The following is a 70905-nucleotide window of genomic DNA, read 5'->3' as shown; positions in this document are numbered from 1 at the left end:
AAACCAACAACGAAAGAACAAGATAGTAGTGGGCTTATGAAAATCATCTCAACAAATATGAGGTGACAACCACCCACTAAAAGAAACAAGAATAGAAGAAAGAAAAGATATCAAAACTTCTTACACCGAGGGTGCATTGAGAACTTGGGTAAATGACAAGCACCATGATAGCACAATCCATAGGAAAAACTTTAGGTGAAATCCAAACCAAGATAGCTCAATGAAGAAATCATGAGTTGAAAAAAATATCTCATGATCATAGAATTGGTGGATTTAATTATCTCATTCTAGAAAGGAAATCTCTTCGAGGCTCCTACACTAACAAGAATGCTATAATACCACCTCAAAGGATAAGGAAGAACAAATGCACTTGGAAATGCAAGAGAAGAAAACTTTAGGTTCTCCAGCAAGAATCTTGAAGAACACTTCAGAATGAATTGAAATCTTGATGAATCACCATGAAGGACCTCTGTATACAAAAGAATGATGCAACAAATATGAAGGTAGAAAAGAATAAGATTATGACCTTGCCAAGATTTAGATGAAGCCTCACAAAGAGATACTTAAAAGAACTTGGAACTCCGGAAAAGAAAGATAGGCACCTGAGAAAAGAATTGATATCATGAGCCCTCCGGAAGAAGAATTGAAATCATTATGAAACAGGAGTAAGAATTATGTCATGCTTATCCTTCATCAAATTAAATTGATGACAAGCAACGGATCTAGCATACAACTTATTCCTCTTGAAAGAAACTTGAAGAGAGATATGAGCACAAACTAGAAGAAATCTTGAAAGAGACACCGGTGAGAATTGAAATGAATGAGGCAACCATGAATGACTAGAGATACATGAGAAAGAAGAGATCATGAGTCACCTGAGAGAAAACTAGAACAAGGCACCGGATAATTGAGAGACGAACGAAGAGACAACAATTGAGAAGATTAGAGGATGAAAGCTGAAAGCTGAGAACGAAGAGTCTTCTAAAATGATGGCCTTCGGAGAAACGAGAAATAAAAACAACTCAGAGAAGCACCGCGTAGCACGAAAGGAATTACCCATGACTGACGACAAATAAGATGACGACACCAAGTTGAAATGAAATCTTCAAGAGAACGGACCAAGATTCGAGAAACCACTCATTCAAATTTGCAAGCTGAGAATGATGATGAGAACAACACCACCAAAAATTAATGAGACACTCCGGGATAAAGAAGAATGAAAGGCTGAACCAATATGAGAATTAATTCAAATAGATCTTGACGAAGGGATATGACTGATGGAAACCATACTTACGTCATAGTTGAAAAGAATTAATGATCTCTGGGCAAGGATTAAAAGAGCCAGGTAAGATCCTGGGAAAGAACCTGTGGGTTATGGGCCCACTCAAAGAAACCACCGTTAGAAAAGATTGCTTAGAAGAGAGATAATGCACCGGTATGAAGAGAACTAGATGAGGTTAACACCTCGAAATAATTGAAAAGATTGGAAACAAAAACTTCTAAGATACCTTCAACGCTCCGGATCGAAAAGAGAGGAATAAATAACAAGATAGGCTCATAAGAATTCCCAACATAGGAAAGAATTACACGGATGAATGGATAAGATGACACGAACAACTAAATTGAATTCACCGGAAAAATAACAAGACTGAATAAGGATGAACATGAAGCTCCTGAGAATCTTCACAATGAATCACGGGATACGACACGGAAGAAAAGATAGCGGAAGCACAAAGAAAAGAAAACTCTTGGATGAAAATCCAATCACTGAAGGAAAGGGTGGGAGGGCGGGGAAAAACAAAGACGACTTGGAACAGATGAGATGAACTCCGGCATAAAAGAGAGAATGATCTGCAACAATTTAGAGAGGATTGAATTCAGTTGAAGAGAAGCAGACCGGTTGAATGGAATTGATACGATGACTCCGTTTGAAAAGAATTGATAAGACATTTGATTAAGCAAATAATTTGCATTCACATAAAAATATGAGAACACAGATTAGGAAAGATCTGAAATCACCATTGACATCGAAGCAACTTGAATTACCATATTCCAACAAAAATAGGGGTGAGGCTTATGAAACAAGCCTGAACAAACTCATGAGAAAGATTTCGTCTGATATTTTCGTGGACAGGATCGCACGGGCTCGATTTTTCAGTAGCCATCAAGTGCAAGGCAGTGCACCCGACATACGAAGCGTCCCCGAGTCGTAGCAAGCTTCAATGACTCTTTAAGACACAACGTGTACCGCTGTAAGTCGACCGTGAACAAACGAATCCACTAGATGTCGAACCCCAACCTAACATCATGCATTTGTTGGAAGATTGTCCTATAAGCAACTACTTGAATTTCGACCTATGAATTCCCGAAATATCTGGTCATGCAATCTGGTACACGGATACAAGGAGTAATATCACACAACTCCTATACTAACCCGTCACCTGTATCACATCCGTCAACACACAACCAGAATCTCGGACCTTCATCTACAACAGACCCATCACAACGATACAAAGTATGGTAGTACTCCCAAACAATCTGCACCAGTACTAGGGACATCGGGGTTATCTCGCCACTACTAGTATTGAAGCAATTACGAACATCCTTCGTTCTGAGATACTAAGAAACCTGAATGATAACGATGTGCTCAAGAATCCCCTGGAGCTGAACTCCCCTGAAACTTAAAGCAGATAGGAGGCACCAAGACAGAACTCCGTCAAATCGGCATCATATAGATTCCAAAAATATCCGCGTGATCCTAAAAAAAATTTGAGTGAGAAGAGGAGTACAATAAATTATTACGTCAAGATTCCTCACCAGAGCATAGAAGAGGAGAAAAAAGAATCCTACTCTCCGATATATAACTAGACTCAAAGCAGTTTTTTTACTAGACTCGACTCGGCCAACTTCGATCAATCAAGGGGGCTCCTAGGTCGGTACTGCTCTGATACCAACTTGTCACGCCCAAGATGCGACCCTATCCTTAATTTGGCACGAAGGCCTTGTCAGGGATAGAAGCACATCTCGTCGTGTCGCAAGAATGGATATCGTTACAGTACATGTACTGAAAAGGTGAGATATAAATAGAATTTGCTTACACTCGCCACAAGCTACATCAGAGTCACATTAGTACATTACATAAACATCAAAAGTAAGAGCAGGGTCCGACTACGGACGAAAACAAACGAGAAAAATAAGAACGACGTCCATCCTTGCTATCCCAGGCTGCCGGCCTGGAACCCATCCTAGATCGATGAAGGAGAAGAAGAAGAAGAAGCAACTCCAAATGAAAAATCAACGCGCTCGCGTCAAGTGACCATTCCTGTACCTGCAACTGGTGTTGTAGTAATCTGTGAGCCACAGGGGACTCAGCAATCTCATTTCCAAAGGTATCAAGACTAGCAAAGCTTAATGGGTGAGGTATGGTTAAGTGGTGAGGCTGCAGCAAGCGACTAAGCATATGTGAGGTGGCTAACGTACGAGTACAAGAATAAGAGGGGGAAGATCTACGCATAATGGACGTAAATACTGATGATCAAATGAATGATCCTGAACACCTACCTACGTCAGACATAACCCCACCGTGTCCTCGATCGGAGAAGGAACTCACGAAAGAGATAGTCACGGTTACGCACACAGTTGGCATATTTTAATTAAGTTAACTTCAAGTTATCTAGAACCAGTGTTAAACAAAGTTTCCACGTTGCCACTTAACCACGGGCAGGGCTTTCCGAAAAGATTTAACCCTGCAGGGGTGCTCCAACTAGTCCATCACAAATTACCACAAGCCGCATAGAAATCCTCAATCACGAAGCTCGCGATCTCGTCGGATTCCCTAGTGGAAAACCTCCACTCTGAGATTACCCAAAGCATCACCAGAATCCTGATGCACAAGATATCTCGTCAAAGGTAAAACTGATCCAGCAAGGCCGCCCGGCGTGTCGACGATCCCGATAGGAGCCGCGTATCTCGTTCTCAGGACATGACGGATAAGCTACGCGTACGAGTGCCAAACCTCGAGTTTCCTCACGGTGGCCCCGCACAGTGCTCTGTTTTGGACCAGCACCATCAGCACTGGCCCTCCCTGTATTATGTGAAATTACTCCTCGGGTTCATGACGCCCTATGCTTTCAGTATTAACAAAGTTATTATGTTGGGCAAATGTAGTACCAATTTTGGGCCTTGCCAGACCAACTTTAATCGAAAACGAATTATCAAGGGGGTCCCCATAACAACCCCGATTGTGTTAGGAGCGCTCGTTTATGGAACATAACACCGGTAGCCGAAACTAAGGGGGCAAAGGTGGAACAAAACACCAGGCTAGAAAGGCCAAGCCTTTCACCTTTTACCAAGTATACAGGTGCATTAAATTAAATAGCATTTAAATAGGGTGATATAACAAGGAACCCATGTTATCACATGGAAGCATCTGCAACTGCAACTAGCAACGCTAACAACATGGTTAAGCAAGCGGTAACATAGCCAATCAGTGGTTTGCTAGGTCGAACAGGTTGAAGGTTATCATGGCATGATTGAGAGGCTGATATTTAACAAGTGGTAGGCAACGAGACATAATCGATAGAAGCGATATAACTAGCATGGCAATGATAGTAATGGTATCTGGGGAAATGGTCATCTTGCCTGAGATCCCGCTTGGAAGAAGAACAACTCGGTGAAGCAGACGAACCAACCTAGTCGAACGGGTCCTCACATTCCGACACGCTTGCGGAACTCTATCGAGACGGAGCAAACCGAAAACAACATCAACACAGATATTCACCACAAGATGCACAACATGATGCATAACCTACTATGATGCATGCTCAGTTCAAAGATGCAAGGGATGGCATGGCAATTCACCTCACGCAAACACTACACATTAAGTGAAGCTTGATATGCAACGAGTTGCATATCGACGAAGCTCCACGATTAATTATTTAATTCACTCCCGATTATGTAACACGCAATATTAAATGTTGTTAACAAGGCAAGGGGTGAGCGATGATCCTACATGACATCCTAGTCGGGTAACACGCGAAACATAGATCGGAGCTACGGCACAAGAAACATACAACACACGATATATATGCCATGAATGTGTCATGCATGCAAGTCATCGCACCACGGCAAGAGGACAAGAAACATATGTCGCCACGGCGAGCGAGAGCGAACCATGGCGGCAAAACAGAAACGAAGCCACGTCAACGTTCCTATCCCGACAACTCGTCGAGATCTCGTGCCAACGTACTGGGAACGCATGCGGGAACGGTAAATAAAGAAGGGGTGATCCCGATACCGGGTTCCCACGTGTCAGGCACAACATAAGAGGACAACATGCAACAGGCAACATATGGTGCAACAAACGATACAACTCATACAACACTACACACGGTCACGACAATGTCTCAACGTTATACCTTCGAAGCGTGCATATAGGAGGGGTTCGGGTCGTAGCGGACCAACGGTTATCGTGGAAGTCGTGGTCGTCGTGGAAGTAGTCGTACATGGTCTCGTCGACGGTAGTCGTTCGCTCGGCGTCGTGGTTCTCGGGTCTTCGGCGTCGGTAGTCGATCACGTCTCCGTCGATGTTCGGGGTTCGTCGAGGACGTCGTGGTACTCGTGAACTCGTCGATGACCCTCGGTGGCGGGGAGAGTACTTGCGAACTTCGACGACGGAAACTAGCGACACCACATCAATCCCGGCGGCAGCAACTATCATCGGCAGACTACGGCAAGCAGGCAAGCACCTACCTCAGACTACGCTAGCAGCAACAGCTATCAACACCAACAGTAGCCAGCTATGCAACAACAAGCTAGCAGCACCTATCCTAACTAGCAAGGCCAGCAGCAAAAAGTACCTAACAGCAAGCAAGCAACAGCAACTACAACAACCTAAGCACCAGCTAGCACTAACCTAGCAACTAACGGCAGCACGATCAACAGCAACAGCAGGGGCCAGCACAGGCAACAGCTACAGCAGCTAGCAGCAAAACGCACAGCAATAGCAACTTAGCAAAGCAGGCAACACGACAGCGACAACAGCGAGCACCATCTACAACACCTAGCTTCAGCGGCGGCAGCAGGCAACATCAACGACTCTGCAAGGGGATGTGGTGGTCCAAGGCTGTTGCGGTGCTGCTAGGGATGCACGAGGCGCGACGGCCTTGGCAGGGCGGCAGGCCACGTGCGAGGGGAGCTCGGGCTGCACAGCACGGGCGAGGTCCTGCTGGCGGCGGGGCGAAGCCATGCGAGGGATGCGGCGCGGAGGCAAGCTCACGGGTCGGCGAGGGGGTTAGCTGCTGGTTGGCCAGAAGAGGCACTGGAAACTCCGGCAAGGCAGAGGAGCTCGGCGCAGGCAGAAGGGATGCGGCGGCGCTAGCTCTGGTGGCCGGAGGGGCAGAGGAGAGGCATGGAGAGGGGGGCCTCGCGATGCGGGAAGAGGGAGGCTGCGGCGCGCGGGGAGACGGCGAGGCGAGGGCGAGGGGCGTCGAGGCCGAGGGCGGCGCGCGGGGACGCAGCAGCTCGGGCAGGGGAATGGCGGGAGGAGCTGGATCGGACAGAGGGGGGAGAACGAGAGGGGGCTCGGGACAAGGGGAAGAAGACGGCGCACGGGGGGAGAGATGCTGGTCGCTAGGGCAGGGGGTCTGTTGGGCCGGCCAGCTGGGCCTTGCAGGCTCCTCCTCTCTTGGGGTTTTTTCCCTTCAAGAAAAAAAACACGAAGCTTAAACAAAAATAAAAATGTTTAAAAGTAAATAAAAAAATAAAGGCCTTTGACTTCTTAAAACAAAAATTATGCCCCAACTATAAAATAGATTGGGCATTTTTTTAAAGAATAAAATTAACCTTTTGAAAAATTAAAATAAACCCTTTTACAAAAGAATAAAATAAAACTCCTTTTTATTTAAAGAATAAAATAAATGTTCTTTAAAGGAGAAAAAAATGAGGTTGTTTTAGAAAATAAACAAAAGGAAGAAATAACGAAAACCTAAGGGGTTGCCCCCACATTTAATAAAAGGATCTTTTAAAAGAAGACGAATCTTTTGACGGGGGTTAAAACTGAAATTTAGCAAAACCACAAAAATGAGACAAGAGGGGAGAGAAGGGTTTTAGGTCCGCGGTGCAACAGGGTTTGAAGCGGCTCTGTTGCACCCACTCTCATCACGCCAACGAACAACGCCACACACAAGGCACTAACACCCCACAACACGGCAACAAGCAACACCGACAAATAACACGGATGACATGATGCCATGCATAATGCCATGATGCAAACTACATGATGATGCAACGAATAATTCTAATCACACGACGTAAACGGAAAAGAAGGGGGAATCTTCTGGGGCGTCGGCATCGGGCTGTCACAAAACATTACACCTCCTTAAATCCAATTGCACTTTGTTCCTTCATACTCTTAGGGGAACCATCATATTAAAATAAATTTGAGACATTTTTTGGGTCCAAACTCGACTCTATGGAATACATTTTCCTTTCCATTAGTCAGGTGTTCTCATAGGGTACTACCACCCTTGTAATGAAATGCACAATTCATCCATAGACCATATTATTTTCATATAAAATAATTTATTACATCTTTAGCCACTTCTCAAAACTCCAATTTTGAAAGTACTTTATTACAAATGTTGCCATCCACACAATTTAGTATAGTCAAGCATTACTTCCATCTTTATTCATCTGCCCCCTTTTAAGATTTAGTTCCACTGAAATTGTGCGATGTGCTCCTTAAAATCATCAATCTTTTGTTTCATCATGGTGGACATGAGCTTCATCTCAACCATCTCTACATGCACCTCTCTCAGGTATTCTTGAGTATGACGGAGTCATGCTTCAAGTATTTCTCTAATCTAACGTATGGCCTCCATGTCAGCTTCACGAACAGAGTCGAAGAAGTTTGCTCGTGGTACACGTGAGATGAAAAAGTATTGCCCCATAGTATTTTGGAAAACTCCTTTCACATGGTGGAGGTGTACATCCACATACCAAAGTTCCACTCCATATTTGCATGAAGGGATAACCTTTGTAGACTACATCTCCTTCAAGGTGAATATGCTTTATCATGTCCTTCAGGATTTTTGGGTAATCATGAACACTAGTCAGGGTCATGATCATTGCTGATCCCTTGAGGAAAGACTCATAAAGGTTTGTCATCTATAGGTGTAAGAAATTGGGTACTAAGAATAAAGTATGTATCTCATTGGGTGAAACGTTGTTGTCTCCCGAAAAGGTTTTGTGATCATCTTGTCCATGGGTTCAAGCCTTTGGTTTGTGGAAGATAAAGAGAGGAAAATACCCACCCAAAATCAATAAACAATTCCTAGCTCAAGGTTTCTACGGCTTGTAATGGGCTAGTTGAAAGCACAATTGCTCCCTAAGGTGGTGTTGGTAATTAATAACAACATATGTGTCATTGAACTAATGATCTTATCTAAGTATATTTCAAAAAAGTTCAAAGATGCATTGGCTAAAGGATAGTGAGGAGATACCCCTTGATGCAAGGAAAGGGATAGGATTGGCCAAGCTTCAAGCTACAAGACTATACATTTTATATGTGTGAGAAATCACATTTGAGCCCATAGGAAAGCCAATACTATTAAAAGGAGGTGAGGTATCTATGATGAATTGCTTGATCAAGTGCTTAGAGATAGCCATGAAAAATACCCAACCATTCTCCCACAACATTCTTTGTCCAAAGCCTAAACATCAAAATCGGCGCCACCAATATTTTCCACTCGGCCCTACCGATTTTTCGAGAGAGAGAACCTATGCTAGACCCTAGAATCTCGGTACCACCAACTTCCACTTTGGTGCCACTGAAAATCAGTGACCAACTTGCTGTTTTGAAGAATCGGAATTTTCGAGTATTGGAATTGGTCTCACTGAGATTTGGAGACTGCCCTTTGTCACCATATCGGTACCACCGAGATTCCTATATCGGTCTCACCGAGAATTCGAAAGTTGCCACATTTTTTGAAACTCGGTGCCACCGAGATTCATTTCGGTTTCACCGAGTTGGGCTATAATGTTGTAACAGTTGGATTTTAGGAGATGCCTATATATACCCATCCACATCCTCTCATTCACAGATGAAGCACTCAGAACACACACACACACTTGCCATATCCATTTTTTCTGAGAGAGAGCCACCTACTCATGTGTTGAGATCAAGATATTCCAATCCATCCATTTGAAACTTGATCTCTAGCCTTTCCAAGTTGCTTTCCACCCAATCAATCTCTTCTACCCATGCCAAATCTATGAGAGAGTGATTGAGTGTTGAGGAGACTATCTTTTGAAGCACAAGAGCAAGGAGTTCATCGTTCTACCACATTTATTACCTTTTGGAGGGTGGTGCCTCCTAGATTGGTTAGGTGTCTCTTGGGAGCCTCCTACTTTGTGTTATGGAGTTGAACCAAGAAGTTTGTAAGGGCAAGGAGATCGCCTACTTCGCGAAGATTTACCCCGAGTGAGGCTAGTCCTTCTTGGACGTAAGTCATGGTGGAATAGACAAGGTTTCTTCTCCGTGGACCCTCCGTGGGTTGAGCCATCCGTGGACTTGCACGATCGTTACCCTCCGTGGGTCGAGGTCTCCACTAACGTGGACGTACGATAGCACCACCTATCGAAACTACGCCAAAAATTGCCGTGTCAACCTTTGCGCTTGATGTTCCTATCCCTTCCCTTTACTTACATTTGCATGTCATTACTTTTTCCTGCAATACTCTTAGATATGCCTGTGTAGGGTGCGCTTGAGGAATACTCATCTAACAATTTAAATACTCATCTAGCAATTATAAAATCAACAAATATTATAAATTATGAATCCTAAATACTCATCTACTCATCTAGGAATCCTAAATACTCATCTACTCATCTAGGAATCCTAAATCACACCTAACTTTTCATATAAATTTCGAATCCAAGCAAAACATGGCTCTCATCCTAACTTATACAAATCTGAAAAATGTGCAATATTTTTTGGATAGAAAGATGAGAAACGGAGGAGATTACCTTCTTGAACAATTTGGGGTATAAATCCACGGAAGAAATCCACAGATCTGACGAATTTTGAAACGGGGATTGCGAGGAGGAGATGAGGCAGCCGTCGCCGGCCTGTGGAGAGAAGAAGAACGAGTGGAAGTGGGGGTGGGGGAGAGCCGGTCCGCGGGTGGATAAGTGGATGTGTGGCGCCTAAGCGCTCGACACCACACATCGCAAGTGCAACACCTACGGCTTAGGCGCCACACTACTGTGGGGTTGGGGGGAGGGGGGTCTGACGCCAGCGTGGCCGGGGGTGTAGCGTCTTTGACTAAGGCGTCATACAATATAGTGTGGCGCGTGACTATCGGACGTCACATAAAAGATCAGCTGGGTGATTTTTTTTCAAAGTGAGTGCAGTTTGTGAAATAGTTTTGTTGAGGGGTCAATTTTATCAATTTTGCCCAAAAAACTGTGCCTCGTACCATCTTTGTAGCGTCGTTGTCACCTTAACGGAGAGCCTTGCCTTCAACTGGCAGGCAGGCAGGCACGCCTCTGCCGACTAGGCCTACCGGTCTCCTTGCAAACTCACTATAAACTCCCCAAGCTGAAATGACACTCCAGTTGCAACTCCGAGACGATGCCCTCCCTCCACCTGCGCCCGTACGATTGGGCTGTGCGCAAGGCAACAAACCGATCGCCATCACAAGACAAACTTCCTAAACTGAATCGTGTGTATGATTGGATGGATGGCCACAGGGATATTTGTTGGCGATCGAGTTGTTTCTGTCGGCAGGCCTGCTGCTCGATTCACAAGAGCGACACGACAGGGGGCTCCTACTCTGGATTTGCCCTGCATCTGCATGTGTGGTTTTCACTGTCAGATCAGATCTCTCGCTCGCCCGCCGCTTCTTATTCTTGTATGTGATTGTGGAGGTTATCCGGTTCCTCCGGATCCACAGGATGAGCTTTGACAGCAACCTGCAACTCCCAGTTGCACTGTACGTACCCCTGTGTTTTCTACTGTTTTCGCCATGTTGAAAGGTCGCCGCCACCACGAGGCCAACACGTACGCAGCAATATCAGGATCATAGTAACATCAAGACCAGTTCTTGTTTTCTCTCAAGAATGATAATGCGACAAATGTATCTGCATTTTACAAGATTGATTGTGCTTCCATGTGACTCTATATCAGCAGGAAAAAAACGAAGAGGATGGATTAGCAATTTAGCATCACGGCCACAAGAGAGCAGGTGGATCGATCGAGCTAGTTGTCGTCGGCCGCCACCGCCACGGGCGCCGGCGGCGGCGTGGGCGCGGGCCCCTTCTCATCCTGCACCACCTCCTCCTCGTCCCCGTCGTCGTCGGCGGCCTGGGCGTCCTGCTCCATGCCGTGCACGGTGCGGCAGAGCGAGTCGAGGGTGGAGGCGGCGGCGGGCGCGAAATCGAGGGTGGCGGTGGCCGCCTGCACGAGGTCCTCGGCGCGGTCGCAGCACTCCTTGAAGGCGTCCAGGCAGCGCTGCACCTCCTGCATCGCCGCCGCACAGCCGGCCTGGCGCATCGCGGCCGCCGCGGCGTCCACCAGCGCTTCATAGGCCGCCGCCATTGCGTCCACAGTGCTGTCCATGGAAGCGGCGGCGACGGCGGCAGTTACTGGCTTCTCCGGCGGCGGGTCCAGATCGTCTCCTGGTTGGTTTGTGTTGGGTCCTCTTGGCTTGGCAGTTGGCACTCCCTTTATATGCACCCCTCCACCTACGGCCGCTCGAAGCTTTTAGTTTTTTCTTTAAGAAGAAGATACTTCTATTTTTCGATATAGCTTGTGCCATATAATTGCTCCAATCTTCTGATTAATTGAGAAATATCTCTCCATTTGGTTGTAGTGTGGCTAGTTATCTGTATCTTCCTACTGAGAAATTAATTCTTGCCTCACTTTGTGCATGCGTTCATTATTATGGATTTTTTTTTGTTTCAATAGCCGGTCTCGCACGAAAGGACTCGTGCCACGCAAACATGACCTCTTAGAAAGTGACACCTGTAGTATGGATCTCACACAAGCGATACGTGGCGATACCGGTTCGACGGCGGCTTGTAGAGTTGGTCGCAATTTGCATCGCATGATTTGTTACTCGGGCACAAGAGTTGGTACTTTTTTCCTTAGTTTTTTCATTTATGTAGAACTGTGTATTTAGAAATTTCAATGCACATATTGGGCTCCAACTCTAACTTAACCTTATCCATCAATGTGATAATCCGACATCTCCTTCAAGTTTATGTGTGGAAGGCTCGCATGCTCAGGGTATAGTCTCCCTGCTTTAGGTGATTTCAGCCGCTCGTTGTTCGCCAAAACTATCTCACCAGTCACTTGGGCTGTGGACCAGGTTTTTCTTTTACCCCGAGTTGTATTTATCCCCTCATGGCCAGGCAGGCCCTACTTGATCCTGGCCCCATGACACATGAACCTTTAGTGTTTGGTGGCGTTGTCAATGATGTCTCTTTGGGATGCATGATTGGTGCGCTCTTGACCCTAACCGAGCGGAATAGTGACGACAACCAAAAGAGAGGCTATTTTCTGTTGAGGATACGACAACGCTGAAAGAGCATGGTGCCCCATGTGTGGTTTTGGTAATTGATGACAATACCTGTGGTCTAAAGGTTGCTTTGAGTTTAAGGTTTGTTCATAGGCATTGCTCCAAAGTTATAAGAAGGAGATTATGTGTTGACCAAGGTGTTATGCAAGGATTTATTCAAAGATTGGTCATATGAGAGTTGAGCCTATTATAACCATGTCTTGAAAATAAGATTATGTGAACATTCATGTTTACCTTCAAGACATCATCTTTATGAAGAAAAAAGATAAGATACAAGGTTGATCAACACTAAGGCAAAGAGTGATTCAAGTTGATCAACACACAAAGCATAGATGTACCATTTGGGATCAAGTGATCCCATGGTATGGTAAGCATTCTTCATTGCACTTTTTGTACTAACACATGGTCTTTGTGAAGTTTCTGTACAGGATTAGGTATCTTTCCATGGGCTTGCATCTATATAAAGATATTATGCAACCCATGGAGGATGACATCAAATGGTGATCATCATCAACATCGTGGTGTGCAAGTTTAGGTGGAACATGATGAACAGATCATGCTTGAAGCTTGTTGTCCATTGTGGTGACAATGGACAAGTGAAGATGTGTCGAAGAGAGGCTCGCCCATAGTGGAGTATGGGGGGTCGATCTACTAGTCTTCATCGCGCGAACACAATCAAGAAAGGTAGTCCAACTTGAGGAGGTCAAGATCGGCATCATCTAACTCAAGTGGACTATGCACAAGGCAAAGGTTTGACCTTGATAGGTTTCCTGTTTTCCTTGTCTCGTGTTGGTAGTTGGGAGAACAGGTTATATGTTTGATTGGCGTACTATCAAGGGGGGCTTTCAAGTTAGTAGCTTGTGTTGGGAAACGTAGCATAAATTTAAAATTTTCCTACGCCATATTCAGATCTTCCTATGGAGAGACCAGCAACGAGAGAGGGGTGAGTGCATCTTCATACCTTTGAAGATCGCTAAGCGGAAGCGTTGCTAGAACGTGGTTGATGGAGTCATACTCGTTGCGATTCACATCGTGGTGTGATTCTGATCTAGTGCCGAACCACGACACCTCCGTGTTCAACACACGTACAACCCAGTGACGTCTCCCGCACCTTGATCCAGCAAGGAGGAGGGAGAGGTTGGGGAAGAGCTCCGGCAGCACGACGGCGTGGTGGCGATGGAGCGACGAGGTCTCCCGGCAGGGCTTCGCCAAGCACCGTGGGAGAGGAGGGAGAAGAGGAGCAGGGTTGCGCCGAGAGAGAGATGAAATTCCGTATCTCCAATGACCAAAACCCCCGATATATATAGGGGGAAGGGAGGGTGCCCCCCCCTTAGGGTTCCCACCCCTAAGGGGTGCGGCAGCCCTAGTTGGGCCGGGTCACCAAATCAGGCGATTCACCGGAGCATGGTTTGGGCCTTGGCCTGGCAAGACCAAAGGTTGTATGGCGGTTTATAATTTCCGGGAGGTCTCCAAGCTTTAGAGGATGGCGACTTAGAGACCGCAGAGGTCACGATTTATAGGAAGAAAAGTACCCTTGTAAACCATAGGGGTTCGACCTGTATATAAAGGTGAGTCCCAGGGAAGAAGAGGGCAGGTTAGAAATCATCGAGTGCTAGGTTTGGCGAGTTACGCCCTCCTTGTAATCGAAACTACATCAATACAACTTCAAGCAGGACGTAGGCCTTTACCTCCTCACGAGGGGCCGAACCTGGGTAAATCGCCGTGTCTCTCCTGTTCAACCCCTTTGAGTCGCCACCAAGGTGCGATGGCTCCAGTACTAAGTCCTTTCACGAGGACATCTGCCGTGACAAAACCACGACAGTTGGCGCCCACCGTGGGGCGTACGCACGGTGGAGTTGAGTTCTCAAAGGGAGCCCTACCAGGGTTTGGGAGTAATGCGACAGGGCTCATGACCCGGAGCCGCCGCGGGAAAACCTACATCGACAACCAGCGTTGGGGGCCTGAAGCGGATTCGATTGAATCTGGCTACAGGGTCCCCTTCGGCAAAATCAACATCTTCATCGGCATGAACGGATCATCCGTGCCTGAGCCGGACATCTCCACCGACATCGTCGAGCCGGCCAGGTACGTTCGCTCAGTGGTGACGCCGAATCTGACTCGCCCGGTTTTTGTTGGGTTCATGCAGGGATCAGAGGAGCCAGAACGTTCGGCGACCCAGGAAACTACACCAGTCAACTCTGATGACGAATCATCCATGGGCGATTCAGATTCAATCCGGTCTCTACATGGGGATTGTCTTGGGGCTTGTCGCTGGCCATGGACCCCGAAGTCCTTGACCGAACCCGCCGCTAGATCGCCATTTATATGGCGGGGGCGACCCAGCCGTCGCAAAACCCTACGGGAGGCGATGGAACCGGCGAGACATCTAGAAGCCCGGCCGCTGTCCTGGTGGAATTAGCGGCGAAGATCACAAGGCTGATGGCGACTCCCCTCTCACCAGAAAACCAGGAGGGGATAAACGTGGAGCTAGCAAAACTTAGAGTGGCAGTGGCGAAGGCTCATCGGGATGCCGAGGTGGAGTCCGCCAGGATCGGGACTCGGCAAGCTCAAGTTGCGGCTGAAAGGATGCGCTTAAATACTGACAACTGGCGGCTCGAAAGACACCAACGTGCATCTGACGCCGTCCATCAACGGAGACACCAAGGTCGCCTTCCCCATGATCTCAACCCGACCCGCCTGTTCGACACTCCACGAACCCCCGGGGCGGGAGCCCCCCCAGGGGGAGGGCCGGGTCAACCGCCTAACCCGCCGGTTCAGATGGCTGAGGATCACATTCCCCGATTCCGGACGCCTCAAGGCCACTTTTCCAACCCGGTGGACAACGTCCTTGCTGCAACTCGCCATCTGGAGTCTCTCCCAATTCACGGCAACATCCCCTGCCGAGATAGAGGCAAGGAACGCCATCGAGATGTTGAAGACAGCGGTGGTTCAAAACGCCCAGTTCTCACATAGCCTAGATAGGCTGCATTCCACCCCCTAGGTGAGTTACACCAGGAGTCGGCCAGAGGACCAGCCCGCCGTGAACAGCGGGCCGCGACCCGTCCCTCAGGATAACCCGCCTGATCATCAGAACCCGTCGGGCCAGGATCTCCCGAACACCCAAGTCGCCCCGGCCCCTCTCGTCGGGAGCGGGGGGCGAGTGGGGGTGCCATGCTTGGCCCCCGCCCTTCGTAACGAAAGGATGCCCAAAGATTTTAAGGGACCAAGAAAGGTGCCTAACTACACCCCGGACCTTGAGCCGACGTCGTGGGTCGAGAGTTATGAAATCGCCATGGACATGCTTGACGTAAACGAGGCAGTTTGCGCCAGGTACTTCATGATGATGCTCGAGGGGTCAGCACGTACTTGGTTGAAAAACTTACCCCCCAACTCCATCCAGACCTGGGCCGAGTTGAAAGAGCGATTCATCAAAAACTTCCGAGGAACTTGCAAACGTCCAATGACGATCGTCGATCTGCAGCATTGTGTTCAGCGCCCTGATGAGTCGGCCCACCATTGGTCACGGCGGGTTGCGGAAATTATCCATTCGTCAGACGGCATTACGGCGGCTCAGGTTGTGTTGATCCTCGAGCAGAATTGCCATTATGAACCCTTGGTGCAAAAATTGGGGCGACTCAAGCGAAAGGTCCAAGACATGGGAGAACTGATGGACACCCTCACTAGGTACGCTGAAGCGGATGACACCAAAGATCCTGGCGAGGACGATAAGGCTAACTCGCCCAAGAAGGGCGAGTCATCCAAAAATAATACCCGGTTCCAGAGACGTAATCGCCACAATCAAGGAGCCAATGGCAAGCGAAGATCGCAAGAGGAGCCCTCGGATTTAGTCGCCAACACCAGTGCCAACACTGGCAACCAACGCCGGAAGAAAAACAAGGGCTTTAGCGGGAAGAGGCCGCGTAACTATGAAGAGCTACTCAAAGGCCCTTGCCCGCACCATGCTACGGCGGACGGTCCGGCGACTCACTCCTGGGAGAACTGCTTCGTGATGCGGGAGTTTCGGGCGGAGGCGATCAAGAAAAGCCAAGGCGATGACCCGGACCAATGCCAGGAGCAGTTCGCCGCACCCAACCAACGACAGAACCCCTTCAGCGGTTTTCCCGAACAGGGGCCTCAGGGAGGCCCGCGGCCAAGCAGCGGCCAGTATCCGGTACATCATCAGCGGCGGTATAACCCGCCAGGGGCCTTTCAGCAGCCGCCCCGACAGGGGGCTCCGCAGGGTCAGGATGACAACGGAGGTTTCCGCAGCAATCCCAAACAGTTAAGCAATGGGCAGTATCACGTTTTCACCACCAACGCTTGCAGACGTGATAAGAAGTGAGTCACCGGGCGTATAGTGTGTCTGAGCCCACCCCTCCCAGGTACCTCCACTGGTCTGAACAGACCATATCGTGGAGTAGGGAGGATCACCCGCCAAGAGTTGACAATCCGGGCGATTTAACGTTGGTTGTGGCTCCCCAAGTTGGGGGCTACACCCTGTCCAAAGTGCTAATGGATGGTGGCAGCAGCATTAATATCTTATACTTTGACACTTTCCAAAGGATGAACCTATTGGAAAAGGACCTGATGCCTTCAACCACGGTTTTCCACGGAATTGTCCCGGGCAAGTCGGCCTACCCCATAGGCCGAGTCAGACTCACGGTAGCGTTTGGAACAGCGCAGATTTACAGGTCCGAGTCACTGATATTCGAGGTGGTCAAATTGAAAAGCCCCTACCATGCGTTATTTGGGCGGCCGGCTTACGCCCGCTTCATGGCTCGCCCATGCTATGTTTACCTTAAGCTCAAGATGCCCGGTCCCAAGGGACCCATCACGGTCGAAGGGGATAGAAGGATTGCAAAGGAACGTGAAGAAGGGGACGTGGCTTATGCAGAAGTCGCCTGCGCTGCAGAGGAGCTCAAACACCATCGGGCCAATGTTGACCCGGCAGACATGTCACCCCTGAAGAAGCCAACGACAGATGCTGAGTCGCCCCTCAAGTTCAAACCAACGGATGACACTAAATCAATCGATTTCGTTCCCGGCGACTCATCCAAGCAGTTCACCATTGGGACGGGTCTGGACCCCAAATAGGAAAGCGCGCTCATCGAATTCATCCGTGAGAATCGGGACATCTTCGCATGGAAACCCTCTGACATGCCTGGTGTGCCGAGAGAATTCGCTGAACACCATCTTAATGTTGACCCGAAGGCAAAACCTATTCAGTAGTATCTTCGCAGGTTTAATGAGGAACGACGCAAGGCGATCGGGGAAGAAGTCGCCCGCTCTTAGCCGCCGGATTCATCGTGGAAGTTTTTCATCCCAAATGGTTGGCTAACCCGGTTTTGGTGCTCAAGAAGAACGGTACCTTTCGTATGTGCATTGATTACACGGATCTCAACAGGGCTTGTCCGAAAGATCCCTTCGCTCTTCCCCTCATCGACCAGACCATTGACTCGGTGGCGGGATGCGAACGATTGTGCTTTTTGGACGCCTACTCGGGATATCACCAGATCAAGATGGCCGTGGAGTATCAGGAGAAAACAGCTTTTATAACCCCCTTTGGGGCCTTTTGCTATGTGTCCATGCCTTTTGGGCTCAAGAGTGCGGGGGCGACTTATCAGCGCTGCATCCAGAATTGCCTTCACAGCCAAATCGGTCGCGATGTCCACGCCTATGTCGACGATATTGTGATCAAAACCCGCCAGGGGGAGACGCTACTGGAGGATCTCAAAGAATCTTTCGATAATTTGCGGGTATATCAGATGAAGCTGAATCCCACCAAGTGTATTTTTGGTGTTCCTGCAGGGAAATTGTTGGGCTTCCTGGTGTCGGAGCGTGGCATTGAAGCTAACCCAGACAAAATCGAAGCAGTTACATCCCTTGGAAAGCCGGCAAACGTTAATCAAGTTCAACGACTGGCGGGTCGCATTGCGGCTCTGAGTCGCTTTGTAAGTCGCCTGGGTGAAAAGGCGATTCCTCTTTATCAGTTACTAAAGAAATTTGACCGGTTCGTTTGGACAAACGAGGCAGACGAGGCACTTGAAGCTTTGAAACGACAATTGGTTAACCCGCCGGTCCTCGCCGCCCCGGTTGAAAAGGAGCCCATGCTTCTGTATAATGCAGCAAATTCCAAAGCAGTAAGTGTGGCAGTGGTTGTTGAAAGAAAGGAGGAAGGGAAGGAGTACCCAGTGCAACATCCGGTATATTTTATCAGCGAGGTGCTAACCCTTTCCAAAGCAACGTTACCCACACTGGCAGAAGTTAGTGTATGGGGTGTTTATGGCGAGTCGGAAACTTAAGCATTATTTCCAAGAACACCCTATCATAGTGGTTAGCTCTGCTCCCCTTGGGGACATCATCCAGAATCGGGAGGCAACAGGGCGGATTGCCAAGTGGGCGATTGAACTTGGGCCGCATCACGTGCAGTACACCCCCCGCACGGCCATCAAGTCTCAGGCTATAGTTGATTTCGTCAATGACTGGACGGAGTTGCAGGCTCCGGAAGACAGGCCTGATCTCACTTACTGGACTATTTATTTTGATGGATCTAGACAGCTGGAAGGCTCGGGGGCTGGTGTGGTATTGGTATCCCCTCAAGGAGATAAATTCTGTTATGTTCGCCGACTCATGTTTCCATGCACTAACAATCCTTTTGAATACGAAGCTTTGCTTCACGGCTTGCGACTCGCCAAAGAGATGAATCTAACGCGAGTCAGGTGTTTTGGCGACTCTGATTTGGTGGCGCAGCAAGTTTCGGGTACCTGGGATTCTCGGGACCCCATGATGGCGGCTTACAGAAGAGCTGTGTCTGACGTGGCGGGTCATTTTCATGGTTATCAGGTGGACCACATTGATCGGCGCCTCAACGAGGCGGCTGACGCCCTCTCACGACTTGGTTCCCAGCAAAAGCCAGTTCCTCCCAATGTTTTTCTGTACATTTTGCATAAACCATCTGTTATTTTACCATCGGAGGAGGAGTTGGCGATACCGGATCCTGAGTCTCAGCTTGTGGCGGCTCTCCACGTTACGCCGGATTGGGTTCTTCCTTATCTGGCTTATCTCGCCCGGGGCGAGTTACCAACAGACGAAGTCTCGGCCCGTCAGATTGTTCGGCGCAGCAAATCCATGGTGATCATCAATGGCGAGTTATATAAACGAAGCGCCTCTGGAGTCTTTCAACGATGCGTTTCCTCCGAAGAAGGATGCATGATCTTAAATGACATTCATTCCGGAGACTGTGGGCATCATGCCGGGTCACGCTCCTTGGTGTCAAAAGCTTTCCGTCATGGTTTCTTCTGGCTGACGGCTCATGCAGATGCAGAGGATATAGTTCGTCGGTGCGAGGGATGCCAGCGTTATGGACGACAGGCTCATGTTCCGACTCAAGAATTAAGAATGATTCCCATCACTTGGCCTTTTGCGGTATGGGGGTTAGACATGGTCGGCCCCTTTAAAATGTCATACAATAAGAAAACCCATTCGCTGGTGGCGGTTGATAAGTTCACCAAGTGGGTTGAGGCGGAGCCTGTTGGAAGTTGCGATGCGGAGACAGCGGTCAAGTTCTTGAAGAAGTTGATCTTCCGGTTTGGATATCCACATAGTATCATTACTGATAATGGTACTAACCTGTCCCAAGGGGCGATGCAGGAGTTTTGCCGTCGAGAGCATATCCGGCTTGATGTTTCTGCGGTCGCTCACCCACAATCTAATGGGCAGGCGGAACGGGCGAATCAGGAGGTTTTGCGAGGGATTAAGCCCCGACTCATGGTTCCCCTGGAGAAAACCCCATGATGTTGGGTCGAAGAATTTCCTTCGGTGCTGTGGAGTATCCGGACCACCCCGAACCGGTCCACGGGTTTTGCCCCTCTCTTTTTAGTCTACGGAGCAGAAGTCGTTCTTCCTACTAACATAAGGCATGATTCGCCTAGAGTCGCCGCATATGTGGAGCAAGACAATGAGCTGGCGCGTCAAGATTCCTTGGACGCCTTAGAAGAAGCACGTGACCTGGCTGTGGCCCGTTCGGCCATCTATCAACAGGATCTACGGCGTTATCACAACCGTCGGGTTAAGAGTCGGACCTTTCAGGAAGGCGACTTAGTTCTTCGGTTGATACAAGATCGTACTGGCATGCATAAGTTGTCACCACCATGGGAAGGACCGTTCGTCGTCAGCAAGAATCTTCGCAACGGCTCTTATTATCTGGTGGATCTTCGGCCTAACCGGCCAACCACGGAGGTTGAGTCAACTCGCTCTTGGAATATTGCCCACTTGCGGCCTTATTACACTTGAGCTCTTAAGCTCTGCATTTTGTAAGTTTTTCAGTTTCATTAGGAAGTAATAAAATTAAAATGCTTCCCGACTTGGGGGCTTCTTCATTAAAGATTAATTATGTCATCCTGTTGCGACCTTATGAGCCAACAGAATTATCATCTTAGGGTGGTGCTTGAGCTTTCTGACTCGCCCCATCCTGTCGCGACCTTATGAGCCGACGAAACCATCATCTTAGGGTGCGTGCTTGAGCTTTCTGACTCGCCCCATCCTGTCGCGACCTTATGATCCGACGAAACCATCATCTTAGGGTGCGTGCTTGAGCTTTCTGACTCGCCCCATCCTGTCGCGACCTTATGAGCTGACGAAACCACCATCTTAGGGTGCGTGCTTGAGCTTTCTGACTCGCCCCATCCTGTCGCGACCTTATGAGCCGACGAAACCATCATCTTAGGGTGCGTGCTTGAGCTTTCTGACTCGCCCCATCCTGTCGCGACCTTATGAGCCGACGAAACCACCATCTTAGGGTGTGTGCTTGAGCTTTCTGACTTGCCCCATCCTGTCGCGACCTTATGAGCCGACGAAACCATCATCTTAGGGTGCATGCTTGAGCTTTCTGACTCGCCCCATCCTGTCGCGGCCTTATGAGCCGACGAAACCACCATCTTAGGGTGTGTGCTTGAGCTTTCTGACTCGCCCCATCCTGTCGCGACCTTATGAGCCGACGAAACCATCTTAGGGTGTGTGCTTGAGCTTTCTGACTCGCCCCATCCTGTCGCGACCTTATGAGCCGATGAAACCATCATCTTTGGGTGCGTGCTTGAGCTTTCTGACTCGCCCCATCCTGTCGCGACCTTATGAGCCGACAAAACCATCATCTTTGGGTGCGTGCTTGAGCTTTCTGACTCGCCCCATCCTGTCGCGACCTTATGAGCCGACGAAACCGTCATTTAGGGTGTGTGCTTGAGCTTTCTGACTCGGCCCATCCTGTCGCGACCTTATGAGCCGACGAAATTGCTATTTTTATTTTCATTCATGGCATTGCCACAAGGTTTTCCAAACCTTTTTCCTGATTCATCTTGAAAATATTTGTTGTCATTTATCTGGTTTCACATATGTTTTTTCAAGCTTAAAACAGGTTGATGATCAAAATCGCTTCATCCATGGCGGATTAAGCATTATAAAGGATTTTCAAACGGCGGATCCAATATTTCAATCGCCTTAAGGGCGGTATAAAGATTCTTTCGAAAGTATCAAAAAACAGTACCGACTCATGAAAAAGACCTATTACATGGCTCTCAGGCCAAATTGACGAAGCTTATTCTGCTGGCGCCCTTGGATCATTTTGCTGCGAGCTTTGGCCGACCTCAATTTGCAAGTCGCCCAGTACTGAGTTGCACTTGGCCAGAGCCGCGAAGTCATCTTCATCGGTCAGGATTGATGCAAGATCTGCGTCCAAGTCAAAAGGGTTCTTGGGTCGCCGTGGAGTTAAGCTGGTCGTCACAAAGGTTGGCGGGTTGACCTTCTTGTTCTTGCTGTCATAAGCAGCATGATACTTTGATAAATCCAGACTTGTAGCAAGTTGAGTTGCCGCCAGCCGGGAGTCCTTGACGACACGCTAATAGTCCTCTTCGACGAATTCTGACCCGTCATCTTTGAGTTGAGGAAAGCCTGCCGCTACCTCTTCTGGGTTGATCTCTGGAGCATACGCCAAGCAGCGACTTAAGGTAGTCAGTACCCCCTTCCGGGCGGCTGACCGAGTCAACTCGCCAATCTGAGGGGGAAGCGTAGATAGGCAGCCAAGCATCTTCTTTATGGAAGTTATAGGCTCCTTGGCACCCATCACAGCTTTAACAGTTAATACACTGCCGGTATACAACTGCTCTGTCAGCGTGTAAATCCCCTTCAACATCAGCACGCAATCATCCTGAAGGTTGGCGGCTCTGGGACCTGTGCAAGGGGTCATGATAATCAACGACTCATAATAAGAATTATTGGTAAAAGAAAGAGAGATCAAAGGTTTGAGTATTTTACCAAAGACGGCTTGCGCCATGTTTGAGATATGACGCTTCAAGCCGGACAGTTCTTGTTGTACAGTAGCCAGCCTGGCTTCAGCCTTCTCTGCTCTTTTTGTTGCAGCATCTTGGTTAGCCTGAGCCCTTTTTAAATCGGCTTTGAGTTTTTCCATCTCAGCCAGGACCAATTGATACTTCTCCTCCGACTTAGTTCGGGCATCTTGCTGATCAGATAAGTTTTTCTTTAAATCGCCAAGCGCCGATTCAGTCTGGGTAAGAGTTTCCTGTTGAAAGTACATGATAAGGGGCAAGTCTCAGAACTATTGCAAGCAATATCCCTGACACTTGGGGGCTAATGTATAATTTTTTCAGATAAAATTATACAATATCAAGACCCAGCTCATCTTTTTTTCTGATGACCCGGCCCTTGGGGGTTACTGGTTGAAAGTTTTTTCTAATTTATCAAGACCCGGCTCATCTTTTTACTGATGACCCGGCCCTTGGGGGTTACTGGTCGAAAGTTTTTTCTAATTTATCAAGACCCGGCTCATCTTTTTACTAATGACCCGGTCCTTGGGGGTTACTGGTCGAAAGGTTTTTCTAATTTATCAAGACCCGGCTCATCTTTTTACTGATGACCCGACCCTTGGGGGTTACTGGTCGAAAGTTCTTTCTAAATTTATCAAGACCCGTCTCATCTTTTTACTGATGACCCGGCCCTTGGAGGTTAATGGGAGTAATATAATGTATAACAAATCTTACCTCATGTTTATTCTTTAGCATCCGGAGCAGGCTTTTCTCCATCTCATAACTCGCCTCCAGGCGACTCGCAAAACCAGAGCAGAGTTCTTGGAATTCCAGATGTTCATACTCAGAAAGCTTAGCCTTGGAGAGTCCAAATTCAGGAATGTTTTGAGAGGATGATGGTGCATGCTTTGATAAAACCGTTGTGGCCGGTTTAGAGAAGCTGGTACCAGTGATAACCACAGCATCCGGGTCTTCTGCTGTTGTCAATGGACTTGGCGGCTTAGGGGCATCCGTTGTGTCCTTGGGCGAGCTAGGAAGATCCATTTGATCCTCAGGCTCGCCTTGATCCGGGTCATCTTGGATTGGCACTGAATCTTTGATGGGCTCCGAAATTATGACAGGAGTTGACCCGCTGGTCTTCCTCTTCTTCGTCTGTGCCCTAAAAAAGGGGAACGACGCATTAAAAAGCTGGTAATTCATTATCCTCAGATTCAAAGTAAAATTGTCAAAGAACTTACCCAGGGACTCGAATCATTGGCGGAAGTGTCGACATTACTGAGTCGCCAGATGTAGGAGGAGAATTCTGCAAGAACTATACGTCAAAGATATAGGCGGATTATGGATGCAATCCAAAGAAACATGAGGAAGTATTGTTCATGGGTACCTCGTTTGGTTTCCTCTTGTTCTTTGCTGGTAAGCCGGACACCAGATCACCGGAGTGACTTCGGGTCTTCCGATTTGAGGTATGTTGTGCTTTCTTCAATACAAAATTGGGGGTCCAAACAAGCATTTGGATGTGAGAAGGGAACTTTCCCACAAATTCGCCTGGCCGGCTTAGGTGGAGAAGGAGATGAATCGGAGGAAACAGAAATTACCTCTACAGAATCCTCCTGGCTTTCGTTGTCTTCATTCTATTCAAGAGAGGCAGAGGCATAAATACAAAGTTAACAATAGCGGATGGCGAGTGAAAAGAGGATAGGTTTTTACCTCTGAAGGTGCATCGCCGACTTGAGATTCGTCGGCTTCGGATGGCTCAGCCACAGCAGCTTTGCCCTTGCCCTTGGTTTTCTTTGGGGGCGGCTTAGCTTGCTTCATGGCTGGCCTTTTGGGTTTCTTGGACCAAAATTTATCACCTTTCTGGAATGATATATGATATAAAAGGCCACAACTTGAATGAAACATAAGAAATAGAGACAAAGGGCGGGTTAAAGTCGCTTACCTTGGGCGCCGGATTAATTTTGCAGAAGGGTTTGAGGCCGATTTGGCCACATTTTCCCGCAGGCTCGCCGGTCAGCTTCTTGATGATGGTGACAATATCTTTTTCCGTTAAAGCCGTATGGAAATAACATTGAGGATGATCTAAGGTGCCATCAAACTCGCACATTAGCCCGTCCCGGGGACTCAAAGGAAGGATCCGCCATTCGACCCAGCAGCGAATCAAGTCGACCCCGGTAAGGCTGTTGTTTGTCAAAGATCTTAACTCGGACAATACTGGGATAAAATCTGATGCATCTTCTTCGGTGAGCTTGTCCGGAAGTTTAAAGTTTGTTGGAAGGCGGTCTTTCCTATAACCCAGAAGCTTGTTTTCTCCTGCGGGTGAGGTCTCTTGACAGTAGAACCAAGACTCGCCCCAGCCTTTGGGATGGCTTGGCATGGCGAGTGAGGGAAACGGGCTATCCCTGCGGCGCTGAACATTTACGCCGCCAAGTTCCAGGCTGGGGCCATTGTGAAATTCCGTCTGGCGATTTAAGTGGGAAAAGTACCAAAATAAGGGAACTGAGGGTTCCATCCGTAGATAAGCCTCACAGAACACTTGGAACTGGCATAGGTTACTTATCGAGTTAGGTCCCAGATCCTGGAGGCGGACGTTCATGAAAGCCATGGCGTCTCTAAGAAACTTTGATCCGGGCGGCTCAAAACCTCGCTCAAGGTGTTCAACGAAAACGACTATCTCCCCTTCTTTGGGGTTGGGGAGATCTTCTCCGAACCCGGTACGCCAACCGATAACATTCTGAGGGTCCAAGTTGCCCGTTTTCACATAGTCTGCTAGTATGGTGTCGTCGACTTTGGTAGGGAGCCAGTCACTGTTGAAGACGGTGCCCATGCTACAAAGGAGTAAAGTACGGGTGAATTTACACGCCTTGAACATCTACCGTAAGGGGTGAAATAAGTTCATTTTGTTCACGGACTAAGGGAAAAGCTTGACCTGCCATATAAAGATCCGGGTTGGGTTGCTTTGGCGACTTACGGAGTTTGGCTATTCACAAGAGTTATGTTCTAAAGGTGTCGAAGACATTTGTTCGAAACGGTGAAGTGTGAAGACTACAAACAGCTTTACGCAATGAGCAGGTAAACTATGGATCTACTGGACAGTCGAAAAACATGAGAAAAATGACTGGATGCAGCAATTTACTACCAGGATAAGGTGATATCGTTCGTTTGACGAAATATGGTTCTAAACACGCAAGTCGAGGGCAGATAAATGAAGGTATTAAAAACATTGGCTATCTCATCGACATTTGCATTAATCAGTCAAGAATAGGTAACAGATATTCACGAAGGGCATGAAGAACATGGCGATGTTGAAACTTCAAACAGGGATGGGATCTGTTCTTAAGTGAGCGTTGACCTAACCTGACGATTTTGGTCGGAAGTGGTCGACGGCGACGGAGGCTGTTGGAGGAGCACGAAAGTCTTGTCGAGCGCAGAGATCTTCGGCGGCGACGGAGTGCTTGGCAAATAGCGAGGTGGTCGACGGCGACGCAGTGGTCGATGGCGGCGAGCAGATCGGCCGCGGTACGAAGCTTGACGGCGGCGAAGATCTATGGGCGGCGCCGAAGCTTTCGGGCGACGACAGGAACTGCGGTCGGCGGCGGAGCCCTCGGAAGGTGGTAAGGTTTCCTCGCTGTGATAATGGGGAGGAGATTGATGAGACTGGTAGGTGGGAAGTGCCAGTCCTGTCCCCCCCCCACACCTATTTAACAGGGCGGGCGCTGGAATCGAGGCGCCGTGAACGGGAACCGCCGGAGGATAAAAAGATTCGCTATAATGGCGCTCCGAAAATTTTGGGATAACGACACCAAAGGATCCGTTGGGATTATGTGAGTCTTCCCGGAATTCAAGGGATAAGAAGATGCCGACGAGAAATGGTTTGGCGATTTAAAGATTTTCAGCGCCAGATGGTGGGTTAAAGTTTCTAACGTATAAGAAGAATGAAGAATGAATCGCCTTTAACTGAGCAGAAATATTGGCGTGAAAAGAGTTCAAGTCAATCCGGGGCCTAATGTTGGGGATATTACCTGTTAATAACCCGCCCTAGTTGGACCGGGTCACCAAATCAGGCGATTCACCTGAGCATGGTTTGGGCCTTGGCCTGGCAAGACCAAAGGTTGTATGGCGGTTTATAATTTCTGGAAGGTCTCCAAGCTTTATGGGATGGCGACTTAGAGACCGCGGAGGTCATGATTTGTAGGAAGGAAAGTACCCTTGTAAATCCTAGGGGTTCGACCTGTATATAAAGGCGAGTCCCAGGGAAGAAGAGGGCAGGTTAGAAATCATCGAGTGCTAGGTTTGGCGAGTTACGCCCTCCTTGTAATCGAAACTACATCAATACAACTTCAAGCAGGACGTAGGCCTTTACCTCCTCACGAGGGGCCGAACCTGGGTAAATCGTCGTGTCTCTCCTGTTCAACCCCTTTGAGTCGCCACCAAGGTGCGATGGCTCCAGTACTAAGTCCTTTCACGAGGACATCTGCCGTGACAAAACCACGACATGCGCTATGGTTCCCCTTCCCCTCTTAGGCGCCATGGGCTAGGTGTGGGGGGTGCACCAGCCCACCCAGGGGCTGATTCCCTCTCACATTTGGCCCATGTAGCCTCCTGGGGCTGGTGGCCTCTCCCGGTGGGCCTCCAGAACCCTTCCGGTGGCCCCGACACTTTGCCGGTGGTGCCCGAAACATTTCCGGCATCCAAACCCATCCATCCTATATATCAATCTTTACCTCCGGACCATTCCAGAGCTCCTCGTAACTTCCGAGATCTCATCCGGGACTCCAAACAACCTTCGGTAACCTCGTATAACAATTCCCTATAACCCTAATGTCATCGAACCTTAAGTGTGTAGACCCTACAGGTTCGGGAGGCATGCAGACATGACCGAGACATCTCTCCGGCGAATAACCATCAGCAGGGTCTGGATACCCATGGTGGCTCCCACATGTTCCATGATGATCTCATCGGATGAACCACAATGTCAAGGATTCAATCAATCCCGTATACAATTCCCTTTGTTTGTCGGTATAGAACTTGCCCGAGATTCGATCGTCGGTACACCTATACCTTGTTCAATCTCGTTACCGGTAAGTCTCTTTACTCGTTCCGTAGCACGTCACGTCATCCTGTGACTAACTCCTTAGTCACACTGAGCTAATGATATGATGTTCTACCGAGTGGGCCCAGAGATACCTCTCTGTCACACGGAGTGACAAATCCCGATCTCGATTCGTGCCAACCCAACAGACACTTTCGGAGATACCCGAAGTGCACCTTTATAGTCACCCAGTTACGTTGTGACGTTTGATACACCCAAAGCACTCCTACGGTATCCGGGAGTTGCATAATCTCACGGTCGAAGGAAAAGACACTTGACATTAGAAAAGCTTTAGCATACGAACAACACGATCTAGTGCTATGCTTAGGATTGGGTCTTGTCCATCACATCATTCTCCTAATGATGTGATCCCGTTATCAATGACATCCAATGTCCATGATCAGGAAACCATGATCATCTATTGATCAACGAGCTAGCCAACTAGAGGCTTGCTAGGGACACATTGTGATCTATTTATTCATACCTGTATTATTGTTTCCTGTTAATACAATTATAGCATGAACAATAGACGATTATCATGAACAAGGAAATATGATAATAACCATTTTATTATTGCCTCTAGGGCATATTTCCAACAGTCTCCCACTTGCACTAGAGTCAATAATCTAGGTACATTGTGATGAATCGAACACCCATAACATTGTGGTGTTGATCATGTTTTGCTCGAGGAAGAGGTTTAGTCAACGGGTCTGCAATATTCAGATCCGTGTGTACTTTACAAATATCTATTACTCCTCTCTGGACCTGGTCCTGGATGGATTTGTAGCGGCGTTGGATGTGCTTGGTCTTCCGGTGAAATCTGGGCTCCTTGGCTATGGCAATGGCTCCAGTGTTATCACAGAAAAGTGTCATCAGACCTGACGCGCTTGGAACCACTCCATGGTCGGTGATGAACTCCTTCATTCAAATCCCTTCATGAGCCGCTTTTGAAGCAGCTACGTACTCCGCTTCACATGTAGATGCTGCCATGACGTCTTGCTTGCTGTTGCACCAGCTCACTTCCCCGCCATTCAAAACATACACGTATCCGGTTTGTGACTTAGAGTCATCCGGATCTGTGTCAAAGCTAGTATCGGCATAACCCTTTACGACGAGCTCTTCGTCACCTCCATAAACGAGAAACATCTCCTTAGTCCTTTTCAGGTACTTAAGGATATTCTTGACCGATGTCCAGTGTTCCATACCGGGATCACTTTGGTACCTCCCTACCAAACTTATGGCAAGGTTTATATTAGGCCAGGTACATAACATGGCATACATTAGAGAGCCCACGGCTGAAGTGTAGGGGACAGTACTCATCTTCTATCCATCTGCTGCCATGGTCGGTGACTCAGTCTTACTCAATCTCATACCTTGCAAAACTGGCAAGAACCCCTTCTTTGAGTTTTCCATATTGAACTTCTTCAATATCTTGTCAAGGTATGTACTTTGCGAAAGAACTATGAGGCGTCTCGATCTATCTCTATAGATCTTGATGCCTAATATGTATGCAGCTTCTCCAAGGTCCTTCATTGAAAAACTCTTGTTCAAGTAGGCCTTTATGCTCTCTGATACGTCCATTTTGCATCATGCTTTTATATTGATATTTATCGCATTATGGGCTGTTATTACACATTATGATACAATACTTATGCCTTTTCTCTCTTATTTTATAAGGTTTACATGAAGAGGGAGAATGCCGGCAGCTGGAATTGTGAGCTGGAAAAGGAGCAAGTTTGAGATACCTATTCTGCACAACTCCAAAAGCCGTGAAAATCAGCAAGGAATTATTTTGGAATATATAAAAAATACTGGGCGAAAGAAATACTGGAGGGGAGCCACTAGGAGGTCACGAGCCTGCGAGGCGCGCCCTACCCCCCTCGGCGCACCTGGGTGGCTCGTGGGCCCCCTGTTACCCCTCCGGCTCCCATCTTCTGCTATAAGGAGGGTTTTGTCCCAGAAAAAATGAAGAGAGAGATTTCGGGAAGAATCGCCGCCGCCATGAGGCGGAACTTGAGCAGAACCAATCTTGAGCTCCGGCACGGCCGTCCTGCCGGGGAAACTTCCCTCCCGGAGGGGGAAATCGTCGCCATCGTCAACACCAACACTCCTCTCATCGGAGGGGACTCATCTCCATCAACATCTTCATCAACACCATCTCATCTCCAAACCCTGGTTCATCTCTTGTACCCAATCTCCGTCTCGCGACTCCGATTGGTACTTGTAAGGTTGGTAGTAGTGTTAATTACTCCTTGTAGTTGATGCTAGTTGGTTTACTCGATGGAAGATCATATGTTCAGATCCTTAATGCTATTCAATACCTGTCTGATCATGAACATAATTATGCTTTGTGAGTAGTTACGTTTGTTCATGAGGACATGGGATAAGTCTTGCTATAAGTAGTCATGTGAATTTGGTATTCGTTCGATATTTTGATGCGTTGTATGTTGCCTTTTCTCTAGTGGTGTTATGTGAACGTCGACTACATGACACTTCACCATTATTTGGGCCTAGAGGAAGGCATTGGGAAGTAATAGGTAGACGATGGGTTGCTAGAGTGACAGAAGCTTAAACCCTAGTTTATGCGTTGCTTCGCAAGGGGCTGATTTGGATCCACCAGTTTAATGCTATGGTTAGACTTTGTCTTAATTCTTCTTTCGTAGTTACGGATGCTTGCAAGAGGGGTTAATCATAAGCGGGATGTTTTTCCAAGTAAGGACAACACCCAAGCACCGGTCCACCCACATATCAAACTATCAAAGTAGCGAACGCGAATCATATGAACATGATGAAAACTAGCTTGACAGAAATTCCCATGTGTCCTTGGGAGTGCTTTACCTTATATAAGAGTTCGTCCAGGCTTGTCCCTTGCTACAAAAGGGATTGGGACATCTTGCTGCACCTTTGTTACTATTGCTACTTGCTACCCGTTACGAATTATCTTATCACACAACTATCTGTTACCGATAATTTCAGTGCCTGCAGAGAATACCTTGCTGAAAACCACTTGTCATTTCCTTCTACTCCTCGTTGGGTTCGACACTCTTACTTATCGAAAGGACTACGATATAATTTTTGGCCTCGTGATAGAGAAAGTATCGCTCAAGCTTGGGGGAGTATTAAGTCAATGTTATATTCATGTCCCAACTATGAGCTCTCGAGAGAAATTGTTATTCAGAACTTCTATGCTCGACTTTCTCATGATAATCGCACCATGCTTGACACTTCTTGTACCGGGTTTTTTATGAAGAGAGATATGGACTTCAAATGGGATTTATTGGAAATAATTAAACGCAACTCTGAAGATTGGGAGTTTGATGAAGGTAAGGAGTCGGGTATGAATCTTAAGTTCGATTGCGTTAAATCCTTCGCTGAAACAAATACTTTTTGTGATTTTAGCGCTAAACATGGACTTGACTCTGAGATAGTAGCTTCATTATGTGAATCATTTCCTGCTCATACTAATCTCCCTAAGGAGAAGTGGTTTAAATATCATCCTCCCATAGAAGACAATGTAGTAAAACCCAATCCAGTTGAAGAGAAAGTTATTGCTTATAATGATTCTATTGTTCGAGGTGCTTACATTGAGAAACCACCTTTCCCTGTTAGGATAAAGGATCATGCTAAAGCTTCAACTGTGATACGTAAGGGCTACATTAGAACACCTACAACCCCCGAGCAAATTAAAGTTGAACCTAGCATTGCTATTATTGAAGATCTCTTGGCCGATAATGTTGATGGGCATGTTATTTAATTCTGTGAGGATGCTGCTAGAATTCCTAAACCTCATGCTAGAGACAAACATAAACCTATTTGTTGGCATGCCTGTTGTTTCTGTTAAGATAGGAGATCATTGTTATCATGGTTTATGTGACATGGGTGCTAGTGTTAGTGCAATACCTCGATCTTTATATAATGAAATTAAAGATGAGATTGCACCTGTCGAGATGGAATTTATTGATGTTACCATTCAACTTGCTAATAGAGATACTATCTGCCCTATGGGAATTGTTAGAGATGTTGAAGTCTTGTGTGGTAAAACTAAGTATCCTACTGATTTTATCATTCTTGCTACCACATAATATAGCTTTTGTCCCATCATATTTGGTAGACCTTTCCTCAATACTGTTAATGCTCAGACTGATTGTGAGAAACAAACTGTTACTGTTGGCTTTGAAGGTGTGTCACATGAATTTAATTTTTCTAAGTTTGGTAGACAACCTCATGAAAAAGAATTGTCTAGTAAGGATGAAATTATTGCTATTGCTTCTATTGTTGTGCCTCCTACTGATCCTTTAGAGCAATACTTGCTTGAACATGAAAATGATATGCATATGGATGAAAGGAATTAGATAGATAGAGTTATCTTTGAACAACGTCCTATCCTTAAGAATAATTTGCCTGTTGAATTACTTGGAGATCCACCTCCACCAATGGGTGATCCTGTGTTTGAGCTTAAACAATTACCTGATACTCTTAAGTATGCTTATCTTGATGAAAAAGAGATATATCCTGTTATTATTAGTGCTAACCTTTCAGAGCATGAAGAAAAAAAATCATTGAAAACTCTGAGGAAGCACAGTGCTGCTATTGGATATACTCTTGATGATCTTAAGGGCATTAGTCCCACTATATGCCAGCATAAAATTAAAATTGATCCTGATTCCAAACCAGTTGCCAGTCATCAACGAAGATTAAATCCTAAGATGAAAGAGGTGTTAAGAAAAGAAATACGAAAGCTCCTGGAAGCAGGTATTATCTATCTTGTTGCTCATAGTGATTGGGTAAGTCTGGTGCATTGTGTCCCTAAGAAGGGAGGTATTACCGTTGTCCCTAATGATAAAGATGAATTGATCCCACAAAGAATTGTTACTAGCTATAGGATGGTAATTGATTTTAGGAAATTAAATAAAGCTACTAAGAAAGATCATTACCCTTTGCCTTTTATTGATCAAATGCTAGAAAGATTGTCTAAACATACACACTTTTGCTTTCTAGATGGTTATTCTGGTTTCTCTCAAATACTTGTTGCACAATCTGATCATGAGAAAACCACTTTTACTTGCCCTTTTGGTACCTTTGCTTATAGACGTATGCCTTTTGGTTTATGTAATGCACCTGCTACCTGATGACCCACAAGTATAGGGGATCTATCGTAGTCCTTTCGATAAGTAAGAGTGTCGAACCCAACGAGGAGCAGAAGGATCTGACAAGTGGTTTTCAGCAAGGTAATATCTGCAAGCACTGAAATTATCGGTAACAAGTAGTTGTGTGGTGAGATGATTCGTATCAAGCAACAAGTAACAAAAGTAACAACGGTGCATCAAAGTGTCCCAATCCCTTTTTTAGCAAGGGACAAGCCTGGACATAGTATTATAGGAGGAAAAACGCTCCCGAAGACACACGGGAATTTCTGTCATGCTAGTTTTCATCATGTTCATATATTCGCGTTCGTTACTTTGATAGTTTGATATGTGGGTGGACCGGCGCTAGGGTACTGCCCTTACTTGGACAAGCATCCCACTTATGATTAACCCCTCCCGCAAGCATCCGCAACTATGAAAGAAGAAATAAGACAAAGTCTAACCATAGCATTAAACTAGTGGATCCAAATAAGCCCCTTACGAAGCAACGCATAAACTAGGGTTTAAGCTTCTGTCACTCTAGCAACCCATCATCTACTTACTACTTCCTAGTGCCTTCTTCTAGGCCCGAATAATGGTGAAGTGTTATGTATTCGACGTTCACATAACACCACTAGAGGAAAAACAACATACAACACATCAAAATATCGAACGAATACCAAATTCACATGACTACTTATAGCATGACTTATCCCATGTCCTCAGGAACAAAAGTAACTACTCACAAAGCATAATCATATTCATGACCAGAGAGGTAATGAGTAGCATCAAGGATCTGAACATAAACTCTTCCACCAAGTAATCCAGCTAGCATCAACTACAAAGAGTAATTAACACTACTAGCAACCTTACAAGTACCAATCGGAGTCGCGAGACGAAGATTGGTTACAAGAGATGAACTAGGGTTTGGAGATGAGATGGTGCTGGTGAAGATGTTGATGGTGATGAGTTCCCTCCGATGAGAGGAGTGTTGGTGATGACGATGGTGACGATTTCCCCCTCCGGGAGGATCGTCCTGCCGGAGCTCTAGATTGGTTCTTCTCAAGTTCCGCCTCGTGGCGGCGGCGAATCCTCCGAAAAGCCTCCTCCTGTTTTTTTCGGAATGAAACCCTTCATATAGCAGAAGAGGGGAGCCAGTGGGCCAACAGGGAACCCACAAGCCCCCTAGGCGCGGCCAGGGGGTAGGCCGTGCCTACCAGGCTTGTGGCCCCCTGGTTGCGCTCCTCTGGCACTTCTTCCGCCCAGTATTTTTTATATATTCCTAAAAAATCCACGTTGATTTTCACGACTTTTGGAGTTGCGCAGAATAGGCATCTCAAACTTGCTCCTTTTTCAGGCCAGAATTCCAGTTGCCGGCATTCTCCCTCTTCATGTAAACCTTGCAAAATAAGAGAGAAAAGGCATAATATTGTACCGTGAAGTGAAATAACAGCTCAAAAAGCGATAAATATCAACATGAAAGCATGATGCAAAATGGACGTATCAACTCCCCCAAGCTTAGACCTCGCTTGTCCTCAAGCGGAAGCCGAGCTCAATAAACATGACCACATGTTTAGAGAGAGAGGTGTTGACGAAACAAGATACGAACATGCAGGCATCATGATCATGATCAGAACAACAATACCAAAATATAATCTCTCATGCTAAAGTGACAATTCCTTAACAAAGGAAAGTATGGATCAAGAACCTTACCGAGAATTAGCAACCGATAGCCTTTAGTCATTGAAGCAATTGCAATTTATCACAACGTCGAAAAGAGTCAAATAAGAGCTTGTAAAGCAAATCCACATACTCAATCATCTTTTCGTTCTCTACAATTGCTACAACTCACGTGGTACTCATGAGATCAAAGTTTCAGTTGAACACACAGAAAGATAGGGGCTTATAGTTTTGCCTCCCAACTGCTTACCTCAAGGGTAATGTCAACAATAATAATTCATGAATACTTACCTCCAAGTTGACATATGAATATAGATCTTTCCCAAGCATATGACGTTAACCAAGATAAAGGCGAAATAGGGAATTGGTGAAGATCACCATGACTCTTTCAAGGGCAAAAAGTAAAGGTACAAGATAGGCCCTTTGCAGAGGGAAGCAGAGGTTGTCATGCGTTTTTGAGGTTTGGATGCGTGTCCTCTTAGTGTGGAGGAACGTCACTTTATATTGCCTCACCATGACTCTTTCAAGGGCAAAAAGTAAAGGTACAAGATAGGCCCTTTGCAGAGGGAAGCAGAGGTTGTCATGCGTTTTTGAGGTTTGGATGCGTGTCCTCTTAGTGTGGAGGAACGTCACTTTATATTGCCTCATGTGATAAAGAACTTTATTATGCAGTCTGTCGCTTTTATGTCTTCCTCATCACAGGTTCGTACAAAGCTTATTTTCCACACACTAATAGATCATACATATTAGGAAGCAATTTGTATTGCTTGCACCGATGACAACTTACTTGAGGGATCTTATTCAATCCATAGGTAGGTATGGTGGACACTCATGGCAAAACTGAGTTGAAGGTTTATGGATGCACAAGTAGTATCCATAACAATAGTTGAGTTTGGAAGAAGCATTTATTGGTCCTGGCATTATGGTGGAGATAGTGGCTAATGATAATGAAATACTGGACAATGACAAGGATAATTAGTTGCTATAGAAATTCTAGCAAAGCTGATTCTAGGAGCGAACCTTGAATATTGCGGGTTGGGATTAAGTGAATATGGTGTGGTAACATGGTGCACCGCTGGAGATGTATTTAGTATTGCCTCTAGGAATGGGAAACGATACAGTAAGACTTCTAATTTCATAATGCAATACATCATGTCCTAGAAACTATAAATATTTTGCCTCTATCACAACCTGCATATTTGTTTTCAGATTATGCTTGCTACCATTTGTTGGAACACAAAAAAAGTGAATCAGTTTCAATCATGCAGACGTAGCATATGCTTGATCAGCTCAATTTTCTCCGGAGATAGGTATGCTCTTAGCAAAATAAATTTGATCTTAATTTGTATTAATAAAGTTTCTTACTGTTCTTGACAATACAGTGAATAACTTTGCAAGAAGATATGTTGTGTGAATTGTGATAGAGGCAAAATATTTATCCGTAAAAAGGCTTAAATTGAGCTGCTCATATCTACCAGTCTGTACTGTGAAAACTTCTGTTAGAATGTAAAAACAAAGTTTATATTTCTTTGATCTTAATTTGATTGCGATCAAATATTGTTTGTCATAACAGGTGATCCTCTGTGTGACTTGATTCCGCTGCACCTGGATGTTTTTCGTGGTGATATTGATCTTCTCAGGGAGTACCTAAGAAGCTATCAACTTCCTTTCCTGAGAGGGAAATCAAACAACGATATCTACAAGTCGGTGCGAAATTCGAAGTTCAGCACTGCATCATATCGCGCGATATAAGTACATACATACATAAATAAATCAGAGCAGTCCACATCATCCCCGTTCTATCTTTCTCTGCGCTCTATCTTGGAATGATCAGTGATCCTTGTTGGTTTGTCAATCGGTCAGTCTCCCAAGAGAGGGAGAAACATGTTTGGCTCTGATGTGCGGTGCTCTTACATTACAGGTGCTACTGCAAGCTGCATGAGGACAACGTGCTGGCGGCTATATTCGGGCTGTGGAAGGAGATATGTATGCTCTTAACAAAATAAATTTGATCTTAATTTGTATTAATAAAGTTTCTTACTGTTCTTGACAATACAATGAATAACTTTGCAAGAAGATATGTTGTGTGAAGCAAATAAGTTCTTTAGAAAAAAAGTAATATACCTTGCTAAATAGTAGGGACTCAGTTCTTCCAGCTCATAATTATGTGTTCTTCATAGTTAACTAACATAGTAATCCCTTAGCTTGTTGTACTTCTCCTTGGGACAGGCTTTCCTGTATGTCGAAGTATGTGCAGCTAACATGATTGATGTGATTCGAATCTTGATAGCAGACCTGCAAATTGGCCATGTTATATCTTTCCGATTATTTATGGTTGTGGCATAAAACATGTAATATGCTTGCCTTTTAGAAACCAGATGTTAGGGTACATTCATAGCAAAGAAGATTCCTGGAATGTGTATGTCCTCGTATGTTCATAGCAAAAAATATTCACAAAATTTGTATGTCCACGGTGTTGATCCATCGAAATTTGTATGTCCCGTTGCAGTGCAGGAGCAACGGTGGGAGCGGTGGGCGGGAACGATCGCGACGAAGGTGTGGTCTGGTGTGGTGTGTGTTTTAACGGAGGAAGGACGGGGGGTGGAGAGATCTGACACTTTCGTTCGACGAAACTCACTTCGCTCATAAACTCCACAGCCATCCCGTTGTTTTCTCCGTGCGCCAAGTTCGGCGAGGGCAATACGGTCGGCCGTCATGGACACTCGCCCCGGACGGTATCGCCTCTCCCTTGTTGTATTCTTTTGTGCCTCACGATGTCGCACGCTTGCTGAGCCCGTGTGTTGGTTGGGGTGATTGTTGTTCATTGTTCAATGTTAGTTTCTTCAAATCAGATTTCTCAATATTTTCATTTTTTATAGGGTTTCAATGCAGGGCTATGATGCTTCTCTGCATGCTTAACAAATTAAATAAAGGGATTATAACCTACATTTTTCTCTAGAAAATTTATGCGCAGAATAATTTTGAAAATGGCAGACGAAAACTGTGCCCAGCCCACGTCCGCACACACGCCCACGTCCATCACGCTCGACAAGGTCATTCTCAAATGGTAGCATTTGCCATGAACTGTCCTGCTAAGGTACATGATTTAAATACTTGAATTATCTGACAATGGTGTAACTATATGATTGATTTCCTATTGAGATCATAGCTACTTGGTCCAGTAAGAGAATTCACTCTGCAGTGTAAGTCTTGATTGTGTAAAAGTGTAGTTTTGCTCCCAATATATTCCCAACTGAATAGTTGTATGGATACTGTTTGACATACTTACGTTTATCTTAGATAGTGTTAAAAAGGTAGAGAATAAAGTCATTGTGTCAAATAAAAAGAATCAAGAGAAGAGTAAAACAAATTGGTATCAGCGGTAAAATTGAATGTACGTGTGAAGATTCTTTGGGGAGGAGCGGGGCGAGATTCTAAGTCAGGTTGAAATTAGTAAATTGGTTTTACATCGGAAGCATAGGAGAAAAACAAGGCAACCTATACAGCAATGATAGAAGTTGATCAGGAGTTGTAAGATAGTTGTGAAGTCCAGTTCGATACTTACACTAGCCGTTTATTACTTTATCATGTATACAATTTTCTCAACGTTAGCCGTTGATCAATGGGCTAAGCTAACATTTTATTATACTATCTATACAGTTTAATCTGATGCACTTTTTTAGGGAATCACGCAATTCATATTTCCTCTAATATTCGTTCTGTTTCTGTGTTCACAAAACAGAGAAGACAAAAAACAGAGAAGAGATCTACATGTTCAGTCAAGATGTAGTGTTGTTGCTCACAAACACAATTTTATGTCATGGTACAAGGAACAACACATCCCTGTAGATTACCATTACATTTTTTCTTATCATCATTTTTCATATATGAAGATACTTTTTTTTGAAAAAGAAGGTTCAGACCCCCGGCCTCTGCATCAATCGATGCATACAGCCATGTATATATGAAGGTACTATATGTCTTTTACCATTACATTATTTTTCCTTTCATCATTTTTCACTTATGGTTTCCCTTCTGCATTTTTGCCGTGGCTCAACAGGTTAGCACAAGCTAGCTCTCAATTTTTTTTCTAAATCTGATTTGTTGGTTCCTGATTTTACAGGCATATACTCGCACCTAATGTTGTTTCCAGAATACCCTGGGTACATTTTGACTTGGAATGCTGTTGGTTCAACAATGGTCATCCGAGACGTCAGTTTATCATAAGCCAACCTTTTGTTCAATTTGTACTACAATCCATAGACAAGATGAACCGTAGAGCCACTGGCTGGACTGGTATGCTAATTCCCATTGATCCCTGAAGGAGATGCGGTGCCAATAAACTGATTGAAAATGATTATTGTTTAGACTATTGCAGCATTGAAACCTACTAGATTTAAGTATATTGTTGTTTGCTTAGCGCCTTGTTGGTGTTTGTGAATTAGGCAATACATGGAAAATAGTATCATTCTAGACGATAATTTAACCCGGAGACCAGGCTCAGATGAGCCTGGTGAACAGTACCATGATTTAAAATAGAAAAATAAAATTAAAAATCGAATTAATGATATTGGGCAGTGACATCTACACCATGTGCTTCACAAACACTTAAAGTAAAACCCTTCATTCCGAGTTAATGATAATGCTTCATGTGCAGGCGCTTTTTCCTCTTAGCCCTATGGCTTGGTCGATGCTTCTATGTCTACCGGTGCTCCGTGTGTTGATGGAAGGCGTACTAAGGATCTAGCGACATCTTCATGCATAATGCATAACGATATTTCTTTTAATGAAGAATTATATGAGCCACTTCTCATTATGATAGTATATATTGTACCTACCAGCACGAGTTTATCTTGCCCTCTCTTAGGATGGTGTTGACAATCTACATTCACCGTAAATTATGTTGTCTTATAGCATTTTAGATTGACACATCGACGGTTTACACCAATACGGATATCAAGCATGCAAACCAGTTGATGATGTTACGATATTTCTTCGAGCCTAGGATAAGTATGCAAATCCGTTGACGATATTTGAGGGGAATGAAGAAAGAGCTGCAGCTGCCTGTGCTTGTTCTCTTAACGACTCTTCTTTATCAAATAACATAAGCAACCACTCGCTCAGTCACAACATACCCATTGACATTTAACATCGTTCCTTCTTTTACTCCATTTTCAAAACTTTATCATACTGTGTTCTATTTAAGTTTACATTGATACGTGTGTTGCGCGTGCATAATTACTAGTTTTCAAGAAAGCCCCGTGACTATTGTTGATTCCGAAACAAAGCTGTCCAAACAGGCGGAACGAGGGTGGGGGCCCGTCAGTGAAGGCCAGGCCACGGGGTATAGTCGGCGGCCCGGTCCAACAAAGCAGCACGCAGAGGCCGAGAAGGAGAGCACGGATTGACATTGACGACTGCCCAGCTCGGCTCGGCCTCATTCCACTTCCACAGGCGGAGGCCAAGAAGAAATCCTCCTCCAAGCATCCCTCGCCGGCCGGCGATGTCTTCCAGCAGGTTCTCGCCGGCGCTGCAGGCGTCGGACCTCAACGACTTCATCGCCCCCTCGCAGGACTGCATCGTCTCCCTCAACAAGAACTCCGCCGCCAGCCGCCTCCCGGTACCCTGCCCTGCCGCCCCTTCTCCCCCCAATTTTTTTCTTGGTCTTTTGCCCTAGTATTTGGCTCTGGGGCTGGAGCTTTTGCCTGCCCCTGCCCCCGCTCTTCCCTGCTGCCCCCTGCCATCCACCTGCGGCTGCAGGGCACGCGGTCTGAGTTCGCGCAGCATGTAGTATATTTTTTTTTGGGCTTTCGGATGGTGATGCGCGCCGTTAATCCTCGCAATATGATAGGGGCAGAAAGGACGAGGGGACAGGGTAGTTGGGCGGGATTCAGCTTTCTCTCCTGCTGTTTGGTTATCTTCGGATTCGATTAGGGAAGAGGGTGGTAGTTCAGTTGAGCTTAGGGCTTGTTTGGCTATATTCCCATCGAATTCAATTGAAACGTAAAGACATACGCCTCGCCATTCAGCAGTACCCTTCCATGGAAACTAGAATAATTAGGTCTTGAGTTCCACACAAAAGAGCCATGGTAATTTTTTCTTTACTTCATTCATACACAGCAGGCTCGTTTGAACCAAGCTAAAAGTCAGCATTACCTATTAGGCGCAAACCGAATGGAACGAAAGTGTACGGCGATGCTCGATGAGATCATTGGGGTAGGCTAGAGGTGAAACCCATAATATCTCCCGACCAACTCATGATTTGGCACATGGATAGCAAGCTTCCACGCACCCCTGTCCATGGCTAGTTCTTTTGTGATACTCCAGTCCTTCAGATCCCTTTCTTCAAAATCATCATCTACGCAAATAGACTATATGTGTGATGTTGGACATTGAACCTGGTGATTCACTTGATGAACTCCTGGTGCTTACGATTTCCTTTTTGTAACAACTTCCCGTGAGCTTAGTAACAGGCGCCACACTTGTGTTAACTTAATCTGTCCTTAGGAAATATTACTTTTCTATCTCAATTTCCGGCACGATCTGCCTGCTAACTTTGACTACTTGGTCAAACCACTGTGGAAGTCGTAGATGCATTTCTGCACAACTAAATTAATAAATTGACTTCACATTAGCACAAACGGAACTTCATAAATTCATCTTTGTTGCACATCACCTAACCCATTTCCCTTCCTCATGCAATTCCCATATATTCCTGATATTTCCATTTTACAGATTAAACAAAAGCAAGTTGTGGTGACTACAAAACCTCCAGAAGAATCGGTCAAGATTTCTCTCAAGGACTGTTTGGCTTGCAGGTTATTACCAGTTTTGTAGCCCTCTCCTCAATTGTAAAACTAGTGACCTGCCCAAATGTAAATAATGCTGATGGCTTCCTTTGATCTCATAGTGGTTGCATAACATCAGCAGAGACAGTTATGCTTGAGAAGCAAAGCTTGGATGACTTCGTTACTCGCATCAACTCTGGCAAAACCGTCATTGTATCTGTATCTCCACAGTCAAGAGCATCATTAGCTGCATTCTTTGGCCTTTCTCAGTCACAGGTAATTATATGTGCTTCACATGACCACTGCCTAGTCGAAATTGTCAATATATAGGGTGTTTTGTAATGTTTTCCGTAAATTAGTGTCTTCCCGCTTTATCTGAATGATAAGTCTGTAAATAATGATAACAATAACATAATGCAATTTTGTTATTTTCAGGTTTTCCGGAAACTAACTGCTCTGTTCAAATCGATGGGCGTGAAGGCAGTGTATGACACAAGTAGTAGTCGAGATGTGGCCCTAATTGAAGCATGCAATGAATTTATTTCACGCTATAAGCTGAGTCAATTGTCTAGTGAGAAAGAAGTTGGAACCAGTCTTCCTGTGCTTTCATCTGCATGTCCAGGTAAAACATTTACACTAAATATGTGTCACTTTTGCTACTATGCAGTTTCCTATATACTACTGATATTCCCTTACTAGTTAGTTATTTACATATCTAATATAAATATTTGTGAATCTTTTCCTCCTTTCAGGCTGGATATGCTATGCTGAAAAGACTCTTGGTTCATATATCTTGCCCTACATCTCATCTGTAAAGAGTCCCCAACAAGTGATTGGTGCAGCTATCAAGCATCACATGGTTGAAAAACTTGGTCTCAAGTGAGTAATCTGCCCTAGTTCTGGATCTAAAGATGTTATTTTCAGATCCTTGATCAGATATGAGAAATTTAGTACTCCTATTGTCCGCTATTGGACTCATTTTTTTACTTCACAAAGTTATCTTCTAGAAGTACAAGATCATGCAAGTATATTTACATATCTGGATATACAATTTTCTGGTGACCAGTCCACAATATCTTGAGAGACACTTACGATTTTTTATGCTTTCTTGTGACCAAGTGTTTGTGACATTAGGTTCTTTCTGGTCTTTCCAATGTAATATCTCCATTTGCTGAATTGGATCAAATAAAAAACACTCTGATTCTGAACTATCTTTTTTTTTTGTAATCATACTTGAATGTGTTGTGTAGGCCGTATGATGTTTATCATGTTACTGTGATGCCCTGTTATGATAAAAAACTTGAAGCTGTCCGGGGTGACTTTGTTTTCTCAGTGGAAGAAAAGGAAGTTACAGAGGTGGACTCGGTATTGACAACCGGTGAAGTGTTGGACTTGATACAGGTTACTATTTTATTTCCTGCAGTTGCTTGTATGTCTTGAAAAACTCCATGCTGATATCACTTTCATGGTTGTGCAGTCCAAATCTGTTGATTTCAAGACAATGGAGGAATCTCCTTTGGACAGATTGTAAGCTCCTTGTATGCTCGATGTTCCGTCCCTCTGGAGTAAATTCAGATGAAATCCAATACGGAAATATATATTTATATGTTCTGTTCAACTAGTACTTTAGCGAAGCTTTGATTTAATCAACTGTTTAGAAAAAGGAAGATAAATGTAATTTTATATGGTTACGTTTATGCTTCATCTCGTCTGAGAATTCACGTGTACTTTCATTGCAACACAGATTAACAAATGTTGATGATGATGGTCATCTATATGGGGTTTCTGGTGGCTCGGGTGGTTATGCAGAAACCATCTTTCGTTATGCAGCACGTGCGCTCTTTAATAGGGAAATAGAAGGCCCACTTGATTTCAAAATCTTGCGAAATTCAGATTTCCGTGAAGTTACGCTGGAGGTAATTCATTGCCCCCATCCATCCCCAATTGTCCTCGGAAGCCACTCTTGCTGTGGCCTTCTCATCATTGTGTATATAACACATGTTTATGCTAACAGGTGGAGGGTAGACCTGTTTTGAAGTTTGCCCTTTGTTACGGATTCAGAAACCTACAGAATATTGTTAGGAAGGTTAAGATGGGAAAATGTGAATACCAGTTTATTGAAGTTATGGCTTGCCCTTCAGGTACTTCATTTACGACACTGTGCTGCACGGTCGCTCTTAGTAACTTCTTTCTGAGCTGTAGGATCTAGATACACACTATACACTGATTATCGCCCTGCAGGTTGTCTAAATGGGGGAGGTCAAATAAAACCTGCTAAAGGCCAATCTCCCAAGGATCTCATCAAACTACTAGAGGATGTGTACATGCAAGATGTAAGTTCTAGCATGATCATGACATTTCATGTTGGTTGTAGGGCCTTGCTTCTATCCGCGATTTAATTCTATATGCTTTGTGACCCATTCAAGTTTCACATCCAAGTTCTCTGTTATACTTCTGCAGCTTAGCTGCAGGTCTAGTCCAATTTAGGCTTAGCATGCTACTGATACAGTACTTTTTACCATTTAAGAAGAGAAAAGAAGCACGTCGGACTGTTAGTGCCTATTACACCTTGTCATTGTAGTTTTGGGAAGCCGTGCGTAATTTCTGAACTCACTAGACATCGACTGTGTCTTATTATCCTGCTCCAATATGCTGGCATTGTATATTCTCCTTAATTAAGTGGGAAACAATAACTCGAGTTGGTTCCTACTTTATAATTGTCACTTGACACAGAATCTTGCTGCCATCGGTACAAGAACCTTTTACTTGATGCCAGTCATATATGCTGCCACTAACTTTTAGACATTGTGAACCAGGTATCAATATCCAACCCCTTCGATAACCCGATTGCGAAAACATTATACGAGGATTGGCTCGTGGAACCCGGTTCAGACGGCGCGAAGAGGTACTTGCACACGCAGTACCACCCCGTGGTGAAAAGTGTCACTTCGCAGCTGCAGAACTGGTGATCCTGGCGAAGATCGGGTCGTCGCGTCGAGAATTCATCGGCACATGGTCTCCTGAGAAGCCAAGAGGGCACACTGCCGAGACATCGACAACACAGAAGATACAGGCATCATCATGAAGGGTGTTATGCTTGAGGGCAAAATGAGTTTTGCTAGGCCATAGGTTTTCCACCTGCTTTTTCTTGGTGATATTGTGTAACATTGCCTCACACGAGAGATAAACAAACAGTGACAGATAAATTGTACTCCTGTAAACATGTACAAAGGTGGTGATGAACAAAAAAGGTGGTGATCTTTTTCCCCGGCGGTAGGAAACAGCTGTTGATCTCTGATGGTTTCATGCCTCATTGCCCTATGATGTCTTGTTTGACACGTCGTCTCGTGTGTGCTACGCACAGTGCCATATAACTTTTCAATGGTTTGCAACTACTCCATTCGTCCCATAATATAAGAACATTTTTGACACTATTGTGAAGTTATTCATCTCCTGAAGGACAGCTAGTGGGATCATGGAATAACCCATTTCCTGAAGGACAGCGGGGGCTCTACATGACCTAGAGCAACCCAATCATTGGTCCGTTATGAAACTTGGACACACCTGGCCTTGGCATTTATCTGATGGGATGAAGACTTCAAATTGGACATTGCAGAGCGAATTAAGAATTGTACGAAGAAGAATTCCTCCTTATTCTGTCTCTGTTATACGCGCGTGCGTGCAACGGGGACTGTGATGTGAGATCAGCTGGTTTCCAACATGATAAAATGCATCGGTAAATAAAAAATAAAAAAAAAGGAACGCCGACCGTGGGGATCGAACCCACGGCCACGTGGTTAAAAGCCACGCGCTCTACCACTGAGCTAGGTCGGCTCCTTGTTAGAAAGTAAAATTGAAAACTCACTTATTATTTGAAGTCTACTACTGATAGAGCAGTTCGAAAAAGCATAATACTCACGGCGCGACCTTGCGGAAAAATAGATGACTATAAACAAAGTGTAAGCAATTTAATATATGTTTGAATGGTTAGGAGAACAGTGGTATTCCTATCCATCTGGGTTCAAATCATATACTTGACATGACTATTCATATTTTTTGAATTTATTTCAGATTTTTCGGTGATGTGCGTATGATGGGAGGAGACGTTCCCGTCGATTACAAAGACGTCCGTAACGACTTCGTCAATCTCAAGATGATGTGTCGGTTCAGTCTCTCGAGAATGCTCATAGTGGTACGACATACGTGCGTGCATTCATATGTGTAAGTGTATGCTTGTGTATGTAAATGTACTGTTAAAAAAATAAACCAATAAAAATAAACAAAGTGTAAGAGCAACTACAACGGGTGATCCAAACGGACAACGATTTCGTCCGTTTTTTGTTCGTTTGGGTCGGTCGTCCGCTCGGCGTCCGTCCTGTCTTAGATATGGATCGCAAGCGCGCCCAACGCGCCGACCCATATGTGTCGGCGTGGCCGGCTGACCGACCTATTTTGCATGATTTTCATAGTTTGAATCAAATAACATAATTTGGACCGAAAATAGCATAGTTATTACAGGCCGAATAAAAATAAAAATGTCTCACATATTTCTCACATAGTTTTGCAAACGAATAAAAGAAGATAAATCTATTGGTTGCCAACATGAGCCCACATATGCTCAACCAAATTATTTTGCAGTTACACGTGAGTTTCCCAATCACGCATGTTTTGATGAAATTGGATGAACTGTTCAAACGTTGCCGCTCCTCCATGCTCAGGCACAACATTCTCACCTTGAAACTGAAACCCTTGGTCGTACAGACGTTCCGGGTGCTCGTCTTCTACGATCATATTATGCATGATCACACAAGAAGTCATTACCTCCCACAGTTTCTGCGTGCTCCAGGTATTAGCAGGATACCGAACGATGCCCCATCGAGATTACAAAACACCAAAGGCACGCTCGACATCCTTCCTAGCACCCTCTTGCTCTTGGGCAAATCTTTTCATCTTCTCTCCGACACGGTTGGGTATTGTCTTGACAATAGTGGTCCACTGAGGATATATACCGTCATCCAGGTAGTATCCTTTGTCGTAGTTGTGGCCGTTGACAGTAAAGTTCACCGGTGGATTGTTGCCTTCGGCAAGCCTAGCAAACACCAGCGAGCGCTGAAGCACGTTAATATTATTGTGTGATCCGGCCATGCCAAAGAAAGAGTGCCAAATCTAGAGATGTTCAGACGCGATGACCTCTAGTATGACAATGCAAGCCCTGACATGGCCCTTATACTGCCCTTGCCAAGTAGAAGGGCAGTTCTTCCACTCCCAGTGCATGCAATCTATGCTACCAAGCATCCCTGGGAAGCCCCTGCTGGCATTCATCGTCAACAAACGAGTTGTATCTTCAGCAGTCGACTCTCTCAAGTACTCATGGCCAAACACAGCAATAACAGACTTGCAAAACTTATACATGGACTCTAGGAAAGTAGAATCGCTCATACGGACGTACTCGTTAATGAGATCACCGGGCACTCCGTATGCAAGCATTCGGATGGCGGCAGTGCATTTCTGATAAGAGAGAAAACCTACCTTGCCAACGCATCCTTTTTGCACTCGAAATAGTTATCATAGCCGACCACCTCCTCTCTAATACGGTTGAAAAGATGCCTACTCATACGAAAACGGCGACGGAATTTTTGATGTTTGAACAACGGGTTTGTTGTATCAAAGTAGTCCTTCCAAAGAAGGAAATGCCCGCTCTCTCGGTTGCGATTCAACGCTGGAAGGTGGCCCCGAATGGAGCCACTGAACAACATGTTAGAGCATATATCACCATATGCGGTTTTGGTAATTGATGACAATTCCTATGACTAATGGTTGCCTTAAGTTACATTTATAGGATTTGTCCATAGGCACTTCTTGAAGTCCATCTGTTGGGTTCAAGGAGTTTATATGATGACCAAGATGGTATTCAAGGTATTATCCAAAGAATGGTCATAGAGACACATGGTTGATCAAGATCTCAGACAAAGAGTAAATCAAGATGATCAACACACAAAGCGTACAAGATGTACCGAGAGGGATCAAGTGATCCCATGGTATGGTAAGCATTGTCCATTACGTGTTTGTGTACTAACCCATGGTCTTCGTGAGAGTTCTATGTGGGGGTTAGGTGTGTTTCCATGGGCTTGCGTCAAAGGGAAGATCTCATACAATCCATGAAGTATGACGTCAAGTTGTGATCGTCATCAAGATTGCGATGTGCAAGTTCAAGTGGATCAGCACGAAGATATCATGCTTGAAGCTTGCCTTCCATTGTGGTGGCAATGGACTTGTGAAGATATGCTGAAGAGTGGCTCACTCATAGTGAGTATGGGGGAGCAATCAACTAGTCTTCATCAAGCCAACGCAATCAAGAAAGGTGGTCCATCTTGAGGAAGCCAAGATCATCATCATCTAGCTCAAGAGGACGAGGTGCAAGGTATAGGTTTGCCCTTGATAGGTTTTCTGTTTAGGATAGATTGATGTACTATCAAGGGGGGCTCTCGAGTGAGTAGCTTGATCGTATCGTTCGTTGAGAACTCAAACCATTTGCATCCTTGCATCATACTTCTTGGTTCTTGTTTGATGTTTCTCTTTGTGAGATTTAGAGCTTATGGTCATCTTCGTGACAAGCTCGAGTTCATCGGAAACGGAGTCCATATGCATCTACTATGATGTTTTCGATGTTGGAGTTTTTGCCGGTTCTTCATTTATAGAGGACTCACATCTCTATATCATTGGCATTTTCATATCTATATGGTCGCTGTTTGGATAGCTCTTGTCGTCCTGAATCCAATAATCTTGGGTTTGCTCGATTCGGAACTCGTATGCGAAAGTTATGGCTGTTTCAGTGGCGAGCGGTAGTACCGCTGGACCTAGCGGTAGTACCGCTAGAGTTGGCGGTAGTACCACTGGCCTTAGCGGTAGTACCGCTAGAGCTGGCGGTAGTACCGCCCCTGGCCAGCGGTAGTACCGCTCCAAGTTTTTAGTACCGTCATCTTTGCGGTTGTACTGTGTCGGACATTTTTGCGAAGACTTTCTTGGCGGTGGTTGGCCCGGTAGTATCTTTGCGCTACCATGGGCTCAGCGGTAGTACCGCTGCAGCCAGCGGTAGTACCGCTGGAGGGTCAGCGGTAGTACCGCTGGGCTCGGGCTGTAAGTGGGGGTAACAGTCTGATTCCTTCCCCCACTATATAAAGGGGGTCTTCTTCCCCCTTGGCCTTATCCATCTGTTGAGCTCTTGTTCTACCTCCATTGTTGACATTCTTAGAGCTTGCTTACTCTCAATCCCTCCAATGATTCTTGCTTGTTCTTGAGGGAAAAGAGAGAGGAGATCTAGATCCACATCTCCACCAATCACTTTCTCCTCTATGTGAGGGGAACCCCTTGGATCTTGATCTTGGAGTTCTTTGTGAGCTCCTTGTTCTTCCTCTCATATTTCTCCATAGCTTTCGTTGTTGTGGAGGGATTTGAGTGTGAGGGACTTGACCACTTCATGTGTTCTTGCCATTGCATTAGTTGTATCGGTTTGAGTTCTCCACGGTGATACGTGGAAGTGAAGTTTGAGAAACTTATTACCTTTGGTACTTAGTACCCTAGATATTGTTCTTCGCGGATGCTTTGGCGTCCTAGAAGCTTGGTGGTCTCTCGGAGCTCAATCATTGTGGTGTGAAGCTCCGGGCAAGCGTCGGGGTCTCCAATTAGGTTGTGGAGATTGCCCCGAGCAATTTGTACGGGTACCGGTAACCGCCCCCAAGGGTTGCCACGTGTACGGGTTCGGTGAACGCCCCCAAGGTTTGCCATTTGTACGGGTTCGGTGACCGCCCTCAAGGGTCCCTTAGTGGAATCACGGCATCTTGCATTGTGCGAGGGCGTGAGGAGATTACGGTGCCCTTAGTGGCATCTTGGGGAGCATTGTGCCTCCACACTACTCCAACGGAGATTAGCATCCGCAAGGGTGTGAACTTCGGGATACATCATCGTCTCCGCGTACCTCGGTTATCTCTTACCCGAACCCTTTACTTATGCACTTTACTTTGTGATAGCCATATTGTCTCTTGTTATATATCTTGCTATCACTTAGTTGTTTATCTTGCTTAGCATAAGTTGTTGGTGCACATGGGTGAGCCTAGTTGTTTGAGATTTTGTGCTTGACATATTAAACGTTAGTTTTATTCCGCATTTGTTCAAGCGTAAACCTTAATTATTTTAAAGCGCCTATTCACCCCCCTAGGCGACATCCACGTCCTTTCACAACGGTCGCTGGCTGTTGAGGTGGTGATGGACCAACACGGTAGCCAATACCTCCTCCTTTTCATTGGACGACAAATCGTCGGAGTCGCAAAGGAAATTGTGAAAAAAGAACTCGTCGGCGGAGTCCATTTTGTACCTTGGCAAACTATCGAACAACTTGTGGGCGTCGACGAAGGAGACGGACGACGAAGGGAGTCGCGGCGCGCACGGACCAGCTAGCTACCCTGCCGGCGTCCGACGAGTGGGCCGGTGTCCGACGAGCGTGCCGGTGAGGATCTGACCGGGCGGCGAGGCGACTTCTTGGTCGGGGCGGTCTGTGTGGTGGGGGGCGCGGGATGGGAAGCAGTTGGCTCTCCGGCGGCAAGACGGCGGTGGCGGGCGATGTGGGAGTGGGCGGCGTTGCTGGGCCAATGTGGAGGCGCCGGCAGCTGGCAGAGTCGCCGGAAAAATGGACGACGGCATCGGGGACAAAGGAGGCGGGCGAGGGTTGGATGGGGGAGGCCAATGTGCCTCCGACCAGCGGGGCCGGGGGAAGAGAAGGCGAGCGTGCGCGTGTCCACGCCGACGCAAATCCGGTTAAAAAATGGGCCGGAAATGGGTCACCCGCGGACGAAAACCGGCCGCGCGTCCGTTTGGGTCAGCGCGTTGTACCGCCTTTTGTGTCCGCGCCAATCCAAACGGACGGCGACGGACGAAATGGGTCGCGCCATTGGAATTGCTCTAACATTTGTAGTAATATGTAAAGCTGAAGAAAATAGGTGTGAATCTTTTCTTCATGCCGCATTATCTTGTAGTGTCTTCTTCCTTATTTATTGCAAGAAAAAGTTGACTTCATCCTTGTCTGGCACATTGTCCTGTGTGTACAACTATTTTAAACTCTCAACAACATTGCTCACGTATCATGGAATTTTTTGTGTCAAGAACAGCGAGCTCTACATTACTTGGAACATCAATCATGTCTCGTTATCCTACTTGCGTAGGATTGTCGTTGACATTTATCTGCTGGAGCCTGGAGGTGGAGACACCAACCAAATAGGACTCCACAAAGCGGACTAAAACCACCAACATTGTACATGAGACGAATTCCTTCCTCGTCGTGTTAATTTTAATTCCTTGGCAAAGTGTGCTATGTACATGCAACGAGAATTGCGAGATAGCTGATTTCCAAGATGAGAAATTGCTTCAGTAAATGCAAAATTTCTATTTTTGCAGCAAACATGAGATCAGCTGATTTGCCCTGTTTTTTATGTGGTGTTTTCTCTTTAGGCAAAAAGAGAGGCCTTCCTCTTCGATTTCACATAAGGAAACGAAATGATCTTTTACAAACTATATACCAAATTCCAAACTCCGATCCAAGCTCAAATGCTAGCAAACACCACATCACCAGATTTGCACCGAAAAGGATCATGCAAGAGATCCAGATGAGGCCAGAACAAGGCTGGAAGCCCTCACATCTTCGGACTCCAGAGAGACTGACAGTACAGATTTTGTTCTAAAGAGACGCATAAACGGGAGATTAAAACAAGCTAAGATGCAGCAAGGACGAAAGGGAAAAGCCACCAGGTGAGTGTTTGCTGGACACTCTTTGGTGAAATTTTGAAGCTGCGGAGAAAAAAATAAGTACGGCACAAAAACAAAACAAAAAAGGGAGACGCCGACCGTGGGGATCGAACCCACGGCCACGTGGTTAAAAGCCACGCGCTCTACCACTGAGCTAGGTCGGCATTTGTTCGAGAGACGGGAACTGGTAATAGATTATCCAAATCACAAGCTTGAAGACTACCTTTTCATATGTGACAATGGTGGAAGGCCTGGGTCTGTGTTCAGGTCAGCCTCCGCCTCTTTGGTGGTGGCGATGATGCATCCGACACCATTGGCGTGCACGGTAAGATCACCGCGCATAATCGGGTCCAGATCTTCGAGGATGATAGCGTGTTGCTCTTCCTCCGTCAGGGAGGAGATCGAAGGTGCAGCTCACCCCCTCCGCTGGCGGCGATGGCAGTGTGGACCTGCGGCAGATGCAGCGGTATATTGTTACTGTGCCCATCAATCCACAACCATTTCTTAAGATTAAGGTAAGCTTGAAGGTGACAAGTCCGAGCAACGATGGGGCTACCATCGCCTTGGAAGGCGATGTCGAGTTCCCTCTTGTCATGGACCAACGTATTCAGGCAAATCCGCACAGAGCACGGCGAGGTTCAGGTCCGTATCTCGTACTCCGTCCGTCTCAAAATAACTGTCTTAACTTTATATTAACTTCAGTATAAAGTTGTACTAAGGTTGAAACGCTTATTTTGGGATAGAGGGAGTACAATTAAACAGGGAGAAGTGCAAGCATGAGGGTCAAAAATTGAACAGGGAGTATAATTCCTAGTAGTATACCCCTAAATACTCTTTTCGGGTTATACTACTAGGAATAAGAGTCAAAAATTGTCTTCCTTTGCGAGCTTTACTTTGTTTACAGCACTTTCTTGTGGTTGTTGTTAGCGCTGGTGGGAGCTTTTGTAGTATGTGAAAGTAGTCATCACAGTATGAATTATTTTAAATTTTAATATCGCTGATTTCTTTACCAAAACAGAAGAAAAAATAATCCTGAGATTCCCCAACTCCTTAATTAGCTTTAGAAATCCTGAGAACCGAAGGAACCCCTCGTGCGCTTCATTTGTTCTGTTTGCGAAGCTGCATTTTCAGTGTCTTTCAATTATTGTTGTGGAATCGTTCATTTCTGAAGAACAGCCAACTCTGCATTCAGCTAGAATACCAATCATTGGTTCGTCATCATACAGCTGTCTTGGACATTTATCTGATCCAGTTAAGACACTAAAATTTCAGCTGATCAAATATGGGCAACACAGAAGAAATTCAGGCATCGTGAAGGGTGTTTTGCTTGAGAGCAAGATGAGTTTTATCAGGACATAGATTTTCACCTGCTTTTCTTGGTGGTGTTGTGTACTGATACTATACTTTTGCTTGTTACTACAGTTTAACTGTTACTGTTTATGTTTATCTCTCTTGTGACGAAAGATGAAGAAAATAGGTGTTCATCTTTTTCTTTTTTCTTTCTTTTTGCGGAATAAAATAGCTACTGATCTGCTCAGCTGATGATTTCATGCCGTGCTGTCCTGTGATGTCTTTTTCCTTGTCAGGCAGGCACAGTGTCTTGTGTGTTCTACTCCCATTTAAGTTTTGAACGTCTCTGCTACTGTATCATGGAATCACTCGTTTCTGAATAACACAGCTTCTGCGTTACCTGCAGAACCAATCAATGGTTCATTATTGTACTTGGGTAGAGTTGCCGTTGACATTTATCTGAGGTGAAGACGCGAAATCGGACTTCGCAAAGCGGATTAAGAACCATTAACTTCTGAAGGAACAGAGAGAGAGAGAGAGAGAGCTGGATTGCCTATCAACACCAGCCATTGGTTGGTTGGTTCCACTATGATACTTTGGCACAGTTGTCACCGTCATTTATCTGAAGTTGAAGTCACCAAGTCGCGCTTCGCAAAGTGGATTAAGAATCACAAAAATCAAGTGGATTGAGAATTAGTACTAGTACAAAAGATGCACTGAAGACGAGTTCCTTTGTCGTTGTGTACCTGTTTCATATATATGTCCAACGAGGGTTGTGAGATCAACTGATTTCCAATAAGACGAAATGCATCGGTGCATTTTTGCTGCGATTTCATCCACTCAAAACTCGACACAATACGTTTTGCTCAGTCTTGGTTTTGGAAATCCTACGCTTCATCAGCTCTGGTTTTTGGAGCTGGATTTTCAACGTTTTCCAGTTATGTTGTGGAATCGTTCGTCTATGAAGAACAGAGGACTCTGCATTCAGCTACAATACCAATCGTTGATTGGTTCATCGTCATACAGCCTTCGTTGACATTTTACCTCAAAATGGGGACACCAAATTGGACTTGGCGATGCGGATTAAGAATCACACAAGAAAATTGTACAGGGGAGACGAATTCCGTCGTCATGGCGTTGCTGTTGCGTACGTGCAACGAGAATTCTTCGATCAGCTGGCGATATTTGGTACAATGTTCACAAGAACGCAGGACAAAAATGCATCGAGGATCCTGCTACATGGACTGAGGAGGAGTGGAGGCGAGGATCATGTCGGGGATGGTCTCGAGCAGGTAGGTGAAGAGCCCGCCGAGCAGGAAGAGGAAGACGAAGGCGAGCCCGATCTTGGCGAGGTACACGGAGGCGCCCTTCTTCCTCAGCAGTTCCCTCTCGCGAGCCCCCTTCCCCTCGCCTCCGGGCGGCGGCGGCGGTGGCACGTGGTGGTGGGCGTCCTGCTCGGTGACGGTCTGGAGCCGCCAGCCGCGGCCGTAGTCGGCGAGGGGCGCGGTGGGGCCGAAGCACACGGGCTCCTCGCCCTCCTTGGCCGCCTCCACGTGCAGCGCCGCCGGGGAGCCCGGGGCGAGCTTGCGGTTCACCGCGTGCAGCGCGTACCGGGCCGTCGTCCCCGCCGCGAACCGCCGCACCTCGCCGGAGCTCCTGCAGGTCACCTCCAGGAACTGCACGACAACAATTGCTTCGCTTAATGCTTTGCTCAGAGAGAATTGAGAGTTCCACAGTAGTCTGTCCGATGTAGTACTGGTAGCTAGCTAGTCGGATGCTTGCGCTCTGCGCGAATTACCGGCGGGGGAGGAGGGTCGCCGGCGCCGTCCTTGCGCGCCGTCTCGTCGGCTCGCCGCTCCGTCGCCGCCTCGTCAGGCCCCGGCGCCGGCGGTTTGCTTGCCTCCGGATTCGCCATGGCCGCGGGCGTGCAGGAGCAGAGAGGAAAAAGAGAATCGAATACTCGCAGTTGACTTGCTAAGCCCACCCGTGGGTTTGTTTATAGGTTCGGATCGGGTCGCGCGAAGCCCACCGGGAGTATCAGTTGGGCCTCATACGATCCACTGGGCTTTCATGCAGAGTCCAGCTCGCGTACTTTACGACCCGCACGGGCCGGCGGACGCAGCGGTGTTCGTTGGCCGCGATCGCGCGTGCTGCTCGTACGTGTCGTGTCAGAGTGAAGCCAGTGACCGGCGTCGCTCCCCTCCCCGCCGCGGCAGGCCGGCAGCGATGGGCAAGGGCGGCGGCTGCCTGCCCAGCAAGATCCAGCGCCCCCCGGCCCCGCAGCGCCGCGACCGCACCTTCATCCCGGCCCCGGCAACCACCCCCGCATCGGAGCCGGCCCCGGCAACCACCGCCGCATCGGAGCCGGCACCGGCCACCGCCGCGCCGGAGCCGGAGACGGCGCCGGCACCGCAGCCGGTCCGCATCTACGTCGTGTTCTACTCCACGTACGGGCACGTGCGGCGGCTGGCGCGGGCGGTGCAGCGCGGGGTGGGGTCCGTGCCGGGAGCGCTGGGGATCCTGCTCCGCGTGCCGGAGACGCTGCCCTGCGCCGTGCTGGCCCGGATGGGCGCGCTGGAGGCCGCCGCGGAGATGGACGCGGAGGGGATCCCCGTGGCGGACCCCGGCGGCCTCCCCGACGCCGACGGGTTCCTCTTCGGCTTCCCCGCGCGGTACGGCGCCATGGCCGCGCAGATGCAGGCCTTCTTCGACTCCACCGCGCCGCTCTGCCGTGGCCAGCGCCTCGCCGGCAAGCCCGCCGGCTTCTTCGTCAGCACCGGCACCCAGTGCGGCGGCCAGGAGACCACCGCGTAAGAGCCTTTCTTTCACACCGCCGCCGCCGCCGCCGCCGGGAGATCGCGTGGTTTCGCCGCCGGCCAGCCGTAACCGTGTTGGTCCGTTGGTGTCTCCTGTGTCTGCAGGTGGACGGCGATCACGCAGCTGGCACACCACGGCATGCTGTTTGTGCCCATCGGGTACACCTTCGGAGAGGGGATGTTCGAGATGGAGGAGCTCCGCGGGGGCTCGCCGTACGGAGCCGGGGTGTTCGCCGGCGACGGCTCGAGGCCGCCCACCGAGCTGGAGCTGGCCCTCGCCGAGCACCACGGCAAGTACATGGCCACGCTGGTCAAGAGGATGGTGCACGGCGCCGATGCCTGATTCATCATCTGGTAGATTCTACTTGGAACCGTTTTTGCTCTGTCGCTGCTGCGCTGGACAGCATCGTTTTGTACATAAACAGCATTTCTATTTAGCCTAGCTTCAGAATTCAATTCAGATTATACACTGCAAAACGCATGGAGTGTGTTGAACTTCCATTAGATTGCAGATATTATTGATTGACATCACCGGGCGTAGCCACAGCTCAAATTACCCTAAACACAGCAAGCACCTTATTATTCAATCTAAGCAGAATACAGCCAAAACTAACTTGCCGGAAGACAGCCTCACAACCCAGAGCTCCTTTCACGTGGTTCACGCATAAAACTAAGAAACAACTTTGAAAAAAATGGAGCTCTGATTGTACAAAAGAATATGTCCGGGGGAAAAAGGTCAGGAGCCGCATCAACCCCAACAAATCTAATTCTGTTCGACCAACCTCATACAACATATGTCTGGCCTGCTACTCTTTTTCGCATGGGTAGATATCCTAGCACATCACAAACCTAACGAACACTCATTTTTCCCACTCATGGAGCAATCTGAACCGAAAACCGAGTCTTGTAGACCGAATGGCGGCACCTCACCTCTTAGAAGGCGTACCGTTTCCATTCTTTTGCTTGGAACTTGCTTGGGGATCCTTCACTGTCTTGGATGAAGAAGCACCATCTATGGCGATGTTACCCAGCTCCGCAGCCATTGCATCTCTTTCATCACCATTCTCCTTGCCTTTGTTCTCTGGAATACCATCATTCTCCGTGTCCGCCAGCGCTCTGGGCTGCCGTCGAAGGGGTCCAGCATCAAACCATGGGTGCTGAAGCAACTGGGCAGCTGTAGGACGCTTCTCAGGAACGAAATCAAGTATCGGGACGAGAAAATCTGACATGGCAATGGCGTCTATGTCGCTGAATTCGTACTTCTCAACAAGCACCTTGCTGAGAGGCCAGAACCGCAAGCGACGGATGTGCCTCAAGTCCCCGTAACGATTGAAGTAGTCACGTGAATATCGGCCACCCAAGGCAATCTACAAAATGGAAATTCAACTTAGGATCTATCACAAAACTACAAACAATTGTAGCATTTGCTTATAAAAAGGAAAATGCAAACACCCTTACCTTTCGAGGCATCATTCCAAGTAGCTCCATCATCAGCGCAAGGTGATCCTGCTTCAAGTGGAAATTGCTTAGAATGAACTCCAAAAGGAGAGTAAAAACAGACAATTTCATTAAAAAATAGCATGTCTTAGTCTACGCCCACTTTTGTACTGTGTTTCCAACAAAGTCTCATGGTTGGCATCATAAAAGAGAATACTCGATCATACTGTTTGAATAATATATATGTAGTGGAACTCAGCACTTACGTGCAGAAATATGCAGCAGTCAATCGACTACAACAAACAGCATAAAGGATTTAGTTTCAGCTCAACTCAAACAAATAGTATAGTTTAGATCTTCTAGCTTTCAATATAATAGTACAATGTATCACAACAACACAAAGAAGCCAAAGTGACTTTATTAAACATGTTGAAAATACCTTTAGCTTATCATGGTTAAATACCAAAATCCAGTTCAGCCCACGGAGTGTAAAGTTCGCACGTATTCAAGAGGCAATAGTAAGACAAATAATTGTTTCCAGAAATTGCAAGAAAGAGTTAATGGTGCCTGTTTCATGATTAAAATGACTGCTTCATAACCAGATGACTTTTGACATCATAGGCTCATAGCATTGTCTACTATTTAGTTTATTATTTCCTTCATAAAGTGCATCTAGAATCAATGGGCTTGTCTTAAAAAAAAGCTTAACTAAGAAACCAGAATTATACTGGGCCATGACTTGTGCACTCCCAGTAGCAACCAAACTGCATGTACATCTTTCAAGCCCAGGCCCAGCTATTATTAAAACATTGGCGATGTTACGCTTAACTAAAATCAGAAGAAATATATAATAGCATGACAATAACAATGCAAGTTTAACTGTAATTATTAAAAATTTGCAACAAAAAAGAACCTGCTACAAGAGGCTTGGCTTTTCAAGTATAGTTTGGAGAAGTAAATTGAAGGTATGGAAGAAAAACTACTGGAATGTAGGTATCAGAGAGTCAGCTGTTGATTGTGATGAGAACCTTTCTTAAGTTAAAATGGGGGCATCATTTACCAGGTGATAAACAGGGTACAGATCCATAATGTTGAAAGTATGTTCTTAGTCGAAACCAAAGTGAGGAAATGAACAGAAATACCTCATCCCTGTCAAAGTTATCTCCACTATGCGGATCAAAGAGCACATCTCCTGAGGCAAGTTCAAAGCATATGCATGCAAAGGACCACAGGTCAGCAGATGTAGAATACTTGGAGCCCAGAAGGACCTCAGGACACCTGTATTGCCTTGTTTGGATATCACTTGTGAACTGCTTGTACGTCCAACATGCATTTCCAAAGTCAACCAGCTTGCAGCCTAGTTCAGCTTCCATCGCCATCCTCTTCCTAGTCCCTTTGCTGCCCCGTCTATGCCCTCCTCTCTTCCTGTCCCCATCCTGGCTAGGACTGCCCTCATTTGCTGTACTCAGATCTCCCTTATCATCTGATTCGTCTGTGTCAGCGGATGCCACTGCCCCATTGCCTTCTGCAGTTGAAGCAGCTACACGTTTGGCTTTCTTCCGTATCTTCTTCTTTTGGTTCCTGGTGAGGCCACTACTCGTTGATGGTCCAGCAGGAGCCCTTGGAGGTGGCTCGATGGCCCTTGCAGTAGGTGGCACCAGTGGCACACCTGACTTCCGGGGATCGTTTGACGGGTCAATAGTGGACACGAGCAATATGTTCTCAGGCTTCAGGTCAGTGTGGATAATTGAAAGCTCGCGGTGGAGGTAGTCAAGGCCAATGAGCACATGCCGGCATATCTCCTTAACCATTGGAAGCGGAATCCCACGATAGTCCGTGTACTTGATCAGGGTGAGCAAGTTATCACCAAGAAACTCAAACACCATGCAGACATGGCTCCCGTTGGGACCTGTGTGCTTGAAGTGGTCAAGAAGCTTCACAACACAGCGGGAGTCTTCAGGGTCACCGTCGGCAATCTGCCTCAGGATCTTGATCTCATCCATGGCAGCCTCAGTGTAGTGCTGTGCGCTCTTCTGCACCTTCAGGGCCACATACCTCTGCACAGATAACCAAAAGATTCAGAAACGCTGGACAGGAGCAGCCTGACTGCCTGAGCCTCTAGGCAAGCGGCGTAAAACATCAAAATATCTAGTGCAGTGCGATGGAATTGACGAAAAAAACAGTAATGATGAGAAATGGATTTAGCATTTCTGCATATAAGCTCTGGGACAAAAGAGCAAACAGTTGGTGGGCAGGCAGACAGCTGCATCCAGATCGATGTTGTTTTCACTACATATCCTCGTCGCGAATCCTAGAGGTAACGGGGTGATTTTAACAGGGGGGTTCGAGGCGAGGCGAAGGGGGTGGTGAGCACGTACGGAGTGGGCGGTGTCCCAGGCGAGCCAGACGGTGGAGAAGTGGCCCCAGCCGAGCTTGGACTGCACGACGTAGGCGCCCTGCTTGAAGGTGTCGCCGGGGCGGACGGCGTGGTAGCCGCCGCGGCGGTAGTCCTCGGTGCCCTCGTCCTCGGAGGTGTAGACGCTGCTGTCCCCGTCCCCGTCCCCGTCGGCGGCGGCCGCCGCCTCCGCCTCCTCCTCCGCGCGGCGCCGGCTCCCCGCCTCCTCCGCCCTGCGGCTCGCCGCCGGAGCCTCGGCCATCGCGCGGGGGAGGCCCGGATCTGGGACGGTGGCGCGGGGGGGTTAGGGTTTCCTGCCCTTTTTGCCGCGCCGCTTTCTTGGTGGGAGGCGGTGGCGCTCGCTCGCTCGTCCGTCTCGCTCCGCTGCTGGGCTCTGCCTCTCCCCCGCGACTGGACCGCCGTTTTATTATTTTTCTGCGGGTGCGGGGACGACCCGATTAATAACCCACTAACTAATCCCTGACGTCTCCCAAAAAGAAAAAAATAATAATCCCTGACGTGGTGTTTAATTATATTTTGAGAGGACAGACTAACTAATATGTGCCCCCGGGGATTTTTTTTTCAGAGGAACACAGCATTGGCCATTGAGTATCTGATAAATCTTTAGACTCGCAAAGACACCATATGAACCTTGCTATCGACAGCCAAGTGAGAGAATAATGAACAGTTAAAATAAGGTTACAAGTCTTGCCTCTAAGACCGACTTAAGTATTGTTGGTGATCATGTATTTGGATCTTAGGATATCAAGTGTAACGATAGTCCTAAAACAACACTGACATTATGACATTAGAAAAACGATCATATTGAATCGCAAAGACATTTGGCCATTGAGGCAAAGACATTATGACATTGATATCTTTGGCCATTGACATTATGACATTTGGCCATTGAGTATCTGATAAATCTTTAGACTCGCAAAGACACCATATGAACCTTGCTATCGACAGCCAAGTAAGATAATTATAAACAGTTAAAATAAGGAACTAGTCTTGCCTCTAAGACTGGTGGTCATGTTTTTCGGATCTTAGGATATCATCAAGTGTAACGATAGTCCTAGAACAACACTCGCATTATGACATTAGAAAAACGATCATATTGAATCGACTCATTAACTTGTTTGTTATACTTTAAGATAATATCATCTGAATTCAATTGTTATAACACATAGTGTTAACATGTGTTTTATATTTCTTTGAACATGAGAGTATTGTGGTCACTTCTTACCATACGGTAAGCTTTAGGGTTACTCAAACGTCATCTATAACTAGATGATCATAACTAAAACTTTCAGGTTCAACAAAAAGTTTGACAAGGGACTAGATAGCTCGAGAGTGGGTTTTGCTCCTCCAACGATGGAGATATATTCTTAGGGCCCTCTCGGTGTGATGGCATCAATCGTCGTATGGCCAGACACATGTCCCTTAGTCACGAGCATGCCGGAACACGAAAACGAGAACGAAGAACAAAATCGGTAACGAGAATAACGGTATAGTGAGCATGTGATGACTCAAGAGGGTATTGATACATCTTGGGGTTTGTAAAGTATCGCGAAGCAAAGGGAATGTCACAAGGTAACCAAAGGTTCACTCGAATATCATTCATGTTCTCAGAGGGATCGATGTGGATGTCCATTGTTCCGCTATCGGTCATTGAACAAAGGGGTTTCGTTCATGTCTATGAGTTACCGAACCTACGGGGTCACTAGATTAAGGTAATCATGATCTGCTAACTGTTAGTAGGACAAGAGTGATGAAAACGTATTTTTGAAATTGCTTCATTAATATTCAAAATAGTTTCGAGAGGATCCGAAAGCGTTTCAGGGTCACGAGAAGGGTTCTGTAGAGAATGAGATAATACCGGGTATTACCTATAAATAATACATATGTGAAAATGTTTTCGGGGTAAATTATACATAAAATGGTTTGAAAGTATTTATAATGATTTTATATTTAATTTAATATCAACGCGTCTTAAAAGGCCAAGAGGTGGAAGGTAACTTGGGACACGAGGGCCCAAGTAGGAGACGCCTCCCTTCCCTAAGGAAGGAGGCCAAATCTGGGTGGGGGAGGAGTCCAACTCCTCCTCCCTTGATGTAACATCCAAGATGTGATCATATCCTTATTTTGGCTCGAGGGCCTTGACAGGGATAGAAGTGCATCTTGTCGTTTTGCAAGAATTGATATCGTTACAAGTACATATACAGAAGAGATGGGTGTATGGAGTTGTCTTACACTAGCCACAAGCTAATCATAAACATCACAATACATCAATACATCCAATCATCATGGAGAAGAGTAGGTCTGACTACGAATGAAACCAAACTGGTAAAAGAACGACGTCCATCCTTGTTATCCCAGGTTGTCGGCCTGGAACCCATCCTAGATCGACAAAGAAGAAGAAGAAGAAACTCCAAATAGAACAATCATCGCGCTCACGTCAAAGTATCGCTTTACTTGTACCCGCAACTGTTGTTGTAGTAATCTGTGAGCCACAAGGGACTCAACAATCTCATTTCCAAAGGTATCAAGACTAGCAAAGCTTAATGGGTGAGGTATGGTTAAGTGATGAGGCTGCAGCAAGCGAATAAGCATTTATTTGACTGGCTAACTTACGAGTACAAGAATAAGAGGGGGTGATCTACGCATAACGGGCATGAACTAATCATGATCACGAAGTGATCCTGAACACCTACTTACGTCAAACATAACCCCACTGTGTACTCTTTCGGATGCAGAACTCACGAGAAGAGTCAGTCACGGTTACGTTCACTTGACATATTTTAGTTAAATTTACTTCAAGTTTGCTATGAACGGGTGTTAAACAAAGTTTCCAAGACGCAACATAACCGCGGGAATGGCTTCTCGAAAGATTTAACCATGCAGGGGTGCTCCAACTAGTCCATGACCAACTACCACAAGCTGTGTCGGAAACCTCGACCATGAAAAACCCGTGATCTCCTCGGATTCCTGGTGGAAAACCTCAACCTTGAGATATCCAAAAGTATCCTTGGAATCCCTCGCACAAGATGTTCGAGAAAGGTAGCAAGGCCGCCCGACGTACCGATGATCTCGATATGAGCCATTTATCTCATTCTCACGGCACAACGGATGAACGATGGTTACCACACCAAAACACCGAGTTGCCCTCGGGAGTGTTAATAAGCTGCTCCGGGTTGGACCAACACTCATGAGGAGCACTAGCCCCGGGGTTTGATTAATTATCCATGGGGTGATCAATGCCCTATGCAAATTTTATTAGTTGTTATTAAGCAAATAGTACCAATGTTGGGCCTTGCTAGATGAGTTTTATCCTAAAACAAAAGATCAAGGGGGTCCCCATAACAACCCCAAGCATGTTAGGAGCGCTCAATATGGAACATGACACGGGTACACAAGTAACTAGGGCGGCAAAGATGGAACAAAACACCGAGCTAGAAGGCCAAACCTTCCACCTTTTACCAAGTATATAGGTGCATTAAATTAAATAGCAATAATATGGTGATATAATAAGGAATCCATGTTGCCACATGGAAGCAACTACACCTGCAACTAGAAACGCTATAAGAAGGATGAGCAAGCGGTAACATAGCCAAACAAAGATTTGTTGGGATGTGGAGGGGTTAGAGGCTTTTCATGGAAATGTTGGGAGGCTTGACATAACACGTGGTAGGAAGTGAGACATGGCGATAGACATGAGATAACTAGCATAGCAATGATAGTAGTGGTATCTAGGGAAATGATCATCTTGCCTCAGATCCCGCTTTGAAGAAGAACGATTCCGTGAAGTAGACAAACCAACATAGTCGAACGAATCCTCACACTCTGAAGCGATTCGAAACTCTGGCGAGAAGAAACAATCTAAAAATAATAATCAACACACGATAAACACCACAACATATGCATGACATGATGCATGTGTGGTTTAATTATGCAAGGCATGACAATTACGACTATCAAACACTACACATTAAGTGAAGTTCAATATGCAACGGGTTGCATACTGACAAAAATCCATATTTAAATTACTTAGTTCACCCCCGTTTAGGTACATGACAATATTAAATGTTGTTAAACATGACAAGAGGTGAAGCATAAATAAACTACACTATCTAGGCATTTTAAATGAGGTCGAAAACAATTTATAGCGTTTCCGAAATGACCCCATATGTTAATTGAGAAATTGATCCAGATCTCAACTAATCATATTTTATAATTATTAAACAACAAAATAAAGTGGATCATGTGATACTACACATCATTCTAGTTGATTTAGATAGATGGATCATCTCAAACGGAGTTACGGTCTAAAAGATATGACCAACACAAGGTAATATCTCATGAATGCAAAATGCATGCAAATGACAACCACGCGCATGTTAAATCATGTATGCAACAAGATATTATGGAACTACATGAAATTCCACGCAAGTTTAAATGAGTCTGGAACAATGAATAACAATTCCAGAAAATCCTCATATGCAAATTAAGATTTCGATACTATTCTTCCTATAACACAATTTAGAGTTGTTAACCAGCAAAATAAATGCCACCATGTTATTCTACAATTTTTTAATCGGAGCTACGGTTATATAGTTATGAAATAAATCATTTTAACATGGCATTTACGTAAATTTAATTAAAAGCAAGTTTAAACATTTTTATCATGGTTGAAAATGGTATATTATTAATCTACACAAAATTCTAAGTATTTTTCATGTATAAAGTTTTAAAATCCAATGCGCACTTATTTTGCTATGAATTAAATCATTTTAATATGACATCACGCAAAATAATGCAAATAACAAGTTTAAATATTTTTAACATGTGTGAAAGTGGGATATTATGAATCTCCACGAAATTCTAGTCATTTTACATACATAAAGTTTTTACATGTGATGCTCGGTTAATTAGTTATTCCTTATTACTAGTATTTCTAAAACATGCATTTTATTGTAATTACTAAAATCCCTAGATAATAGGCAAATCACATACATTAAAAAAAATATCTGGGCCGAATCTGACCAAGACATTGACTAAATAGTGGAGCAACATAGTTATACATCGCTCGGCATCACATGGGGGCGACTGTGCACAAGCTCACCTTGCTCGGCTCGACCCACTCGGAGAGGAGGCGGGGCGGCGCAGTGATGCTCGCCCGGCTACGACACTGGGCTAAGTGGGGGCATTAGATACGTGGGCCGCGGCGAGGCAGACGGCTGGCGCGGGGCTGGTCCAAGCGGCCTCGCATGTGTAGTGCGGCAGTAGATCGAGGTTGCGGTCAACACGAGCACTCGCTCGATCCAGAGTGCAGCGACGGCGGCGGGCGGCACGAGGGCGGAGGCAGATCTGGATCGGATGTCGTCGGATCCGACGCGACAAGGCCATCAGGCGACGGGTTGCTGTAGCGGCGCCATGGAGGGCTCACCTACGAGGAGAGAGAGATCAGAGAGAGAGAGAGAGAGAGAGAGAGAGAGAGAGAGAGAGAGAGAGAGCTAGAGGGAGAGGAAGAAGGCAGGGGCGAGGGGGCTCGACCCGGTGGTCGCTGACGACGGGGCTATGGAGGCCGGAGAGGCGGTGGGTCGCCGAAGGGTGCAGGGAGGCGATGGCTCAAGGTGGCGGAGCTGCTGGAGCGTGGGGCAGAGCTCGCACGGCGGCGTCGACTTCTCTCGGGCCCGGGTGAGCTCAGGCGGGCCCGCTTTAGGCCTAGGCGAGCCGGCGGCCGAGGGAGGTGGGTGAGAGGGGCGACCAGGTGGCGATTGGCTGTTGGAATGGTGCAGATCCCGAGGTAGGAGATGGAGATGTCCAAATTTGGCATGGGGAGGATGTATATATAAGGCAGGGCTAGGGTTAGAGGGTTTTGGGGACGAATTTGGAGCCTTCGATTGCAATGTGACGACTCCGATCACGGGGGAGGGGCTAGCTGGGCTATGATGGGCTATGTAAATGGGCTAGGTGGGGATGAGAGGGAGGTTTGCGACCCGTGACAATGTTTTTAAACACCGAAACGTCTTACAATTTGACCGGCTATAGTGTCGCTATATATTTAATGGTTCAAGCACCAAACGAACTCCGATTGTGATGAATTTGGCAAGCGGCCTACCTACAATAAACCAAGACCGCATGCCAACTTTTGACCCAATCCGAAAAAGTTTTATACACACTTTTAAAAATAATATTTTTCACAATGTCGCGAGCGCGTGCGTGTGTGGTTGGTCTCAAACGCCCAACGACAAAAAATGAGAGAACCGAGAACTAACAACAGATACAAGTTTTGGGGAAAAATGACAAAAACGAAGTGTCGATGCAATGCGGATGATGCGATGATGAATGCGATAACCAAATAATTAACACGACGACAACAGAATAAAAGGGGAATCTTGTGGAGCGTCGGTTTCGGGCTGTTACACTTGGTCGGCCAAGGAGGGAACACTTTCCCTCCTTGGGTGGCGCCCCTCCTCTCCCCTCCAACCTAAATATAGTAAAGGATTTCCACCCTACTCAGAGTTGAGACACAAATTTTGGAGCCTCCTCTAGTTCTTCTAGTTTTAGTTCTAGTTCTAGTTGGTCCTAGTTGACTAATTAGAGATAGATCTAGTTTCTCTAATTATCATAATTAGAAGTCCAGTGTGGTTTAGTATCCTCCCTCTAATTCTCTGGCGGCGATTAGCTCGGGACAACAAACCATTGTCGGATCATGAAGACTGCATGCTTGCAACCAAGTAGAGAGGGCATGCTTTCGGTCTTCAGTTCGAGGGATCGTTTGTGGGACATTCGCGGGGTTGTTCATCTATGGTTCGAGGGACTCCAAGTACGATCTACATCGTCACATTCTTCTTCCGGTGCAACTCGGTGATGGTAAGGATCGTGATCCCAACCTTTATCGTATCTTCATAGTGTTCCTGGTTGATCGTAGGACAATTTTTTTGTTTTCTACTATGTTTCCCATCACTACAGTTCTCTACTCTTCCCCGTTACCGGTGATGTCCTCCGCCTCGTTGGCCGTATCGCTAAACACCACCTCTCCCGCATCCTCGCACTCCTTTAGGCGGCCGCCACCTCCTCCACCTGTTGGCGGTACCGTCAGCGAGCGAGGCGAATCTCACAGGGGAGTGGTAGGAGTCAAGCAGCGCCTCCTGCTCTGACAGGTTCACATCCGGCGTGACCTCCGTGGAGACGGAGAGCTACTCCTTCGCCTACACATGCTCCTGAAGGAGGTGGTGGTTGTAGGCGACATCCGTATGCGCCTCCCGGAACTTCTCCTCCCCCTACACGTGCTCCTCGAGGAGGTGGTAGTTGTAGGCAGTGTTCGCCTGCGCCTCCTAGAACTACTCCTCCCGCTCCTCCCACACCATGTCCATGTAATGGCACGACCCGTCGATGGTCATGGTGCAATGCAACGACGAGGTTGGTGCATAGGAGGAGGAGGGTGGTGTCGGTTCCTCGTCGACAACATCCTCCATTGGTACGTCGTCGTCCTCCAGATGCCTGCCGACCAGCCAGTCGATAGGAATGGCGGTTGATACGTCTCCGTCGTATCTACTTTTCTGAACTCTTTTGCCCTTGTTTTGGACTCTAATTTGCATGATTTGAATGGAACTAACCCGCACTAACATTGTTTTCAGCAGAATTGCCATGGTGTTGTTTTTGTGCAGAAATAGAAGTTCTCGGACTGACCTGAAAATTTACGGAGAATTTTTCTGGAATTAATGAAAAATACATACGCAAAGATCCACCGGAGGGGGTGAGCCAGTGGGCCACAAGCCCAGGGGCCGCGACCACCCCCCCTGGCCGCGCCGTGAGGGCTTGTGGGGCCCACGAGGCTCCACCGCCTCCAAACTCAGCTCTATATATGTCGTTTCGCTCGAAAAAAATCAGAGAGAAGGATTCATCACGTTTTACAATACGGAGGCACCGCCACCTCATGTTCTTCATCTGGAGGACAGATCTGGAGTCCGTTCTGGGCTCCGGAGAGGGGAAATCGTCGCCATCGTCATCATCAACCTTCCTCCATCGCCAATTCCATGATGCTCTTCACCGTTCGTGAGTAATCTCATCGTAGGCTTGCTGGACGTTGATGAGTTGGATGACATCTATCATGTAATCGAGTTAGTTTTGACGGGGATTGTTTCCTAGTATCCACTATGTTATGAGATTGATGTTGCTACTACTTTGCCATGCTTGATGCTTGTCACTAGGGCCCGAGTGCCATGATTTCAGATCTGAACCTATTATGTTGTCGCCAATATATGTGTGTTTTAGATCCTATCTTGCAAGTTATAGTCACCTACTATGTGTTATGACCCGGCAACCTCGGAGTGACAATAGTCGGAACCACTCCCGGAGATGACCATAGTATGAGGAGTTCACGTATTCACCAAGTGTTAATGCGTTGGTTCGGTTCTTTATTAAAAGGAGAACCTTAATATCCCGTAGTTTCCATTAGGACCCCGCTGCCACGGGAGTGATGGACAATAGATGTCATGCAAGTTCTTTTCCCTAAGCAAGTATGACTACATACGGAATACATGCCTACATTAGATTGACGAACGGGAGCTAGTTAGTTATCTCTCCGTGTTATAGGTGTTACAAGATGAATCACATCCAACATACTCATCCATCACCGATCCACTGCCTACGAGTCTTTTACTACTGGTCCTTGCTATGTTGCTTTGCTGCTACTGCTGTCACTACTGTTGTTACTTGCTACTGCTGTCACTACTGTTGTTACTTGCTACTACTGTTACTTGCTACTGCTGTCACTACTGTTGTTACTTGCTACTGCTGTTACTTGCTACTGCTGTCACTACTGATGTTACTTGCTACTTTGTTGTTACCTGCTGCAAGACATTTTACTGGCGCCATTGATACAACAAGTCAGGAATAGTCTGCCGTCAACAAACCTTTTTCTGGCACCGTTGCTATCATACCACTTTGCTACTGATACTTTGCTTGCATACACTAATCTTTCAGGTGTGGTTGAATTGACAACTCAGCTGCTAATACTTGAGAATATTCTTTCGCTTCCCCTTGATTCGAATCAATAAATTTGGGTTGAATACTCTACCCTCGAAAACTGTTGTGATCCTCTACACTTGTGGGTTATTGATACGTCTCAAACGTATCTATAATTTTTGATGGTTTCACGCTGTTATCTTGTCTTCTTTGGATGTTTTATGTACCTTTTATATATTTTTTGGGACTAACTTATTAATTCAGTGCCAAGTGCGAGTTCCAGTTTTTTCTGTGTTTTTGACTCTTTCCAGATCTGATTTTGGAACGGAGTCCAAACGGAAGAAAAACCCCGAAATGATATTTTTCCCGAACGGAAGAAGATCAGGGGGCCTTTGGGCCAAGCCAGGTGGGCTCTAGGGAGCCCACAAGCCCCCACTCCGCCACGAGGGGGAGGCGGCGGTGGCAGGGCTTGTGGCCTCCCTGGCCGCCCCCATACCTAGATCCTTGGCCTATATATTCCCAAATATTCAGCAAAAAATCAGGGGAGCCTCGAAAATACTTTTCTGCTGCCGCAAGCTTCCGTTTCCGCGAGATCTCATCTGGAGACCCTTCCCGGCACCCTGCCGAAGGGGACTTTGGAGTTGGAGGGCTTCTTCATCATCATCATCGCCCCTCCAATGACTCGTGAGTAGTTCACTTCAGACCTACGGGTCCGTAGTTAGTAGCTAGATGGCTTCTTCTCTCTCTTGGATCTTCAATACAAAGTTCTCCATGATCTTCATGGAGATCTATCCGATGTAATCTTCTTTGGCGGTGTGTTTGTTGAGATTCGATGAATTGTGGATTTGTGATCAGATTATCTATGATATATATTTGAGTCTTTGCTGATTTCTTATATGCATGATTTGATATCCTTGTAAGTCTCTCCGAGTCTTGGGTTTTGTTTGGCCAACTAGATCTATGATTCTTGCAATGGGAGAAGTGCTTCGTTTTGGGCTCTACCATGTGGTGACCTTTCCCAGTGACAGTAGGGGCAGCAAGGCACACATCAAGTAGTTGCCATCAAGGGTAAAAAGATGGGGTTTTATCATTGGTTTGAGATTATCCCTCTACATCATGTCATCTTGCTTAAGGCGTTACACTGTTCTTATGGACTTAATACACTAGATACATGCTGGATAGCGGTCGACGTGTGGAGTAATAGTAGTAGATGCAGAAAGTATCGGTCTACTTGTTTTGGACGTGATGCCTATAGATATAATCATTGCATAGATATCGTCACGACTTTGCGCGGTTCTATCAATTGCTTGACAGTAATTTGTTCACCCACCGTCTACTTGCTTTCATGAGAGAAGCCACTAGTAAACACTACGACCCCCGGGTCTATTCACATCCATCGTTTACATCTCCGTTTTTACTTTGCTTTGTTACTTTGTTACTTTCAGTTCTCACTTGGCAAACAATCTATAAGGGATTGACAACCCCTTCATAGCGTTGGGAGCAAGCTTTTGTGTTTGTGCAGAATCTTGAGATACTCCTCCACTGGATTGATACCTTGGTTCTCAAACTGAGGGAAATACTTACCACCGCTACACTACATCACCCTTTCCGCTTCGAGGGAACACCAATGCAAGGCTCCAAGGCCACGGGGGAAATCCTTTGCATACTTGCCTAGGAAGTCTCTTAAGGCGTAGCCGCAGCAGAAAGATCAAGCCAAGTATTCTCCCGTCGACGTGCCTATTTCTGGCACCGTTGGAAGGTCTTTTGTTGCAGTAGCAGTTATCAAGACTATTTTCTGGCGTCGTTGCCGGGAAAGCACAACTATATTCTCTGAGTCACTTGGGATTGACGTGTGCTGATCACTATGAGGAATCCGATAGATCCAAGAACTAAAGTCTTGCCTTCCACTACGAGGACAGGTAAGGAACTGCCATCTAGCTCTGCACTTGATTCACCTTCAGTTATGAGTAAGTTTGCGACATCGCCTCCTGCTAGAAATCTTGATATGTCGCATGTGCTTGATGATGGTACTTCTGCTGCCCATGATGCTGCTATGCTTGATACTACTTTGCCTGATGATGCTATGCCTTATGATGCTACTACTACTTTGCCTGATGATGCTATGCATGATACTGCTTTGCCACTAGGTGCATTCCTTGATGCACAAATTGCTAGAGTTGCTGCTAGACGTGATGATACTTCTGAAACTGCTGATACTATTGAAGTAGAACCTGCTACTATGCCTGAACTGCCTATTATGCCTGAGCGTTATGTTATGGAGGGAGAGATAGCTGAGGATTTTCTTGCATGTAAGGATAGCTATGATGTTGAGAAATTACTGCGCAAGTGGAAAGAAAAATCTCTGAACGCTAGGATGAAATACGACCCGAAGTTTGCTACTTCGCCTATCTTTGTGACCAATAAGGATTATGAATTCTCTGTCGACCGTGAGTTAATCACTCTAGTCGAATCTGATCCTTTTCACGGTTATGAGTCTGAAACGGTTGTAGCCCATCTTACCAAACTGCATGATATAGCCACCCTATTCACTAGTGAGGAAAAGATCCGCCACTACTATATCCTCAAATTGTTTCCTTTCTTGCTAAAGGATGATGCTAAGACCTG

At 46.2% G+C, this 70905-nt stretch overlaps 4 protein-coding genes and 2 non-coding genes across 7 annotated transcripts; 2 read left to right on the top strand and 4 right to left on the bottom strand.

Annotated features, from left to right (window-relative positions):
* Nucleotides 1-40188: 40188 nt before the first annotated feature.
* LOC123452228 (protein NAR1) lies at nt 40189-44855 on the top strand. The gene is made up of 11 exons (XM_045128844.1): nt 40189-40406; nt 41522-41604; nt 41697-41850; nt 42010-42196; nt 42327-42453; nt 42825-42975; nt 43052-43101; nt 43319-43490; nt 43589-43715; nt 43816-43907; nt 44391-44855. Exons 1-11 carry the CDS (start codon nt 40290-40292, stop codon nt 44541-44543), a joined length of 1413 nt encoding a protein of 470 aa, XP_044984779.1. The 5' UTR covers nt 40189-40289; the 3' UTR covers nt 44544-44855.
* A 481-nt stretch (nt 44856-45336) lies between these two features.
* On the bottom strand, nt 45337-45408 carry TRNAK-UUU. Its single transcript has one exon. It is a non-coding gene; the product is annotated as a tRNA-Lys (tRNA).
* A 6053-nt stretch (nt 45409-51461) lies between these two features.
* Nucleotides 51462-51533, bottom strand: TRNAK-UUU. The gene has a single exon. It is a non-coding gene; the product is annotated as a tRNA-Lys (tRNA).
* Nucleotides 51534-53723: 2190 nt separating this feature from the next.
* On the bottom strand, nt 53724-54622 carry LOC123452227. Its single transcript, XM_045128843.1, has 2 exons — nt 54458-54622; nt 53724-54335 (listed from the first exon to the last, which is right to left on the bottom strand). The coding sequence occupies exons 1-2, from the start codon at nt 54572-54574 to the stop codon at nt 53895-53897; spliced, it is 558 nt and encodes a 185-aa protein (XP_044984778.1). The 5' UTR covers nt 54575-54622; the 3' UTR covers nt 53724-53894.
* Nucleotides 54623-54640: 18 nt separating this feature from the next.
* LOC123452226 (probable NAD(P)H dehydrogenase (quinone) FQR1-like 1) lies at nt 54641-55952 on the top strand. The gene is made up of 2 exons (XM_045128842.1): nt 54641-55469; nt 55581-55952. Exons 1-2 carry the CDS (start codon nt 54730-54732, stop codon nt 55816-55818), a joined length of 978 nt encoding a protein of 325 aa, XP_044984777.1. The 5' UTR covers nt 54641-54729; the 3' UTR covers nt 55819-55952.
* Nucleotides 55953-56028: 76 nt separating this feature from the next.
* On the bottom strand, nt 56029-59698 carry LOC123452225 (SRSF protein kinase 1-like). 2 transcript variants are annotated; one of them, XM_045128840.1, is made up of 4 exons: nt 59291-59698; nt 58055-58969; nt 56934-56984; nt 56029-56842 (listed from the first exon to the last, which is right to left on the bottom strand). In XM_045128840.1, the coding sequence occupies exons 1-4, from the start codon at nt 59567-59569 to the stop codon at nt 56402-56404; spliced, it is 1686 nt and encodes a 561-aa protein (XP_044984775.1). In that variant the 5' UTR covers nt 59570-59698; the 3' UTR covers nt 56029-56401. The 2 variants fall into 2 exon arrangements, with proteins under 2 accessions (XP_044984775.1, XP_044984776.1); XM_045128841.1 differs by having other exon boundaries at nt 56934-56981.
* Between the last annotated feature and the right edge of the window lie 11207 nt (nt 59699-70905).

This window comes from Hordeum vulgare, chromosome 5H (assembly GCF_904849725.1).
Source record: "Hordeum vulgare subsp. vulgare chromosome 5H, MorexV3_pseudomolecules_assembly, whole genome shotgun sequence".
Classification (NCBI taxonomy): domain Eukaryota; kingdom Viridiplantae; phylum Streptophyta; class Magnoliopsida; order Poales; family Poaceae; genus Hordeum; species Hordeum vulgare.
This window is presented reverse-complemented; position numbering and strand designations above follow the sequence as displayed.

What these genes read in the sequence shown, in the direction of transcription:
- LOC123452225 (XM_045128840.1), bottom strand. Translation starts at nt 59,569, where the DNA reads ATGGCCGAGGCTCCGGCGGCGAGCCGCAGGGCGGAGGAGGCGGGGAGC. An exon ending in CCTGGGACACCGCCCACTCC is followed by an intron (nt 58,970 to 59,290) that starts GTACGTGCTCAC and finishes TTATCTGTGCAG; the next exon opens with AGGTATGTGGCCCTGAAGGT. An exon ending in ATAACTTTGACAGGGATGAG is followed by an intron (nt 56,985 to 58,054) that starts GTATTTCTGTTC and finishes TTCCACTTGAAG; the next exon opens with CAGGATCACCTTGCGCTGAT.
- LOC123452226 (XM_045128842.1), top strand. Translation starts at nt 54,730, where the DNA reads ATGCAGAGTCCAGCTCGCGTACTTTACGACCCGCACGGGCCGGCGGAC. An exon ending in GGCGGCCAGGAGACCACCGC is followed by an intron (nt 55,470 to 55,580) that starts GTAAGAGCCTTT and finishes CTGTGTCTGCAG; the next exon opens with GTGGACGGCGATCACGCAGC.
- LOC123452227 (XM_045128843.1), bottom strand. Translation starts at nt 54,574, where the DNA reads ATGGCGAATCCGGAGGCAAGCAAACCGCCGGCGCCGGGGCCTGACGAG. An exon ending in GCGACCCTCCTCCCCCGCCG is followed by an intron (nt 54,336 to 54,457) that starts GTAATTCGCGCA and finishes GTTGTCGTGCAG; the next exon opens with TTCCTGGAGGTGACCTGCAG.
- LOC123452228 (XM_045128844.1), top strand. Translation starts at nt 40,290, where the DNA reads ATGTCTTCCAGCAGGTTCTCGCCGGCGCTGCAGGCGTCGGACCTCAAC. An exon ending in GAATCTCCTTTGGACAGATT is followed by an intron (nt 43,102 to 43,318) that starts GTAAGCTCCTTG and finishes ATTGCAACACAG; the next exon opens with ATTAACAAATGTTGATGATG. An exon ending in AGTTATGGCTTGCCCTTCAG is followed by an intron (nt 43,716 to 43,815) that starts GTACTTCATTTA and finishes ATCGCCCTGCAG; the next exon opens with GTTGTCTAAATGGGGGAGGT.